At 35.9% G+C, this 69,665-nt stretch overlaps 9 protein-coding genes and 2 long non-coding RNA genes across 16 annotated transcripts in view; 3 read left to right on the top strand and 8 right to left on the bottom strand.

Moving 5' to 3' along the window:
* LOC129887941 (uncharacterized) overlaps nt 1–2,844 on the top strand; it is an 11,509-nt gene extending 8,665 nt beyond the window's left edge. The window contains exons 2-3 of the long non-coding RNA XR_008766516.1: nt 1,470–1,520; nt 2,640–2,844. This is a non-coding gene — a long non-coding RNA (uncharacterized LOC129887941). The remainder of the gene's footprint in view (nt 1–1,469; nt 1,521–2,639) is intronic.
* Nucleotides 2,845–11,345: 8,501 nt separating this feature from the next.
* Nucleotides 11,346–25,784, bottom strand: LOC129887939 (uncharacterized). The gene is made up of 10 exons (XM_055963196.1): nt 25,542–25,784; nt 22,113–22,179; nt 21,533–21,657; nt 20,544–20,652; nt 20,404–20,467; nt 20,275–20,330; nt 18,381–18,488; nt 14,710–14,859; nt 12,122–12,292; nt 11,346–11,745 (listed from the first exon to the last, which is right to left on the bottom strand). Exons 1-10 carry the CDS (start codon nt 25,751–25,753, stop codon nt 11,512–11,514), a joined length of 1,296 nt encoding a protein of 431 aa, XP_055819171.1. The 5' UTR covers nt 25,754–25,784; the 3' UTR covers nt 11,346–11,511.
* Nucleotides 25,785–26,523: 739 nt separating this feature from the next.
* LOC129887937 (uncharacterized) lies at nt 26,524–35,410 on the bottom strand. Of its 4 annotated transcripts, none has more exons than XM_055963194.1 (11): nt 35,302–35,410; nt 35,016–35,121; nt 33,363–33,723; nt 32,247–32,405; nt 31,243–31,323; nt 29,186–29,278; nt 28,859–28,999; nt 28,636–28,779; nt 27,400–27,507; nt 27,051–27,102; nt 26,524–26,955 (listed from the first exon to the last, which is right to left on the bottom strand). In XM_055963194.1, exons 3-11 carry the CDS (start codon nt 33,459–33,461, stop codon nt 26,924–26,926), a joined length of 909 nt encoding a protein of 302 aa, XP_055819169.1. In that variant the 5' UTR covers nt 33,462–33,723; nt 35,016–35,121; nt 35,302–35,410; the 3' UTR covers nt 26,524–26,923. The 4 variants fall into 4 exon arrangements, with proteins under 4 accessions (XP_055819169.1, XP_055819170.1, XP_055819167.1 ...); XM_055963195.1 differs by having other exon boundaries at nt 33,363–33,715; XM_055963192.1 differs by lacking the exon at nt 35,016–35,121 and having other exon boundaries at nt 35,302–35,406.
* An 809-nt stretch (nt 35,411–36,219) lies between these two features.
* LOC129885227 (xyloglucan O-acetyltransferase 1) lies at nt 36,220–38,692 on the bottom strand. 2 transcript variants are annotated; one of them, XM_055959426.1, is made up of 2 exons: nt 38,209–38,692; nt 36,220–37,736 (listed from the first exon to the last, which is right to left on the bottom strand). In XM_055959426.1, the coding sequence occupies exons 1-2, from the start codon at nt 38,417–38,419 to the stop codon at nt 36,640–36,642; spliced, it is 1,308 nt and encodes a 435-aa protein (XP_055815401.1). In that variant the 5' UTR covers nt 38,420–38,692; the 3' UTR covers nt 36,220–36,639. The 2 variants fall into 2 exon arrangements, with proteins under 2 accessions (XP_055815401.1, XP_055815402.1); XM_055959427.1 differs by having other exon boundaries at nt 38,230–38,692.
* A 943-nt stretch (nt 38,693–39,635) lies between these two features.
* LOC129885226 (F-box/kelch-repeat protein At3g23880-like) lies at nt 39,636–41,178 on the top strand. The gene has a single exon (XM_055959425.1). The coding sequence runs from the start codon at nt 39,662–39,664 to the stop codon at nt 40,919–40,921; it is 1,260 nt and encodes a 419-aa protein (XP_055815400.1). The 5' UTR covers nt 39,636–39,661; the 3' UTR covers nt 40,922–41,178.
* Nucleotides 41,179–41,316: 138 nt separating this feature from the next.
* Nucleotides 41,317–42,512, bottom strand: LOC129885224 (uncharacterized). The gene is made up of 3 exons (XR_008766072.1): nt 42,402–42,512; nt 42,191–42,248; nt 41,317–41,654 (listed from the first exon to the last, which is right to left on the bottom strand). It is a non-coding gene; the product is annotated as an uncharacterized LOC129885224 (long non-coding RNA).
* A 2,401-nt stretch (nt 42,513–44,913) lies between these two features.
* LOC129887934 (equilibrative nucleotide transporter 1) lies at nt 44,914–48,846 on the top strand. The gene is made up of 2 exons (XM_055963189.1): nt 44,914–45,524; nt 47,963–48,846. Exons 1-2 carry the CDS (start codon nt 45,002–45,004, stop codon nt 48,688–48,690), a joined length of 1,251 nt encoding a protein of 416 aa, XP_055819164.1. The 5' UTR covers nt 44,914–45,001; the 3' UTR covers nt 48,691–48,846.
* Nucleotides 48,847–48,933: 87 nt separating this feature from the next.
* LOC129887935 (uncharacterized) lies at nt 48,934–53,304 on the bottom strand. Its single transcript, XM_055963190.1, has 6 exons — nt 53,202–53,304; nt 51,635–51,775; nt 51,396–51,548; nt 50,681–50,803; nt 50,352–50,495; nt 48,934–49,638 (listed from the first exon to the last, which is right to left on the bottom strand). The coding sequence occupies exons 2-6, from the start codon at nt 51,758–51,760 to the stop codon at nt 49,189–49,191; spliced, it is 996 nt and encodes a 331-aa protein (XP_055819165.1). The 5' UTR covers nt 51,761–51,775; nt 53,202–53,304; the 3' UTR covers nt 48,934–49,188.
* Nucleotides 53,305–54,557: 1,253 nt separating this feature from the next.
* Nucleotides 54,558–58,162, bottom strand: LOC129887936 (ADP-ribosylation factor 2-like). The gene is made up of 7 exons (XM_055963191.1): nt 58,055–58,162; nt 57,072–57,241; nt 56,173–56,243; nt 55,902–56,021; nt 55,116–55,234; nt 54,953–55,034; nt 54,558–54,853 (listed from the first exon to the last, which is right to left on the bottom strand). Exons 2-7 carry the CDS (start codon nt 57,217–57,219, stop codon nt 54,848–54,850), a joined length of 546 nt encoding a protein of 181 aa, XP_055819166.1. The 5' UTR covers nt 57,220–57,241; nt 58,055–58,162; the 3' UTR covers nt 54,558–54,847.
* Nucleotides 58,163–58,589: 427 nt separating this feature from the next.
* On the bottom strand, nt 58,590–63,386 carry LOC129887932 (cysteine-rich receptor-like protein kinase 2). 2 transcript variants are annotated; one of them, XM_055963188.1, is made up of 8 exons: nt 63,084–63,386; nt 61,282–62,046; nt 61,059–61,172; nt 60,687–60,826; nt 60,370–60,580; nt 59,897–60,131; nt 59,664–59,814; nt 58,590–59,564 (listed from the first exon to the last, which is right to left on the bottom strand). In XM_055963188.1, the coding sequence occupies exons 2-8, from the start codon at nt 62,030–62,032 to the stop codon at nt 59,229–59,231; spliced, it is 1,938 nt and encodes a 645-aa protein (XP_055819163.1). In that variant the 5' UTR covers nt 62,033–62,046; nt 63,084–63,386; the 3' UTR covers nt 58,590–59,228. The 2 variants fall into 2 exon arrangements, with proteins under 2 accessions (XP_055819163.1, XP_055819162.1); XM_055963187.1 differs by having other exon boundaries at nt 63,221–63,385.
* Nucleotides 63,387–66,990: 3,604 nt separating this feature from the next.
* Nucleotides 66,991–69,665, bottom strand: part of LOC129885223 (cysteine-rich receptor-like protein kinase 2) — a 4,553-nt gene continuing 1,878 nt past the window's right edge. The window contains exons 4-8 of the mRNA XM_055959424.1: nt 68,822–68,961; nt 68,452–68,662; nt 68,025–68,259; nt 67,771–67,921; nt 66,991–67,673 (exon numbers count right to left, since the gene is read on the bottom strand). Of these exons, the coding sequence (XP_055815399.1) occupies nt 67,338–67,673; nt 67,771–67,921; nt 68,025–68,259; nt 68,452–68,662; nt 68,822–68,961 (1,073 nt within the window). The 3' untranslated portion in view covers nt 66,991–67,337. The remainder of the gene's footprint in view (nt 67,674–67,770; nt 67,922–68,024; nt 68,260–68,451; nt 68,663–68,821; nt 68,962–69,665) is intronic.

Raw genomic sequence — 69,665 nt, 5'->3', positions numbered from 1 at the left:
ATTCAAGGGTAAGACTATGCTTGGTCTTGTGATATACAAGCTTCTTATGATTAGGTTGGGAGGCGGAATTATTAGAAAAGGTTAGGGGTAAAAGTGAAATTTTGAAGGTGGAAATATTAGAAAAGCTTAGGGGTAAAATTGAAATTTCACAACATGTAGTTTTTATGAAGATGTATGGGCTAGGTGCTTGGGCTTGGAACTTAAAAACTAAAAAATGGGCAAGATAGGCCCAATCATTAAGCCATGGCCCAAAACAATCAAAAAAAAAAAAGATCCAAGCCCATGTAAATTCATCCATGTGATGAATGAAATAAAGAGGGCTCTTAGTCATAAAATCCTAGAAACTCAAGACAAATTGAGAAGGAGAAAAACAAAAGAAAGAAGAGAAAACAAAGAAGGAAAAATCGGCCAAGAAGATAAAAAATTTACCCCTTCAAATTTCATCCCAAAAATTATAATTTCCTAGTAATCCTACTAAGTCAAGGGTGCTCTACAACATGGTGTAGTTGTTTTGGAAGTTTGGAGGCTTGTTTAGTTGATTTGGAGATTTGGAGAAGTGAAGAAAAAGGTAAGAATTAATCCAATTTCTTTGTGTTATGAAATTTGTTGATGTTGTAATATGTGGAGGTGTGTGGAATTTATGAAAATATGGAAGTTTGCATGGTAATATGGTGCCATGTATACATGTTCTTATATGAGTAAGATTTATTCAATTTTTGTGTAGCATTTTTGTGTAGTATTTTTGTGTACTATTTGAATAATAGTTATGATAGTTATTTGATGTTGAAAATGGAAGTTGGATGAAATTTATTGAAGTTGAAAATATGGGTTAGGTGATGTAATGGAAAAAAAATTAAGTTTGTATAATTTGTTAGTTGTGATTATGATTTTGGGGATATAAATGAAGTTTAAATGGTGTAAGTTGGTATTAAAATGGATTGTACGAATTATGTAATTTTAGTATGATATTATAAAAATATGGAGGTAAGTTATTAAAAGTATGGATTGTTGTTGTTGATTATGAAGTTGAAAGAAAGAAATGAATTTGATTATGAAGTTGAAAGAAGAAAATGAATTGTAATATCTTTGTTGTATTTATGAAATTTTTGAGTGGAATATGGAATTGATGAAAATTGGATAGCTTACTTAAAATATTTTTCACCTATGTTGGAATGAGTTGAAATTAATTATGGACATGAAATATTCATATTTACTTGGAAATACAAAGTTTGGTTGAAAGTTGTTGCACTAGTTGGAAAGAAACCAATTTATGTTATAGTGTGTTTAAATTGATTATTGATGGTATTGGTGTTGTTGTTGGCTTGGTTGTTGATATTGTGGCCGAGTTATAATCTCGGGGTTGTCATATATATAGGGGAGATGCTGCTGAAATTTTTGTAGACAAGTATTGGAAAAATTAAATTCTTAAAGTCTTATGAATAGTAATTGGTAAATATGACCAATTGTAGATTTTGGTGGAAACGGAGATTGAAGTTGGACAACCGTAAAAAGCCAATAAGGTATGTAAAGCTTTACCTTTTATTCACTTGGCATGTCCTAGATGTAATAGGAGTGGAACGAGCCTAGGGGATCACTCCATACTTCGGAATCGACGCTCAAAATTTCCCATTTTCTATTCAGTAAAATTGAATTAGGCATTTATGAATATTTTTGGAAAAATTGTCTAAACTTCTAGATTTAGCACAAATGAATTCCGACTACCTTGAAACTCTTATAAATGATGTTATGAATTTTAACGCACATAATTTGTATACGCCACCTCATTTCACCGAGGTGGGCCCACTATTCTTAATTTTTCTTTGTTATTTCGTTTGACTTACGTTAGGTAGAATTTGAGAGAAATTCTTTGCTAGTCTTCCGAATATTATATGACTAATTATTCCGTTAAGTTCCGTAATATATTTTGAGATATGGAGACGATTCTAAAAAACTATTTTGACATAGACTATCATGAGGTTGGAAAGATTTGCGCTATTATTATTATTATTCAAGTTCTTTTTCTATATGATTTGTTATCAAAATCATGCTATCGAGTCTGTATAAATATTTTAAATTTTAAATTGTATTTAGTTTCTCACTACTCCACTCGTGTATACTGTAACCACTCTTTCACTGAGCCTGGGCCAAGATATATTTTTCGTGCGTATTTCTCTACATTGTTCGCCGTGTTCCAACGTGAGGGGGCAGGTATGACATGTACATGGGGTGGTGTATGTTATGCCACAGAGTTATGCTGTGCCATGTACACATATGGTTGAGATATGATATGATATGATCCGATATGATATGATCTAATATGATTTGATATGGCCATCTAATATAATGTGATTTGTTATGGAGATATTTCATACTCTGGTGTTATGCTGTTGCGTGGCGCCGACGATGGGAGGGCGACCACATTTTTTTCATCGAGTCCCATAATGGGGCCGAATATGACATATGTTTTTGCATATATGATTTGAGATTATGATAAGCATATTGAAATACTGAACATTTATTTTATATTCTGTACATACTATTCAGATTATGATTTTATCTAGTACAATTCATGCTTTACATATTCGGTACATTTTTCGTACTGACCCCCTTTCTTCGGGGGCTGCGTTATATGCACACAGGTACCGAAGTTTGATTTGCTGATCCGCCGGTTTAGGACATCTGCTGTGTTATTGACAGTGCTCCCTTGTTCGGAGCTTGTATTTTGGTACTAACTTTATCTCTGTATATTTGGATATGTTGGTCAGGGGTATGACGGGGCCCTGTCCCATCTTGTGACTATGCTATCATCTGTAGAGGTCTGTAGACAGAGTTATGTTGTGGGTTTTATACATATGTCTTGGATTTTGTTTGTTTTCTAACGGTCTATCGGCCCTTGTGCCTATATCTGTTTTTGTGATCTATTTAGTGATCTTTCCTAATTACTACCTATGTTTTCTCGGCTAACATGCTAATTTGGGGCAAGGGTATGTTTGGGTGCTCAAATCGAGCACCAGTCACGTCCTACGGAGTTGGGTCGTGACAAAAGTGGTATCAGAGCGATTTGGTCCTCGAAATATCTACAGACTGTGTCTAGTAGAATCTTGTTTATCGGTGTGTTGTGCACCTCATCTATAAGTAGGAGGCTACAGGGCATTTAGGATATTACTTTTTCTTCTTGTCTTAGATCGTGTGATAGAGCTATATTATTAGGATGATTTTTTCCTAACGAAACGATTGTCATGATTTTCAATAATGCCTCCGAGGAAAATGACGGCTGCCCAAAAGGGCAAATCAGTAGCACCCGATGAGATTGGTCAGGCGCACAGAGTTACCAGGGACCGATCGATGCTTGAGAGGGAGACTGTGCCCCCAACAGCCAGCTCTGCGACACCGCCAGAAATTAAAGCGGCCCCAACTGAAGATCAGAGGGTGGATTCACCTATTTTTGGAGCCCCAGTACCCGAGCCTCTAGCTCCACAGTTATAAGCGGAAGACAGGGCTATGCAGGACGTGGTGCAACTGTTGACCAGGTTAGTGGCCGGACAAGAACACAGACGCGGATTGGGCGGAGATCCGGTACACAGGCCTGATAGTTCGAGGGCTCGTGAGTTTTTGACTTGTAACCCTCCAGAGTTCTTTGGGACAAAGCCCGAGGAGGAACCCCAGGAGTTCATTAGGGAAATGCAGCGCACTTTACGTCTAATTAAAGCTTCTGCGACAGAGTCGATTGAGTTGGCTTCGTATAGACTGCACGAGGTAGCTGCCAATTGGTATGAGTCCTGGGATTTGTCCAGGGGTAGACCAGCTTCTCCAACAGTATGGGACGAGTTTACAAAGGCGTTTATCAGTCATTTCCTGCCTTCTGAGATGCAGAAAGCTAGAGCAGACAGATTTTTGCACTTAAGGAAGCGAGGCCGCAGTGTTCGCGAGTATAGTTTGGAGTCTGACTCATTGGCTCGACATGCACCTGCTCTGGTAGATGACATAACTGATAAGATGCACAAATATGTGATGGGCCTAGATCGGTACTTGGTGGATAGTTGTTTGGTGATGGCTTCCCAGGCGGGGATGGACATCGCCCATATTCAGGCATATGCTCAGGGCATGGAGGACAGACATAGAGGACACCAGTCCGATCGATATTTTGGCAGAAGTCAGCCCAAGAGGGCTAGGTCAGCTGGATATTTTGGAGAGTTCTGTAGTAGGCCATTCCAGCAGAAGGGTAGCAGACAGCCCACCCAGCCAGTACAGAGTATGCCTTAACTATCCTCAGGCCGGAGATCAGGTGGTATAGGATATTCGGGAGCAGGTCCGAGCTCTAGGGCTTCCGGTTCGCAGTTAGACAAGAGTTCTGGTCAGATGTGGCCACCCAGGCCCCCGTGTTCTTATTGTGGTAGATATCATCCAGGAGAGTGCTATCGTGTTACAGGGGCTTGTTTTACTTGTGGTCATCAAGGCCATACGATGAGAGATTGCCCGAATAAGGGCAATTCAGGCAGATCAGCTCAACCTACAGGATCATTTGTTGGGTCATCATCTTCTTCGGTAGCTATGCGCCCCACGGGGCAGGGTGTGTCTACACCAGCAGGCCGTGGTAGAGGTCGGGGTGGAATTTCTGGTTCTAGCGGTCCTTCGAACCGCACCTATGCCTTGGCCACCCGACAGGATCAGGAGGCGTCTCCAGATGTGATCACAAGTACATTGTTGATCTTTTCCCAGATTGTATATGCATTAATAGATCCAGGCTCTACATTATCATATATTTCCCCGATGATTGCTGATAAGATTGGTGTAAATCCCGAACCGATAGAACCGTTTGAGGTAGCTACTCCTGTAGGAGATTCTATTATAGCAAGGTGAGTATATAAAAGTTGCTCAGTAATTATATGTGATTGTTGCACTAAACCAGACCTTATAGAATTGGAGATGACTGAATTTGATGTGATTATGGGAATGGATTGGCTATCTTCCTGTTATGCTAATGTTAACTATCAACGGAAGGTAGTTTATTTCCAATTTCCCGGAGAACCAGTGATAGAATGGGCAGGTAATACAGCATCGCCGAGAGGGAAGTTTATTTCCTACCTTAAGGCGAAAAAGATGATCAGAAAAGGTTGTATTTATCACCTGGTTCGTGTACAGAACTTGGAAGCGGAAACGCTAACCCTTCAGTTAGTTCCAGTAGTTAATGAATTTTCAGATATATTCTCAGACGAGCTTCCAGGCCTTCCTCCCGAACGGGAGATAGACTTTACCATAGATGTGCTGCTAGATACTCACCCGATATCTATTCCCCCGTACAAAATGTCACTTTCAGAATTAAAAGAGCTGAAGGAGCAATTGAAAGACTTGCTAGAAAAAAGGTTCATCAGACCCAGTACATCACCTTGGGGAGCCCCAGTATTATTTGTGAAGAAGAAAGATGGGTCGCTGCGGATGTGCAGCTGAATAAAGTAACTATAAAGAATAAATACCCCTTCCCTAGGATTGATGATTTGTTTGATCAGTTACAGGGTGCCAAGTGGTTTTCAAAAATAGATTTGCAATCGGGATATCATCAAGTGCGGGTAAGAGAATCTGATATTCTAAGGACAGCATTCCGGACTCGATATGGCCATTACGAGTTCAGAGTGATGTCCTTTGGGTTGAAAAATGCTCCAGCAGTATTTATGGACCTTATGAATCGGGTATTCAGACCATTCCTGGATATGTTCGTGATTGTATTTATTGATGATATTCTGATTTATTCCCAATCAAAAGAAGAGCATGCAGATCATCTGAGAGTAGTACTTACAGTACTCCGGCACCAGAAATTGTATGATAAATTTTCTAAATGTGAATTCTAGTGGACTTCTGTGGCATTTCTGGGACATATTGTTGGGGCTGATGGTATTCGGGTAGATACACAAAAGATCGAGGCCTAGTCCGACGACACCTACAGAGATACGTAGTTTCCTGGGGTTAGCATGGTATTACAAGAGGTTTGTAGAGAAATTTGCTTCTATTTCAGCACCACTGACAAGATTAACTCAGAAGGGGGCCAAATTCCAGTGGATTGATGCCTGTGAATGAAGCTTTCAATTATTGAAAGAGAAGTTGACTACAGCTCCAGTTTTAACACTTCCAAAAGGACTAGATGGGTATGTTATTTATTGTGATGCTTCAAGTGTGGGAATAGGTTGTGTCTTGATGCAGCACGGAAAAGTTATAGCTTACGCTTCCCGGCAGCTTAAAAAGCATGAAAGAAATTACCCTACTCATGATTTGGAACTGGCAGCAGTGATTCATGCTCTGAAGATATGGAGGCACTATTTATATGGTGTTCATGTTGATATCTATACAGATCACAAGAGTCTCTAGTATATTTTTAAGCAGAAAGACTTGAATTTGCGGCAGAGGAGATGGCTGGAGTTCTTAAAAGACTATGATGTCGATATTTTATATCATCCAGAGAAGGCCAACGTCGTAGCAGATGCACTCAGCAGTAAGTCCTTGTGTAGCTTGGCAGGTGTTCCACCAGGAAAGAAGGAAATATTTTGTGAAATTGGTCAATTGGCCAGTCTTGGAGTTCGCTTGGCTGAATCTGGAGATAATGGGTTTTCGGTTCGAGAGTTTGCTGAATCTTCCATTATAGAAGAAATAAAGCGATGTCAATATCAAGATCCTGTTTTGGCACGGTATTGAGATACATGTATTGACAAAGAGAAGACCTCTTTTGGTATTACATCTGATGGAGTATTATTATACAGGGGTAGGTTATGTGTACCTGACGTTGCTGGGCTACGGCGACAACGCTCCTAAATGCTGTAAAAGCCTAAAATGCCTTGATTCTTAATGCTTGGACCTTAAAATGCTCCTAAATGCTGTAAAAGCCCTGTCGAGGCCATCAGAGCCATTCCCCGGCTCCTTACAGATGTCACCGTGAACTTTATTCGAAAAAAATAGCCCGAGCGCATGCTCCTCCAACATCGCTTAATTTCTGTCGTGCAGCCCCTAAAATGCTCTTAAACACTATAAAAGCTTGATCGGAGCCACCAGAGCCGCTCCCTAGGTCTTTATGGAAGTCTTAAAAGCACTTTAATCAAAACAGCGACCTGGGCCCCGAAGATCCCCTAGCATGCGTGGGCTAACGCCCATGAAAAATTGTGAAAACCGCCTAATTCATGTTGTGTAACTCCTAAATTCTTCTAAGCGGTGTAAAAGCATGGCCCGGGTAACCAAAGCTGTTCCCCGAGTCCATAGAGACGTCCATATGCACTTTAATAGAAAAATTGGCCCGATCCCCGGCGCCCCCAACATCCATGGGCTGATTACTGTTGTGCGACTCCTAAAATGCTGCTAAACGCTGTAAAAGCCGGCCCGGGCCACAAGAGCTGCTTCTCAGGTTCTTACAGAATTCCCCATACACTTTAATAGGAAAAAACAGCCTGGGCCCCGTACCTACATCATCCGTGGGCTAACACCCACGAAAATGAAAAATTGAGAAAACTCGTGTGATTCTTGTCGCGCAGCCTCAAAAATGCTCCTAAACGCTGTAAAAGCCAAGCCAAGGGACCGAAGCCGTTCCCTAGGTCCTCACAGACATCCCCATGCACTTTAATTAGAAAATCGATCCAGGGCCTTGGCACCGCCATCATCCATTGGGTAACAGTCACTAAAAACAGATAAAATCGCCTGACTCCTGTCGCGCAACACCTAAAATGCTCCTAAACACTATAAAAGCCAGTCGGGAACACCAAAGTCGCTCCTCGAATCCTTACAGACGTCCCCATTCACTTTAATTGAAAAAATGGCCCAGCCCCCGGCACCCCAGCATCTGTGGGCTAACATCTATGAAAAATTGAGAAAATTACCTGATTCATATTTCACGAGTCCTAAAATACTCCTAAACGCTACAAAAGCCTAGCCGGAGCACCGGAGGCACTCCCCGGGTCCTTATAAACGTCTCTATGTACTTGAATTGGAAAAAAGGGACACCATCAGCATCCGTGGGCTAATACCCTAAAATTCTCCTAAACGATTTAAAAGCCCGATTGGGATGGCTGGAGCCGTTCACCAGGTCCTTACAGAAATTCCCATACACTTTAATTGGAAAAAATGGCCCAGACATTGCAGCATCCCAGCATTCGTGGGCTAACCACCACGAAAAACTAATAAAATCGCTTGATTCCTGTCGCGCGGCCTCTAAAATATTTCTAAAAGCTGTAAAAATATGTCCGCGGCCATCGGAGCTGCTCCCAGGTTCTTATGGACATCCCCATGCTCTTAGTAAAAAAAAATGGCTCGAGCCCCGGCACTCCTAGTATCCATGGGCTAACACCCACGAAAAAAATGTGAAAATCTCGTGATTCCTGTTACGCGGCCCATAAAATACACCTAAACGCTGGAAAAGCCCACTCGGGGCTATCACAGCCGTTCCCTAGGTCCTTACGAACGTCCCCATGCTTTTCAATAGGAAAAAATAGCTCGGGCCTCCGGCACCCTCCAACATCCGTGGGCCCACACCCATGAAAATTGAGAAAATCGTCTAATCCTGTCGCACAGCCCCTAAAATGTCCCCAAACACTATAAAAGCCCATCTGGGGCCATTGGAGCTGCTCTCGGGGTCCTTATGGACATTCCATGCACTTTAATCGGTAAAAACAACCTAGGCACCCGTAACCCCCAGCATCCGTGGACTAACACCCACGAAAAACTGAGAAAATTGCCTTATTCGTGTCATGCGGCCCCTAAAATACAACTGAGTGTTGAAAAGCTCGGTCGGGGCCACCAGACCTGATCCTTAAGTCCTTACGAACGTCCCTATGCTATTTAATTGGAAAAAATGGCCCAGGCCCATGGCACCCCAGTATCCGTGGGTTAACACCTACAAAAAATTGAGAAAATCGTCTGATTCTTATTGTGTGACCCCTTAAATTCTCCTTAACGCTGTAAAAGCCCGATCGGGGCTACCGGAGCCGTTTCCCGAGTCCTTACAGAAGTCACTATGCACTTTAATCAGAAAAAATGGCCCGGCCCCCTGTACCCCCAGCATCCGCGTGCTAACATCAAAGAAAAACTGAGAAAATCATTTAATTCCTATCGCGCGGCCACTAAAATGCACCTAAACCCTATAAAAGCCCAATCGAGGCTACCGTAGCCGCTCCCTGGGTCCTTACGGATGTCCCCATTCACTTTAATCGAAAATAATAGCTTGGACCCACGGCACCCTAGCATCTGTGGGCTAACACCCATTAAAAACTGACAAAATCTCCTTATTCTTGTAACGAGGCCCTTAAAATGCTCCTAAACGCTGTAAAAGCTCGATCGGAGCACCAGAGCCACTCTACTAGTCCTTACGAATGTCCTCATGCACTTTAATCGAAAAAAATGACCCTGGCTCTCGCCCAGCATCCAAGGGCTAACACCCACGAAAATTGAGAAAATTAACTAATTCCTATCGTGCGGCCCCTATAATTCTCCTAATTGCTGTGAAAGCCCGATCGAGGCCACCAGAGCCGCTCTACGGATCCTTACGGATGTCCTTATGCAGTTTAATCCTAAAAAGGCCACGAATCCCCAGGACCCCAGCATCTGTGGGCTAATACCCATGAAAAACTGAGAAAATCTCCTTATTATTGTCGCGCGCCCCCAAAAAATCTCCTAAACGCTGTAAAAGCTCGGCCAGGGCCACCGGAGCTGCTCTTCGAGTCCTTACGGATGTCCCAATGCACTTTAATCAAAAAAAATGGCCCGATCTCTGGCCCACAGCATCCGTGGGCTAGCATCGACGTAAAACTGAGAAAATCGCCTGATTCTTATCGTACGACCCTTGAAATGCTCTTAACCGCTGTAAAAGCCTAGACGAGGCCACTAGAGCCACTCCTCAAGTCCTTATGGACATTCCCATGCACTTTAAACAGAAAAAACACATCTGTGGGATAACAACCACGAAAAATTGATAAAATCGCTTGATTTTTGTCGTGCGGCCCTTAAATTGCTCCTAAATATGGTCAAAGCTCGGTGGTGCACCGGAGCCACTTCCCGAGTCATTACGGACGTCCTTATGCACTTTAATTAGAAGAAACAGCCTAGACCCCCGACAATACCCTAATTTCTGTTGCGCGTCCCCTAAAATGCTCCTAAACGCTGTAAAAGCCCATTCAGGGCCACCGAAGCTACTCCTTGGGTCCTTACGGACGTCCCCATGACTTTCGGCCAACACCCACGGAAAACTGACTTTCGATTAATTTTTTTCCAAAATCTTTATGGGATCCTCTGTAAGTACAAGAGGTAGAAGTACGTGTAGCTTCAGCATGATCCACAACATATTCACAATATTTAGGAGCCGCACAGGCAAAATTAGACAATTTTTTTATTTTTGATGTGTGTTAATCCACAAATATTTTGGTGATATGGCATTCGATCAATTTTTTTTGATATATTTATGAGACTCTCCATAAGTACCTAGAGGAGCAGTACGTGTAACATCAACACGATCCACGATGCATTTATAGCATTTAGGGGCCGCATAAGCGAAATTAGGGTTTTCTTATTTTTCGTGTGTGTTAGCCTATTAATATTTTGGTGGTATGGCTCTCGGTCTATTTTTTTTTTGAAACCCTTATGGGACCCTTCGTAAGTACCCGAGGGAGAAGTACGTGTAATCTCGGCACGAACCATGACATATTCATAGGGGCGCACAAGCGGAACTAGGCGATTTTCATATTTTCATGTGTGTTTGCTATAAATATTTTGGTTATATGTTTTCGGTCAATTATTTTCGAAATCTTTATGGGACCCTCCGTAAGTACCCGGGGGACCAGTACGCGTAGATCGACATGATCCACGACGTATTCATAGCATTTTTGAGCCACACAAGCAAAATTAGGCGATTTTCTCATTTTTCGTGTGTTTTAGCCCATAAATATTTTGGTGATATGACTTTTGATATATTTTTTTCTGAAACCTTTATGGGAACCTTCGTAAGTACCCGAGGGAGCAATACGTGTAGCCTTAACACGATCCACGGTGTATGCATAGCATTTAGGGAGTGCACAAGCAGAATTAAGTGATTTTCACATTTTTCGTTTGTGTTAACCCATAAATATTTTTGTGAGATGCTTTCGGTCAATTTGGAAAATAATATTTTGTGCTTAAAATAATCCAATAAAAATCACTCGTCAAAATTCTAGAAGTGCTCGATTTCAGCTTCCCTTATTATTCAAAAGTACTATTTTCGTTCTAAAAATATGACTAAACACTTCAAATTCTCTAAAATAAGCATTCTTTTAAAAAAAAACAATTTTGCCGATCGTTCAGAGGTCATCATCAATTCAATAAACAGATTATAACTCGACCAGGTACAAATAATTGACCTTTTTTTAATACCAAAACCCGAGAAGTATACATTCACATTATACATAAGAATGACCATGTTTCTCTAACATTGACAAATATCAATCAAGTATATACAATCATTACAAATTACAGAACCATATAGGAAGGTTCATATACATACATTTTAGCAAATCACTTTAGAAGTCTTGGGCCTGTATTAGAGTACATCCATGATGTTATTGTCTCCACAAGCATATCCAAGTCCTTTGAATTCCCAGAGTTAAGAATTATAGAGTCTACATTACCAAGTGTATTGCCGACTTCCTTCGTGACGTTTTCCCATGGAGTTCCTGCAGTAAAATTCGCCAATAGCTCACTGCTCCTATTAACAGCGTCAGTCATTCCTGGAGGAACGTCTGGTAGAGCCTAAAAGTTGAAAGAACAGTAAGATAAGGAGAACATTGGCCAGGCATGAATGTGCCCAGCAGAGTCTCCCTCCGTCCTGTCCCAATTTATGTAATGCACTTGACTAGCATTGGAGTTTAAGAAAAAATATTTATGTAGCTATGAATAGTCTCATTAAGGGTAAATGAGAAGTTTAAACTTAGTTTCTAAATATAGAAAGATATCATTCTTTTCGGGACACACTAAAAAGTTAGTTTCTAAATATAGAAAGATATCATTCTTTTTGGAACACACTAAAAAGGAAAGTGCATCACATAAATTGATTGAGACAGAGTATTAATCAGAAAATAGATGAGATGGACTTTCATTTTACAGAGTTCCATAGTTTAGGGTGAACCTGCTGTAGAGGAAGCACATGGTCTCCAGGAAGAGTGCGGATAGACATATCCAGCATTGAGCTGATGGCAGAACCTGAGCTGAGCACCTGAGCTAGTGTTGAAGTTTCGTCGATTGTATCATCTTTGAACTTTACTAGGAGATTCCTTGAAATCCCATAATATGCTCTTATCTGAAATAAGAGATATATTTTGTGTAAGTTACTCGATCCCATTTCCTATGGCATTATTGCTACTTGTGAAAGTAAATTAATTTTCTCCAACTACGATTCTGGACATTCTTTTCATGAAGCTTATGAATATGTAAATTCTGTTTTAAGAATTGCAAAATCGATTCCAAATCACGCCGGAGATCAGATCTGCTATTCTTTTTGGAATTGGGTGTGGGTGTGGGTGTGGAGGGATTTTGTTGTAATATACACCAACGCAACTGAGTAATGCTAAATCTGATATGCTGCATATTCAACATTCTGAAGTGAGAGAGATTAGAGAACTGCTAACATCTTTACAGCACGCACGTAGCTTATTGAATGTTATCCATATAATATTTTATATACCCTAACTTAACAAATAAATAAAATCAATAAACATTATAATAAATTATAACTAAAACCGCAAAAAAACAAATCCATCAGCTTTATGAAATTCACCATCATAATCTACTTTTAAGTCGCCGGACATCGCAATAAATTCAAGAAAGCATCCAAAATCCAATATCACATCAAATGCAACTGAATATAATATCCAAATAACAACAACCACCCAATGAAATTCCATAACGTGGGGTCTGGGGAGGGTAAAGTGTACGCATACCTTACTCCTACCAAGGTAGGACGGCTGTTTTCGAAAGACCCTCAGCTCAATAAAAGCATAAAAAGAGGTCAGATAAGGCTCGGAAATTCAAAGCGGTATGGGAAAACAAATAACGAAAGCGACACAGATAAAATAGAGTAATCAAAGTACAGAAAGTAATAGATAGTAATATATAAGAACAGAAATCAGAGCACTAGAAATTATAGTGGGCTAATGCGCCTACTAAAAAGGAAGAATAACAAGACTATATACTAGCCTTCTACCCTAATGTGGGTCCTCCACACCCTCCTATCTAAGGTCATGTCCTCGGTAAGCTGTAACTGCGCCATGTCTTGTCTAATCACCTATCCCCAATATTTCTTCGGCCTACCCCTACCTCTTCTGAAACTATCCATGGCCAACCTCTCACACCTCTGCACTGGGGCATCTATGTCTCTCTTCTTCACATGCCCAAACCATCTCAGTCACATTTTTCGCATCTTGTCTTCCACCGAGGCCACTCCTACCTTGTCTAGAATAACCTCATTTCTAATTATATCGCTCCTGGTATGCCCACACATCCATCTCAACATTCTCATCTCGGCAACCTTCATCTTTTGAACGTGAGAGACCTTAACTGACCAACACTCCGCCCCATATAACATAGACGGTCTAACCACCACTTTGTAGAACTTGCCCTTAAGTTGTGGTGGCACCTTCTTGTCACATAGCACACCGGAAGCGAGCCTCCATTTCATCCACCCTGCCCCAATACGATATGTGACATCATTGTCAATCTCCCCGCTGCCTTGCATGATAGACCCAAGGTACTTGAAACTACTTTTCTTTTGGATGGCCTGGTCACCAAACCTAACTTCCGCGCCAACCTCCTGAGGTGTCTCACTGAACTTGCACTCTAAGTACTCTGCCTTGGTCCTACTCAGCTTAAACCCTTTAGACTCCAAGGTATGTCTCCAATCCTCCAGCTTAGTGTTACCTCCGCTACGAGTCTCATCGATAAGGACTATGTCGTCCGCGAAAAGCATACACCATGGCACCTCACCTTGAATTTGTCAAGTCAATCCATCCATCACTAAGGCAAATAAAAATGGACTAAGAGCTGATCCTTGATGCAACCCCATCACAACTGAAAAGTGCTCTGAATCCCCTTCCTTATCCTGGTTTTTGGCACCCTCATACATTTTCTTGATCACCCTAATGTACGCCACAGGTACACCTTTAGCCTCCAAACATCTCCATAGTATCTCTTTGGAACTTTATCGTAAGCCTAAAAGGCAGCCCGGTGCACTAAAGCTCCCGCTATGCGCAGAGTCCGGGGAAGGGCCCGACCACCCAGCCTTACCTTGCATTTCTGTCAGAGGCTGTTTTCAAAGCTTGAGCCCGTGACTTCCTGGTCACATGGCAGCAACTTTACCAGTTACTCCAAGGCTCCCCTTCATAAATATATATCCAAATCTGACTTCAAATTATTTGTCTCATGCATAGTGATTATATTATCCAGTGTATAACTTTTCCAACACCAATTGACTCAGCATGAAGAAGTAATCTATAGTTAGAAGCCAGGCTACATAACATGACAAAAGATCAACTCATACTAACGGACAAAGCATGTATCTGCTCTACATTTGCATAGTAGTCATTGAATTGGTCATACAAATAAATACTACCCAAATTCCACCAGAAAATAGCAACAAAGTAAACTAAAGATGTTCATGATATGTACCTAGTTAAATATGTAGCTGGTTAATGAGCATTAAGATCTCAAAATTTTCCGTACCAGTCTTTGAGTTTCTTCTGGTCTTGGAGTGAAATTTTCTTTTCCATTAACCAAGTCCGTGTATAGAGGAGTCAGTTGCTCAACCAGAGGAAAAATTTGCTTCAAGATTGAGGGGCTAAGGTTCTCTATTTGCTTCATAGTCATCTCCGCCTGCAGATATAGAACACATGAGTGTAGTAAAAGAAGGTATCCTCTGATTTAGTTCCAAGTGGCAGTTCATGAAAAAGTGACTTAACAAGACTACAAGAGTGACATAATGTTTGAACCTAGAAAGCATTTAATACCTACCAACCACTACAGCATCCCACAAAAAAATGAAAGTCAACCAAAGGCACAAAAGAATGAGCAAAACTTTCAAGTAAGTGAACTCAGTTCAGCAAAACAATATACTTCAGACAAAAAAATGAATAGGACAGAATTAACAGTTCAAAGAGGAGATACGAAGGCTAGGCAATTTGTTTCACCTCTTCCTCAGAATTTTCAATTCATAAGATGAATGTCTACAAATTTTAGAAGCAGTATGTAGTGTAGAGAAACATAAAATAAAAAGGAAAAAGTTTTAGAAAACTTCTGTCCACATGATGTGTAGGAAAGGAGGGAGTAGAAGAGACAGCAATTGAAACAACAAGGGGGAAGAGAGTGTGCATGCTTTCTTGTATAAACAACTAGTAAGTGTACCCAAGTGAAAGTAAAATTCCTCCTATTTCTCTCCCTTTTCTTAATCCCAACCAAACAAGTGAAAAGAACTTCCATTTATTTATTTACCTTTAGTTTCTGTTTCCTAGTTGCCAAACACAATCTACAACAAAAACAAACCCAGTGTAATCCCACAAGTCGGATCTGGGGGTAGTGTGTACACAGACCTTTGAGAAGGTAGAGAGGTTATTTCCGATAGACCTTCGGCTCAAGGACAAATGGAAAAAAAAGCAATAACAAGCAAAAACAACCAAGTTAATACGATAACCGAACCAAAAGAAATAGCAGGAAGTCATAGAAATCTACGAATTAGAAAATAGAAGAATACTACTAATACTCTTGGTATGGAAAGGAAAGACACTAGACTACCTACTATTTTTCTACCCTAATTCTCGACCTCCACACCCTCATGTCACAGTTCATATCCTCCATGAGCTGAAACTACACCATGTTATGCCGAATCACCTCTCCCCAATACATCATTGGCCTACCTCTACCTCTCCTTAGACCCACCATGGCCAACCTCTCACACTATCCATACTGAAACATCTGCGCATTTCCTTTTCACATACCCAAACCATCTCAACCTCACTTCACGCCTCTTCTCCACCACAGGGGCCACTCCCATCTTGTCCTGAGTATCATTACTCTTAATTTTATCTCTCCTGGTATGCCCACACATCTATTTCATTATCCTCATTTATGCTACATTCATCCTCTGGACATAGGAGCTCTTTACTGACCAACATTCCGCTCTCTGTAATATAATCGATCTAACCACCACTTTGTAGAACTTACCTTTAAGTCTCAATGACAATTCTTATGCGAGCCACCCCCGCTCTAATACAATATGTTTACCTTTAAGTCTCGATGACACATTCTTATGCGAGCCACCCCCGCTCTAATACAATGTGTGGCATCATTGACGATCTCCCCCATTACCAAGGATTACTGACCCTAGGAACTTGAAACTTCCTCTCTTGGGGATGACTTAAGTATCAAGCCTCATGTCCACATCTTCACGAGTCACGTCACTGAACTTGCACTCCAAGTATTCAATTTTGGTGTTGCTCAACTTGAAACATTTTGACTCTAGGGTCTGTCTCCCCAAGCCTCCACCCTCCCATTAACTCCGCCTCGCGTCTCGTCAATCAGTACTATATCATCTGCAAATAATATGCACTGTGGCACCTTTCCTTGAATGTGTCACGTCAGTACGTACATCGCCAAGAAAAATAAAAAGGGTCTATGAGTGGATCCCTAGTGTAAACCCATGGCTGGGAGTGCTCCCAAACAAAATTTAAGACCTTTAAATGCTAACGGAGCCCAAGCAAATTGCAAGTGAACCATAGCTTCCGTTCTTAAAAAATTGCTTATTCTTTGATTTGAAAACTCTTTAACACATAAATAAAGTAAGCAAAAGGAAATATATATGAGCCCATACAGTTTAAGAGAAGCCCCTTATTTTTGAAACCAATCCTGGAAAGTCCTAGCAAGAGTTAAAATTAAAGAGTTGAGTGTGACATATATGTTTGAATTTTCCATCGAGAATGGAAGCAGAAAACATTAAAATGGGAAGACAGTATCAATGCAGACTTAGCTAAAGATAGGACATCATTTTGGAAAAAGATCCACATAGGTGATATCTACTAGTTGATGGTAGGTTTTAGACTTGATAGAGAACTTCTATTTTTTATTATTATTATTATTATTATTGTTGTTGTTGTTGTTATTTATATTTCTATTTCACATTTATTTTTTTACTATGATGAGAACATGAAATGAGCTTAAATGAAGAAGTGAGAATTAATATAGCCGACCCCAACTTGTTTAGGAATGGGGTGTTTTTGTTATTGTTGTTAGTTATTCAACAAATTGGATTTACATTAGAATGGGGATCACCTGACTCAGAAAGTTGGACGCCAGATCACTTGTGATTAAGGCATCAAGCTGATGGGCTTTCCCACATACTTGTGCTGGACCACAAGGAATTTCAACAGAGAAAGGAAAAATTTGGAAAACTCTCCTACAGTTTTGTGGTCCACTGAGAGGAAGAGTAATTGAGGATGCTTTGAATGTGAAGTTGTATCTGTCCTTATGTGGTATAATCTCGAGTGTATATGACGTAGACATATTCTTTGATTTCCTAAAATCAGTACAGGAACAACTAGGAAAAGATTTGACACAACTTTTGTAGTCTCCCAGGATAATTGCTAGTGTAGCAATTTAAATCCAAAATGATTAACCTGCCCAATCCGCCTGTAATAATACCATAGTCAAATCATATGTTCAAAATATGGGTTGAGAAGGATTGGGTTATAACTTCTCCATTTTCATTTCTAATCCAAATAAAGCTTCTTTATACTTCCTGGGTCATGAAAGTTACCAAAATTCAATTTTCTCGGGCCTGTACTCTCCCTTCACCCCAATCGTTCTCCCCTTCGGAAACGACCTGCTTATCTCTCTCAATTTTCTTCCTGCGTGCACAGAAAGGCAGACATAGAAGAAAACCTTCCAGTTGTTGGAGCAGGAAAATTGTCACTTTTCAGAAATCAGTTTTTTGATGAGGATCCAGTTTGTTGACCTGCTCAATCGATTTTTGAGATTTCATTTATGATTTGAGGTTGTTCCATAAACCTTGATGTCAACATTTGCCATGTTCTCAACATGGCAGACCAGTATTATGCATTTCAGAAAATAGCTGGTGGGAGTGCCATCAATTAGCATTTTTCCAAGAAGTTGGATTAGAAATTCTAGTAACAAAGTCTGTTATTTTGTAATTGAGCAATCACACAATTATGTAGAAGCAATTTTACTAATCTGGGCATCCATCCGTCTGATGACTCAAATTGGTCAAAAATGGTCTCGATCAAACCCTTTTATCCAGATAAAAAACATCAATAATGTCGCATATGAAAGTCATCAAACAAGAATATTCAACAGAAGTTGGGTAGTTTGTGAATTAAGCAACTTACCCCAAGACGAATGGTTGGTGATGACGCGATCTGCGATAAAACTGGTCCAAAGTTTTGCATCACTGGAACAAGAACAGATGAAAACAACGGCATTGCAAGGCTGGCATCCTGGGAAAACAAAGTAATAGGGAACTTGTTAACAGATCCAATTATTATGTGCTAAGATGGTGATGGATTACCCCGGCTGCCGGGCTTCAGCACACATATATCTCTATACATCAAAATGTTCAGAAACTGAAACTCCTAGCAGTCTAACAGGAATAGACCTAAAACAGGTACACGCATGCTGTTTTTTACTTGCAAACACCTACAAGAGGACTATAAAAAGCAGTATTTTGGATTTTTTTTTTATAAGGTACACAATTTTATTAATGACGGGGAGACCCCCGTGTAACAAGCCGTATACCCAAAAAAACAGAACCTACACCAAAATATGGCTCTCCACAAATGAAACCCAATATAAGCAGTAACTTGGATATCAAACCTTGGTTCTTAGATTAAGACCTTATCAGGAAGCCCTTAAAGAACAATATTTCAGAAAACCATGTCAAACTTGTAAAGTGTTCATAACTACTTTGCAATTCTACTTGCACTAGCATTATCGTAAGCACCATGGACTAAAATAGAGGGCAGATAGTATGGCACAAAAACCATGGGAAAGTAAGAAATGTGCAGGATAAACCTTTAACAACATAGACAAGTAGACATGACATGTATGGATGTGCGTGTGTGTATATATACTGTGATTTCACATTCATAACATGAACTACAATGAAATCATATTATAAGCATAGATTTAGCAGCTAGAATCTTCAATAGTAGTCCATTGTTAGTTACAATTACGTTATGATATCCATAGTATAGCCAAAAGAACATAAATTCTTGCAAGTCAAACATTCGCTAATATCAGTCAAAAAACTCTCTTGGAAATCTTATGCTGATCTCTGAAGCGGGGGAAGAACACCAAAAGAACTGTATCCAAAGTTTCACTCACAGCCTATATCTTTGGGACACTTCCCCATAAATTATTTTACCTCGTTTATGGTCTACAGATCCTCCTAAGCTTCGTGCATTTGTCATACATAGCTATCCCCTGAAATAGAGCTCATTAAATATGAACGAAAAAGTTTGATACCAATTCACAATATTTTCATAGCTCGGTCCATCAGAGTTTTCTATTTTCCTTTTCCTAAGTTTTGGAATTTAAATCGGGCAGTGAGGATTCATATAGCTGGCCCCAACTTATTTGGGACTAAGGCGTAGATGTTGTTGTATAATACTTGGAGTTTAGAAGTTCAAACTAAGGAGAAGTTTCCACCATGAGAGAGTGCAAAATATTCCCCTTTATATGATAAGCTAACTAAAAGCAAACTAAACGTAAACTTCCAACTCTGCCACTCAATGTAACTAAAGCATAATGCATTCTAAAGAAGTCACATTTCGCTCAGGCTGGATGAAACTAGAATCATGTAACAGGGTTGAGGATAAGTCACACATTTTAGTACGCTATACCCAGGCTTAGTCTTAAATCTAGAGATTGATATAACAGGTGACACGGCAGAAAATTAATTCTGACTGGTACAGATAGTTCCTGCAATTCTGAGAAGACGTGCAATGATCCCATATCACCCATGAACATGCAGCAACTTGACCACCCTGAGCTTATGAAGCTGAATCTAATTTGATATAGTTTCTTGCAGCCCCTACTCTATCCCACCAACCAAACAGAAGTAATGAAAAAAGAAAAACGAAAAAAAGATAGACAAATGAAAGCAAAACATGGGAAATAAAGCCTGTATGCGTCAGCTCCATTTGTATCTGGCTTTGCATCCCTAAAACTGATTTTAAAGTTGTACAAGTTCGGGATAAAGCTGAAAATAAATCCATCAAGTACCTTGTTGTTGAAAGCCATCAATACATTCCCGCTTCTTTTCACAGCATATCTTGCTCCTGATCATCAAGCATCAAACGCTGTGGACCAAGTTGACCAAATTTGCCTCTATGTAAAAATACAGTAACTTACCAATCAAAAGGTGAATTACAGATCCTAAAGAGTGCCCAATGCCAAATACAGGAACGTCTTGTACCTATGTCACCAATGGACATTCATAAGAAACAAAACATGATAAAACAGTCTCATCTTAGGTAAAAGCTGAAACTCACTCTTTCTTGGAGAGATCTGAGGCACCTATCAAACTTAAACTGCACTTCATCTGCAATGTAGAAATGGTCAAATCCACTAGCGTAAGGTGTAGCAATCACCAAGACATCCCTGTCTCAGAATGTAATAAAAGTAAGTACCTGTCTCAGAATGTAACAAAAGTTGTAGCAACCACCAACATATCCCTGTCTCAAGTCACAATATTAATAAGACTAAGAACTATATTTACCCCACTTAACAGATGAGACAAGAACAGGACAAGAATTGTAGCGCTACCATCATCAGATATTAGCAAATTAGTTTTATAAAATGATACTGCTGGAACGGGTATCGAGTAGTCTAATACAACTAATAACATAAGAATCTTTGCTTCTTAAGCCTGATTAAACAGTTGAAAATCCTTTTACCAAACTACTAAAAGTAAAACACGACCACTTAACTTACTATAGGGGCCGGCATGGGCTATAAAATGACACTTCTGGAACGGACATCAGGTAGGCTAATTCAACCAGTAGCACAAACGTATTTGCTTCTTAAGTCTGATTAAACAGCTTCTTTTTAGGCACAAGTCTGACTAAACAGTTGGAAATCTCTTTAACAAACTTCTTAAGTAAAACATGGAAGCACCGGATAAAGTTCGTTTAGTGTACACTTCCATGAGAAAGTGAATGATTGTTACTGAAGAGATCTAGCAAGATACTACTTAAAAAGAGGACCACTGCACTTGCTTAATGAAAATCTGAGAAGTCAACCTTCAAGATTTAAATACATGAAAGAGAGAATGGAAGAAATATAAATCCGTCACCCCATTGGTGCAGTGATTAGTTAAAGTCTTTTACTTCTTCTATCCTGCTTATCAATAATGCAAAAAAGAGAGAAAAACTAACTATAAATCAGAATGATTCCAAGGTGTGTATACAGCACAAATAATAAGCACATAATTAACATAGATAGAATAAGATGGACTCCAGCATCAAGATCAACAACTCACTTTTGTCTGAGCCGCTCAAGGAACAGGCGGTAAGAAAGCTGTGGAGCAGCCCCAACAAAAACACCTCCAACAAAATGTACGACTAACTTAGGCTTTGAGGTTTTTGGTTGCAATACCCATGCTCCCTGGAACATCACAGTTAGTTTATTTCATTTATAATTCATCAAAGTGTTGCCACAAGTAAGCAACCTACTATCTTATTAACTGTCATGCCACAGTTAATATTGTAGCATATAAACATCCATTCCTGAAACACATTATAATGACATAACATATATTGATCCAACATTATGCTTACGAAGCAAGTTGCATCATGACCGATTCCTACAAACCTAAAAGTCATTTTGTGCCCTCTCAAACTAGATCCTTTTTTTTGTCTTTAAGCTTATTTGGAAGACAGAGAAGTTGTTTAAAGGTTACAACCGAAAATGGTTTAACTAATGCAGACTGGAAAAATTGGGAAAAAGATAAAGGAAGCAAGTTGCATATCAATATGCACTTGTAAAGTTACACAAAAAGGAAAGTTGCATATCAATTCTTCTGAAACTAAAGCATATTTTTAGGGAATTCCTTTGGTAACCTCAATTTCATCCCAGTCCTGTGAACTTCCCCAATCTTGAGATTGCTTCACTGTCTCTGTAAGTAATCTGTGAATAAACATGAGCAGTAGTTACATTTTAGGTTTGATGAGCGAAAGGGCACTGTTTAACAGACAACACTAAGTCAAGAATAACTAATCATCTGATTAGAACTCCAAATTCACAACCATATATGGTCATGTATAATTGATATTATGGATAGATTAGATTAGACAAACAAGTCAATTCATACCAATGAATTTTCATGTTCTGATTAGATAAAAAAGTAAGTTCAACAGTTCCCCACATTCATCACCAAGATTCCATTTATATACATATTCAAGTGCGTGCGTCAATCAGTTTGTGCATATACATACAAAATATAGTTGTTAACAACAGCTAACATAATTGTAGTGCTGCTTTCAATTTATTTTTCTAGCTGTAAGGCCATCACTGGAAATGTTAAAAGCACTATTCTTTTTATTTTATGGAACAAACAGATGATAACACACACAACTGATCCATAAAAAGGTTAAGAACCTTCATAGTAAGTCAGTGTGTGTAAGACATAAGGTTCTATTAAGAATGGGATTATATTAAAAATGTCGCCTTTCCTTGAACTGCCAACTTTGGCATGTGCGATTTCTTTTTTTTTTTGGGTCATCTTTGTTGTTATGCATTTCTTTCCTTAAAAATTATTCTTGCTTCAAAAAGGCAATTGTTGGGGGTTGTCCTGGGGTTTCTGCCAATGCTTTTAGTCCTATTGCATAATTACCTTAGGCACAAGGAGGAAGCTATGTCTAATCTTCAAGCCGTTGAGCTCACTTTTCACAGCTCAATTATAATGTATTTGTGCTGCTTATTAGGGACAGAGAGATGGAAAAGGAAGAATATGTCACATACTATATTTATCGAGCTTCTTTTTATCCAACTGAGAAGTTTTTCATCGGTATATGGTTCATTTGTTAAACAAAAAGAAAAAAGAGCAGCAGTCTTTTGGCATAGCAACTCTTTCCATTTAACTACAAATACTGCCTCTGTCCCACCTTCTTTGACCACAATTTTTCAAATACTTCAAATTGTTAACTTTTAGTCAACTACTCTTTCTGCTGTTTCTAATTATGTAGATCTTATTTCAAAACCGTTGAATATTTTATGTCCAATTCACACCTCCGAATCATGTCACATAAAGTGGAACAAAGGGAGTACTTTGCATGTTAAATTTGTTTTTTAATAACCGTGAAGTCCATGCCAAGATTAGAAATGAGGTTGTTCGGGAGAAGGTGGATGTGGCTTCTGTGGCGGACAACATGAGGGAAGTGAAAGGAGGAACGCGGATGCCTCATTGAGGAGGTGCGAGAGGCTGGTTGTAGAAGATACGCGGAGGGGTAGAGGTAGGTTGAAGGTTAGTAGGGGTAAAATGTTTAGGCTTGTTAGTACCCGTCATAGTACTAGTCTTTCACTTGTAGTTCTTGCTTTTGTGTCTATTGCCATATGTTATTTATTCTGTTTCGATTACCACATTAATTTGTTGTTGTTATTGCTTCTTCTGTCGACTGTACACAGCTTTTCTTATTTAAGTGCTATGCTTTTTTCATTGTCTTTCTTCATTGTTTTCTTCTTCTTTCATTTGGATTTGACACACTCAGTGTTGTGAAAAAGCGCTAAAGCGCTCGCTTTAAGCGTGAAGCGAAGCGAGGCGAGGCACTAGCGCTTCAATACCGTGAAGCGAAGCGAAAACAGAAAAGCGTGCGCTTCATGGAAGAAGCGAGAAGCGCGCTTCATGTTGAAGCGAGAAAAAAGCGCGCTTATTTGTTAAAAGCGGCACTAGGGTTTATTTTAAAAGAACAAATCTGTAAACTTACAATTAATTATTTGCTGCTGTGACTTCTTCGAGACTTCGTCAGTTCAAACTTCAACCAGGTTAGATTTTCTTCTCTTCTTCTTCTCTTCTTCTCTTTCTCTTTCTATTTTTATTTCTATTCAGCTTCTGCCGCTGTGATGTTCTTCTCTTTTTCTCTTCATCACTTCTTCTCATCTTCTTTTTCTGTTTCTATCCAGCCAGCAGTGCAGTTCTGCGCAGCTGCTGGTATGTTTTGGCCCTTTTTTTTTGATTTGGGTTCTCAGTGACCTCTGTTTTGTTAAGCTATGCTCTGTTTTTTTCTATCTTTATCATGATTTTCTTTCTCATAAATCATTTTATCATATAATATTAATTAATTTGTTGAGCTGAAAAATTTGATTGAATTTTTTATAGTGATTTTATTACACAAAACAAGGGCTGCTTTATTACACAAAACAAGGGCTGCTTTATTACCCACTGCAGCTGCTTTATTTTTTTTTAATACTGCTGCAGCTATTTTATAAGGCTAGTGGGCTGGTGATATGAAGTGGAGAATGGTTATTGGATGTTTAATTAACTGCATAAAGGGAATTTATCAAAAAGTGGAGCCCATAGACCACTTTCATGGCCAATTTTTGACTTAAAACACTGCTGCAGCAGGCCAGTCACTTATGGTGAAGTTGCTACGGCTAGTGGTGTGGAGGAGAATATTTATGGTTTTAGGGGGAGTACTTTAAGGGGCAAGGAAAAAAGAGTAGCTACAGGTTCAAGTTCATGTTCAAAATCAAATAGAAGTAGAACTCTTGTTGATGAGTCCTCCGATGAGGAAGAAGATGAGGACCAAGTAGAAGTAGAACCCTTGTTGATGGCACTTCAAAAGTTTGAGGATCTTGTTGAAGAATAGGATTTTGCTCTCTTTGTGATTTGGTTATGCATTTGCTTTATATGTTGTTACTTATGAGGATTATTGACTATCTAGTTACTTTTTAATCTAAGTCTTTTGAGTTCTTGATTATTTATCTATGCATATTTTATATTTTATATTTTATATTTTTATACTAAATAGCGCTTTTTCTGGAAAAAGCATGCGCTTCGCTTCTCGCTTCTGTGAAGCGAGCCCCCGTCGCTTTTTTCCGCTTCTCGCTTCTCAAAACACTGGACACACTTGAGTTGAGGATCTTTCGGAAACAGCTTTTCTACCTCCACTAGGTAGTAGTAAGGTCTACCTCCCAAGGTACGTTGTTGATGATGTCCATGCCAACTTGCACGCACCTGGACTAATTCTACGAAAAAATTGTTACCTCCCACCAGCAACAACAGGTGGCAGATAACTCTGCAAGGCTACAACAGATGGAAAGGAATCACCTAATGTTTCTATCTTGTTCAAAATTAAACATGTTAATTTTGCGCGATAGAAGACAAATTACACCAAGCAGAATCAAAGAAAGAGAAAAAAAGCAGAACGTTCAATCAAACCACTTAATTTCACGAAGTCGGATAAGCTAAAGTTCCGCAAAAGGAAAGAATTGTAGCACGAAATTACTACAAATATTGACTAGGAATTAAACGAGAGATTAGGGCAACAAACCTCTCAATATCTCTGTATAACTGGATTCCGGTACTTGTTTCCGGTTGACTGCTGCTGCCGGTATCTTTCAGGTTGCACCTGATTCTGTTAGAGTTCCGATTTCCGGCATAGAATCGGATGCTGCTCCGATTGTAAAATTTAGTGGAATCGGAGTAGAAGGAAATAGGCGACGAACAGCGCCAATTCGCCTTAGGAGCAGTTACGCAGTTCATTGCAAAATACAGGAAATGTTGAATACGCCACCGTATATAAATGTGATAGTATTGTAACAACCTGTAACGGTTACCAGACTTGTTGGCGGGTCGGGTCGGAATACGGCTCCATGCATTTCTGCTTGAAGTTCAGACAAAAATAGTTAGGACTTTAGTCGTTTTTGTGTGATTTTCAGTCATATGTGAGCTTTGAACACTATAATCTATGTGTAACATTGGTTTGAATTCGCCAAGATTAACTTCATGATTAAATAACAATTAAAATTTTTTATTTGTATAACAATCACTTTGGTGCGATCGTATTATTACATTTTTTTAACCTATTATTTAATTATTTTATTTTATCTTTTATCTTATCCTTTTTGTAGCAACTCTACAATTTTTTTTGTAAGTTTATTCTTTAAATAGTGATGTATGACATTTTATAATAATGCAAAACGATATAATCTATCTAAATGATGTATAATACAATTTCATATAATACAACAAAACTCAATATGTATCTAAATGCTGCATAATACAATTTGATATAATACAACACAACTCAATATAATACATAATGAAACAACATGTAACAATTATTTTTAATGTATTTATCTGTTAGTTTAGTTACTTTCCTTGAGAGAATTCTTTTGCTTAGAAGAAGACGAATGAACAGATAGATTTCAAGTCAATCAAATTTTATATATGATTTTTAAAAATTTTAAATTGTTAATTATTGTGATTTATAATTTTCAAATATATAATAGACTAAAAACAAAAGTAAAACAAATCGGAACGGAGAGTACTAAATTTCCAGAAATACTCGACTGAAAGCAGACATGTCGACGAATAATTGCCTGCTCTATAAAGTAGTCACAATACTAATTGTACTTAAAATTACTACAATCTGTTAACACTCTTTTCTTGATTTTCTCAAACATGAAATATGTTGTTAAACGCATACTGCGATACTAATACAAGTTGAATAAATTATCGTGTCATGGCTCGATACGATTTGCATCAACTCAGTTCCCTCATCGATCTTCGAGTTTCAATGTAAAACATCTTGTGCTATCCACTGACTTACAGGCAAAACGGGATGCTGTGAATCGCTAGACCTCGGTGGTAAGCATGTTGAGATCTTCGTTAACACCACGTTAAGAGTCGTCGTTGTCTACAGCCCAGTTATCATTTCTCTATCTCCTCCTGGACATGGCCATCTGCATTAAGAGATGAAGTTGGATAAAACATTGATGACAACTCAAATTCAAATATGACCAAACCCCAAGCTTTGGAACAAAAACTAAACTCTAACCAGGAAGTTCAATAGCCAAGTTCGCCTGCTGATCTGCATCACAGTTTGATTCCTACGAAAACGAGAATTGGAAAACTTTTACATCTCAGAAAATCAGCAAGGTAAGAACTAAGAAACTAACCTAACCATGATGAGGGCTCTAATTCAGTTTTGGTGCTATTACAGACTAAGACCCTGTTTGGACATGATTTGAAATCATGATCCTAAATCGCATGCCCAAACGCTGATTTGAAATCATGATTCTAAATTGCATGTCCAAACGCCTACTAAGTTTGTGATTGATTAAGTGAGACGAGCATATGAACCAAGATTACAAGGGTAGATGACTAAGAGGAGTTTATTAAATTACCCGAAGAACATGAATGATGCGGAAAGAAAGAAACCTATCCTTCAGTTGTTTTGCCTGCTGAAATAGCGTAGAGATGTTTTGATTTTTAACTTTCCACAGACCCTGGATCTGTTTGGAAGTATATAAACTTCAATGAATCAAAGTACAAGCAGATAAAGGGAAAAAAATAATAAGAAACCAACATAAAATAAGATCAAACGACTTGACATGAGACCAACTTTTTTTTTTCTGGAATGGGAAAGTAATGTCATGAGACAAACTTTAGAAGATATAATAAAGCATCTCGGAGTTATAACTAAGCTTATCAAAGACTAAACAGAGTTCATTGAGCAACCAAATGTATGTTAATTATATTTCCAACCAGGAGAATCTTCTTGCACGGACAAGAACTATTTGCCGCTCTTTACCTTTCCCTTCTCTATCTTTACCCAAAAGAAGGGATCACTCTTTTCTGGGTCCAACTCAGCCAATTTACTGTATGGCTCCACACGAATAACATTCTCACTAGAGCATGCAGCAGTTACTTGTTTAGGAATATTTGTTAAATTCCCCATTGTCATGAAATACACAAACCAGGTCATTTTGAACTACGTAAATCTAAACATTGATGATGGGGACAACTGATTTACCCATTATTAAACTTAGCAAAGTTACCGTTCAGCTGAGAAACTTTTGTTGGACAGCAAATTAATTGTTACTCCTACCAAACATCCCTACTCAGAAAATCAAGAAAAATATTTTACTTCGTTTTTGGTGTAAAGAAGAATTCCTAGATGATTTGTATCCACTGTTAGACACAATAGAGTCCTTGAAAGAATGAGGATATACTTTACTCTTGTGATATGTAAATATATCTACTGACACAGCCCTAGTGGCTAAAGATCATAAGATTGTTACCTTTTAGAACAAAATTAACTTTTAGTTTGTTACTACCTTATCCTAGAAAGGCCATGTACATTGCAAAAAAGCTTTATCCTATAGAAAAAAAGGAACTGCGTCGAAGGGACTTGAGAAATGGGTCAACGATTTGAAAACATTGTCAGACCTCCTTGACCTTAAAAATATGTAAATAATCATCCTAACCATCTAGCTGAAGCTGAAAAGAACAAGTAAAACTTTCCTAAGAGTACAACTCCAGCTACAACTTTGATTGTGCAGAGACATAAAGGAGAAGTGTGATATCAAAGAAATAAAAGGTAGAAATACAAGAATAAACAAATAATATGGAAAACGGACCTGCATACAAACAAGTTTGGAGTCACCCTGAGCACGAATACTTGTAAACCCTTTGCTATGTGCATATTTCAAACCCAATATAAAGCCTCGATATTCAGCAACACTGGTTGTTGCTATTCCTAAACCTTCACGTAGCCTACAGATCTATTAATTGCAAAGTTGTAATATAAGTGCGGCAAAGAATAAGGAAAAGGAAATACAAACCCAAAATAGTAACTATTACCAAACTTCCATCATCAGCTCGTACTACAGCTCCTGCACCAGCTTGTCCTGGGTTTCCTTTCGAAGTACCATCAAATTCAAGAGTACAAGACCGCTGCTGAGGATAACCACGATCAGCTTCTTTCAATCCAACAGCATAAACCTTCAAGAGAATTAATAAGAACTCAACCTGATAGTTGTCGTAAGTTCATCATAAATTCGCTAAATTAAGATTGATTAGCTTCGCCGACTTCCCATGAAGTATAAAGACAATTTATTTTGTTAATCAGATATACTGAAATCATTTTTGATATTTTCATAAGAAGCCATCGTGTTAACAGCCACTCACACCAGATGATAGAGCTTGGTCACCCTTAGGAGGTTCTAACTTGATATGCTTTCTTAGGGAATCATTTGAAGTAACAGCTGATCCAACAGCATCCTGCAAATAAACATGCCAATGAACAAGATAGATTCCAAAGTGTGGCAAGCCAAACAGATCGTACAGGGTGTGAACACAAGAAACTAGTATATCATTTTTGTAGGTAATGGAAGTAAATAGTACTTTTTTCATTAGAGTAAGTATTCAGTACTACTTTGAGCCAAAATTTACATCATATACCTCTTCAAGAGTCAGGTCGAAGAATGCAGTACAGCAACAATATTACAAAGAATATGGTTTGACAATAGCAACTTTACGTTCTTCCCGCACAAAAAGATGTCAGAACTCATCAAACTATATCATTAAGTAACCTAAATATGTCTTTCGATCAACCAAAAGGTGGTATAGTTCCCCATTAATGCTCAATGCAAACTTCGCAGAAAACATTAAGTCTTTCTTCAGTGTTAAGGCAAGCACACAGTAATTACTCAACCAAATATCCAGACCTCAGCTCCATTAAACAGAAGATAAAGGTTATCCATTTAGTTCATTTAAAATACTCAGCACTCCCGAAAACTCATCCCATGCAATGGTTTTGAAAAAAAGGTTTCCCATCTAGTTATTAAACCTAGACTGCAGCTGAAGAAGTTGAAGAGTACAGCTCTTAATTATTTTTATTACCAACATCAGACTAGTAATAGGGAACTTTTTATCCATATTTGAGAGTGCCCTTGAAACTGTTAGGCAATTAGGGGAAAGTTCAAGTCAGAAACCAGTTTTTTCTTTTCCATTTTCACCTTTCTTTCTGCTTTATCAAAACACTGACGCGGTAAACTGGGATCATCCGGTCATCTAATGAAAAATACTTGATACACAGGTGACATGTAATAAACTAGATGACAACTATGTTTGTCAATTTTCTGTGAGAGAGAAATTCTAAACAGGCAGGATACTGATATCTATTGTTTGCTTTTCCTTCCACATTATTAATGTTTCTCATCAGAAATAATCTATTGCAATCTGTAACAGGGAAAGACACCTTTTACTAGAAATAGTATTTTCAGATCTCTAACTACATTTACTAGGGATGTGGCTCCATGAATAGATTCTCAGAACTATATCGTCTTTTGTTATGAAGTTAAATCTTATAAAGTCCAATACCTTACATGAGTTCATTAAGAAATAGAAAAAAGCAAAGATAACAACAGCTGCAAAACCTTGGTGGCAACCCATTCTTTTATAAGTCACCCAGAATGACCTATTTTTATTTTATGGAAATACTACTTTTATTTTTTAATATTTCGTAAGGAGCTAGTATGATCTATTAACAGCCCAACGAAGCCCCATAAGCTATCACTAATAGCCAATGAAAAACACAAAACTAAGGAAACATGTTGGCAATCTACTGTTCTTATAAATGGCCCACTATGACCTATTTTTATTTTTAGTTTTATTTATACACAACTATAAAATAGCTGCGGAGACTTTTCAACAACTACAACTGCTACGGCTATATCGAGATATTACTAAAACAGCTGCGGAAACCATTAACAAGCTAATAGTATTCTGTTTTAATAGATTTAACTCATTAACAGGAATCGTATGGGAGAATTTTAATCTCCTTACATAACCATTTTCTTTAAAAAAGGGCTACCCAGGCATAATAGAAAAATAGTGATAGTTCGCTCACAGTGGATTAGAATTAAGTCTTCAAATTCCAAGTAGCTCTACTTTAGTAAAGGAAAATGTCTTCCAGCTGAACAAGTAGCTTTCTCGTGTATGTTGTAAGACAATTTATTATGGCATCTTAAGGAAATTCAGCAAACAAGCCCCTACTGTTATAAATCATGCTTCTATATCCAGAGAGGTGCAAATAGAAGAATGCACTCACTTCGTCAGATAACCAAAAACTGTAGACACATTAAGTTAGCTCTCACTGTAGAAGAAGAATGAGATATACTTCAAAAGCAACTGCTGCAAACACTGACCGACTTACACAATAACCTAATATAGCCCTAACTTACCGCATATTCTGACCACATTGCTTCCTGTGACCTCTTCTTCGGTGTATGCTCAGACGATCCACTTTTGGAAGAAGATTGGTGCTGCAAAAGAATTAGTGCTGATAAATTTGTATGACAATGACTGGTTCAAAAGATGAGACGTAAGCATCTTTCAGCAATTTTTATAAGTAATACTGAAAACAGGAGTATTCACATCAATAAGGAAATAGGAAATTTAACTTATATTGAGTACAAAATAAATAACTGAATCGGCTGCATTTAGAGATCATCTTTGATAATATTGACTATGTAGAAGAATAGCTATGTGGTATGTGTCCCATGTATAATGTAATTTAAAGAAGCACACTTTCTCCTTTATCATTTGTTCACATGGTAAGGGATCAGCACAAAATTTGTAATCTTTTCCTTAATAAGGGATCTGTGAGGACTGAGGTAATAAGTCTTCATCCTTTCTATATCATAAAGGCAGAAGTCGAGTTTTAAAGTTAAAAGTATTCTCCTAATGTAAACATCAAGGCAGGACTTCACGAATTCTGCGAATGAAATCAAGCACTCAACTTCAACTTTTGTCTTAATGCGACAAAATCAGATGGGGATATCATGGCTTTACTTCTAAAGATGAATTGCAATCAATACATCCGAATTCCATCTATTCACTTTTGGTTTTACCTCTAGTTTAGGATTCTTTCTTGGGTGGTGTGAAGTATATAATAAGTGGAAGGGAGAGTTATTAATAATCTAGTAGTTTTAGAAAGGAACACACATGTTCAGATTTGTCTTACAGCAAACTCACAACATGATCCATAAGTCAAAATTTAGATCACACAGACAAATTTTAACACTATCCTTCTTTGTTCCTTTTCTTTTTTTCGGAAGTCTTGTGTGTCATCCTGGAAAAGACACTGTGAACAAGGATTGCCTTTGTCCAAAAGTTCTGAGATGAAATACTTCAATCATAAAAGACAAACAGACAATTTTTGAGCACAATTTAATAAATGTCTTACCTGAAAAGGGCATGGCACTAGAGCCCCAAAGAGACCTTCAGTCAGATCTGCCGCTCTGATAGAATAAAGTGCATTTTTAAGCCCACAAGATAGAAGATATTCCTCTGTGTCCTTTGGCATGGAGTAGCCCTTATACACACTAACGGGAGGATCACATATCTGTCAAAGCAATGGGCGGGGGGGAAACCGATTAACGCACTGCAAGTTTGATATAACCATTGATGGACATAGATAACAGGATTGCCTTTACCACACCTATTCCATAAGAGAAATTCCTACACTACTCTAACTTTATCATTGATTCAGAAAAAACAAGCTGAAGCTAATCAAATATTTTTCCTTTTTGTGCCAAATAGTTTTATTGATAAAAGGAAAGCATTAGGGAAATACTGAAACATGCAGAGAAATTATGCACCAGCTTCCAGTCGACCTAAGAAATGAGATAATCTGCATATATTCCAGTGTTATCAAAGGCGAAAAGCGCAAAAAAACTCTTAAGGTCCGTTGGGGCTTTAAGCACAAAACGCAAATAAAGCGTGGGCTTTAATGAAAAAAGGCGCAAAGGGAGAAAAAAATACAAATATATATGTTTAGTCCAAGACTAATAATTATAAACATGCATGACTAATATATGACTGAAGAAATTGAAAACAAATTATAATAAAGTGAAATATCAATTGTTTAGTGTCACTTCTTAAGAAGAAGCTCATTGGCAAGGAAAAGTTTGTCTTAGAACCTTGATGACGACACTGAAGCGCACATAAAGCGAGGCGAAGCGCTCAACACGTTCTGAGCCTCGCTTCAGGGCATAAGCGCGCTTAAAGCGCGCCTTTGACTACACTGATATATTCATCAGGAAAAAAAGCATATAAGATAAATGCGGTGTAGCATTTGTCTATATATCTAGACTACAAATTGACAAGCGAAGTTGATCCAGTGGCAAGAGTACTCCAGTGCCAACCAATAGATTGGGAGTTCAAGCCACCAAAGGCAAAAAAAGGAGAAAGTTCACAGTTGTGCATACATATATCTAGCTTTGTGTATATATAAACACACACACACACATGTGTGTGTGCATACACACAATTTACAGATTAAAATTCCTCCAATAGTTACCGAGGATCCGACTTGAGTCTGGCAATCACCCAAGTTTCTGTAGACTCCAACAAGATCTCCTTTCTTAACAACAAAGAAACCATCTCTCTCTTCCTTCATTATTGGAATAGGATCAAACTTCCGTGAAAGAGAACTATCACCACTACACTTGTTAGATGCTAATTCTGTCCAGAAACAAGTCAAAATCAACTTTCTAATTCAAGCATGTGCAAAAGCTCATCCTCCAAGATAGCACCAGAATTCCAGAAATTGAACTCTTCAAGGCAGATATGTCGTGCTTGTCAATATTGCAAGAGAACATGCATGAAACAAGCTATTCATTACATGGGACTTCCCTCAGACTTGACGCATTCCTGTAAAACTAAAAAGTAAGAAACACAAAAAAACTTTCTTTAATTTTTTTAACTCAACAGAACCATGCATGCATGTATATACATAACGTCCCCAAATTTTGTAACATGAAACATGTGTTAACAAGTGTTAGTTGGATCACGAAACATGAAGCTAAAAGTTACGTTAGCTGTACGGAAAATACTTTTGATCGGGAGACTCGTTTCCCTTTTTGAAGAAAAACATTCTCTGGTACCCAATCACTAGAAAAATCAATCATTCTAGAAAATGACTTCAATCATACAAAACACAGCCAACAACAACTCCATGTTCTGTTCTATTTTCAGACAATATACTCCCTCAATTTCAATTTGTTTATCTTACTTTCCTATTTAGTCCATTTCAAAAAGAATGCCTCTTTCCTTTTTTTAGCAACTCCTTAGTTCTAACTTTCCACATGACATGTTTAAAATCACAAGATGGCATTTTTTGGTACATTCTATATACCTTTAGTTTAAAACCACAAAACTCAAAAGTCTTCTTTACTATCTTAAACTCCGTGTCAAGTTAAAACCATACAAATAAATTGAAACGGAGGGAGTATTCCTTTTCTCCCATTGTTGAGCAGCATAACAACAACAAACCTAGTGTAATCCAACAAGTGATTCTGGGGAGGGTAGGATGTTGGCAGACTTTACCCCTATCTTTGTGAGGTAGAGATGTTGTTTCCAATAGACCCTCAACTCGAATCAAAAAACATATTATCGAAGCAAGAACATAAAAAGGGCAGCCAAGTGCATTAAACCTCCCCTATGTGTGAGGTCCAGAAAAGGGCCAGACCACAAGGCTCAATTGAATGCGGTGCATTTATAGTCCATTTCAAAAAGAATCCTCTATAATTCTAACTTTCACAATACATGTTTAAAAGCACAAAATTCAATAGTTTTCTTTTTTTTTCTTACAACTCTATGTCAAGTCAAAACCAACAAATAAATTGAAACAGATGGAGTATTCCTTTTCTCTCCATTGTTGAGCTGAGCATAACAACAACCCTAGTGTAATCACCCACAAGCAAGTCCAGGAGGTAGGACATACACACAACTTACCCCTACCTTTGTGGGTAGAGATGTTGTTTATCATAGACCCTCTTTTCAAAAGAAACGTTACCAAAGTAAGAACACAAAAAGGAAAGCCCCGTGCACTAAAGCTCCAGGGAAGGCCGGACGCAGTACGTAAAATTATTTACTTTGGAGCCACTTATTACGGAACAAAAAGTAAAATACTTTAATTCCAGCTCGAGACTAGTATAGTTAAGAATGTTACACTGGATTCTTCTTCCCTTTTGCCTTAAAAATCCAATCTTTGAGTAAAAAAAAAAAGCTAAAATTAATTCCTCCTATTGTGTTTCCAGACAAATCAAGAATCTTCGCTGCATAAATATATGAACAGTTCAAAGATTAGAAGCTTCAATAACATTAAAATGAAGAAAAATCAAAATACTACACCAAAAATTAGAACCCTAATTTTGGAAAATCAACAAAAATGGGGTAACTTAATTCAAAATCATTGTGTTTAGCTAATATATATGCAGAAATGAAAATGACATTACCTTCAATTAATTGATGAAATTGCGCCAAATCTTGGACAGCTTGAAGAACAAAGTGCGAAGAGAGTTTGTAGAAAAAAAAGAGGATTTTTATGAAAGAAAAGGGGTATGAAGTGCACAAATACCCACTTTTAGGAGTCATTTAAGGCATAGCCAAAGTTTCTAATTTTAGCCCCTTTAAATCAACTTCACAACTTTGTATCGATTGGGTTTGACTTTATGGCTTATCAATTCGTAGACATATTAAAGCCTTATAAAATTATTAAAATATTGATTTTATCGGTTTATCTATTCTTAATCGTTATCAATTTAATTATCGGTTTAATCGTTAATACTTTTGACACACAAAAAAAAAATCATTGAAATTCACTGAGAAACAAAATAACAAACTAAATGAATCATGCATATAAGTTGACAGATTGCATCTTGAAAAAAAAAACACTAACACATTGTAGAATAATCGAGAGTTTGAGACATCCAGAAACAAAAGTATGAAACTAAGTCTTAAGTCAAGGACTTTATCTACCGAATGGTAGATTATCAGTACCCTTTAAGATAAAACCTCAGATCATTAAGAACCGATAATTCGATAATTAAAAAAAATTAAATCATTATCAAAATTATTGAACCAATAACCTATTATCGATAAATCAATAACTTCTTTTCGATTCGACTAATCAATTTTGTTCGATTTTAAACGACCATACTTCACACGCATGAGACTGGAGTTTAGATATACATATATAAAGTTTGGATTGTCAAAGTCTAACTACAAGTACGTTTGGAAGCAAGCAAACTTCATATATTTTTATGTGAAGTTTAGACATATAATGCCAAACTTTTGACACTTATGTTTGAAAATTTGATAAATTTAGATTGGTCTAACAATTTAAACAATAATGTATAACTTTAACATGATGGTATTAAAATGTGACCAACTAATAGTTACAATGACATGAATTAGTTACAAATCTGGAAGTTCCATATCAAGCAAATCATAATATAAAGAAAATCTCTAGATTCTACATTTCTTCAAAATCTAAATCTTCTATTCTTTCACATTATTCTGTCCAAGCAATAAAAAAAGAATTACACGAACCACCTAGGGATATAGTGGAATGGATAAGAGGAGATCTCTCAACTCTTAACCAAAAATCTCGAGTTTTAGCTCACAGAAATGGAGAAACTCTTGGTAGCGTGCATTTCTCCTTTTATGAACCCTACGTGGCACAAATCTGAATTTCTTTCTTTGGCTCTCCATGGGAACAAAAAAAATCCCCAATGGACAAGAATCTGAAAAAATCATCATACATAGTGACTAGTAAAAGTAAACTTTCTTCACTAAATTGGGCTGTCCATTTTCTTGATCATTTGCATCAAAATCTCGTTCCACGTATCGATAGGCCCTGGCAAACACCAATGAACACAATCATTCTGTACGCGTTCCTCAATCCTGTTAGCAAATGGAAAAGGATGCATATAAGGTCCCGGATGACCATCCGGTCTCAAATACGCCAACTTAGTCACATCCACAACCTCAAACCTCACGTTCTTCCCATGAGCAGCTTCCTTTTTCGCAATGTTCACTTGTTTTATCGATGTTTCCCTCATCTCCGCGTCCATCCATTCAAGCTTCTCTTTCTCCTTTGCATCATAAGGCTTTGTCTTAGAACATGCCCCATACTTGTCCCATTCACCTTCAAAATGTGCTGGTGAAAATGTTGTCACAATCACATCAAGTATTCCAGCATTTTTGTTTTTGCCTCCCCTCCTATCAATTATTGTCTTAAAAGTTGTCTCAAATGCCTTGCCATAAACATCATAAAATCCAACCTCAGTGTAATTCAAACCAGAACAAGAATGACAACCTAGCACTTTGTCACCATAATAATAAACAGCTGAATGCAAGTACCAATGTCCAAATGAAAACACAACCAAATCCATTTGTCCTAAATCAATAGCCCATTTCTCATCAACAGAGTCCAAAAACAGTGTGTTATAGTATGTCTTGTCTGATTTTTCAACCCCTTTAACAAGAAAAGGTGACCAATATATTGATACATTCACATTATGTGAAGGAAAATACCATTTCCTAAACTTATTTTCCTCACCATGACTAAAAACTAAGTCGTGAGGACTAAAAGTGGATAACATACAAAGTAATGATTCCAATTGATTTCTAGCTAGTGAATCACCAACAAATGCTAAATTCTTGTTTTTAAATAGTTGAAGAAATTTTTTTGGATCAAATCTTGGAAGTTGACAATTTTTTGGCTTCCATCTCCAATAAAGATAGTCATTATCAGGTCTTCCATGTGTTATGCAATTTTGTCCCTCTTTGATAGTGTCACATTTTGTGTACAAAGGGCCTAACTTGTCGTGAACCCAATTGCCATTGCTATAGTCACATGAAATTTCTACACTAGCATTTCCTATTTCTGCACAAAAAGGATGAGCTTTTGATGTAAAACATTATCAATATAAGTGCATACAATTATGGGAAAAACATATATATATAGTGGCGAAACCAGAATTCATACCAGGTTTCAAAAAAATAATAGTAATGTAAAACCTAAGATTTGGACTTGTGACCTAAAACATTTTTGAACTCGGTATACCACTATACTAGAACTTTTCTTATGTGTAAATCTCTGAAAAGATATATAAACGACTCTCAAAAAGCATAGGACCTATATAAACTTATCTTAAAATCAATACAATACAAATACAAATAAAAGTTACTATTACACATTTTGTATATCTTCTACACATATAAATCTATGAAAGTCTAAATGACTCATACAAAGCATATGATCTATCTTAAAAATGCTCACAGGATTAAAACATATTTTCAACTAATAGATATCGTCAGTATAAATCCGAAAAACATATATAGATGTACAAAAATACCTTTGATTTTATGTATTGTACCTTTTGATGGAGTTGAAGAAGAGGTGGTGATGGCTAATGATTGTTTAGATTGAGAAAGTGAGAGGGGAAAAGGATAGGCAATTAAGTGAAAAATAGTAATTATAGGAAGAAGTGCATACAAAGCCCAAAGCAATAACTTCCTCAAGGGAATTGAATGAGGTTGGTCTTTCAATGGATTTATTGTATCCATTTCTCATTTCAAACCTTTTTATGTTTTTTCCTTTCCCTCAAAGCAATTTTACATAACAAAGGAAAAAGATTTTGGTTTTAGTAGTTTTTTCCATTTCCTTATTAGTGTTTTTTTTTTTGTTCATTTGGGAAGGTGGTGGTGGTTGAAAAATGGAGAATTTTGTGGGAGGATTTAGTCAAAAGTCATGCATAGGATCCCATTTTAGTTGGTTGGCCAACCAATTTTTTGTTTCCTTTCACTCTTCATTTTCATTTATGGTGAGCTTATATTTAATTTTTTATGTAAAGTTTAGTAAGTATAATTTGTATATAATCAAACTATTGTTACTATTCCTTTTTTTCTCAATGCTTTGTAATGTTTTCCTCTATATTTGTTATGTTCTCTTTGTTTTTATATTTTTCCTTTTCGAACTATTTTAATATGGTTATTTGAGTCGAGAGCCTTTTGAAAACACTACTATTTCTATCTCCACGAAGTAGGATAAGATCTACATACATTCTATCTTCCTCAAATTCCTAATTTGGGATTGCATTGGGTATGTTGTTATTGTTGTTGTTAAATATCAATGAAGTTTATAAAGGAATATGGTTCGAGCGGCTAGGCGGGAGATTGTTTTAGCATGAATAGAAATATTAAAATCCTTAAAAAATAATAACTATTTGAATATTCGAAACTTATTGACCTAATTAATTTAAATTCTTGCATAGGATTTTTTTTACAGAAAAAACGCTCTCTTGCCACAGCTCGAACCCAATTTAAAAATAAAACAGTTTAAATCATATTATTCCTTTGCAGCCTTTTCAAATAATAATGCTTATTTTCCTCCAAAAGTTTTTTTTGTTGGTACAATTATGAATTCGCCAATTTCATGTTGAAAATATTATCTCCCTTACATTTGTCATACAACAAGAAATTAATTTGATAGCCTCACATAATTGTTAGTATTATCAACAAGAAACATTTTGCTCAAAACTTATCTTAAAACTCAACAAAAGAAAGCTAAAATTCAGCAAAACCAATATTCTTCTCACACATCTTTTTTACATATGTGAATTTCATAATAATCTAACTAATCTTCTTCTTTCCCCCAAAAATTCTACCATATAAATTAGTATCGATCCGATGAAGAATTGTTTTTTTGATAGAGACATTAAATCTGAAGGAACCATCTGAATACATATTATTCCATAACTTTTAAGGGACAACGATAAAAAAAATCTTTTATGAAGGTGGCAAATTTAGATGGAGAAATCATTATACACAGATCAAATCATAAACAAGATTTTATTGCATTTACCCGTGAAACCTCTCGTTCGATTTCGATCCGTTTGTAAATCATGGCGTACTCTAATCGACGATCCAATTTTCATCGACACACATCGAACGAAAATGGATATCGTTAGCAAGAATTTGCGTCTTTTCCAAATTGTGTACCAATTATATCCCAACGAGGGGCTTCGATCGTGGTGTTACGCGGGAAGCCCGTGCGACGAGCTAATTCATCCGGGCTTCCCCGTAACAAACACAAAGCAATGTACCTATGAATTGGTGGGTTCGTGTAACGGACTAATTTGTTTCCTCACTAACTTCTTACACGGTAAAAAAGAAATCAATTTATGGAACCCGTCGATGAGGAAATATAGGGCGTTGCCCAATTCAAGGTTCTCCCCGGAACGTCAGAGGCACGCGCCTAATTACGGGTTCGGTTTCGATGGTCGTGGCGATCACAAAATGGTAAAAATTACTTACATTGACAATAGATTAAAAAATGAAAAGAAACAATGGTCAGAAGTTGAGGTGTATAGTTTAAATCATGATTCCTGGAAAAAAATCGGGGATTGTTTTCCTTCACAGTATTATTACGTCCGAGGGGACACGATTTTCTTCAATGGGTGCATCCATTGGCTTACGCAGCGCGAATACGGAAAAATTCGTCCAAGAAGGTTACCGATCGTTTCATTCGACGTGGCGAAAGAAGTGTTTCATGAATTTTGGCTCCCGAACCCTACAGAACGGGAAGCCAATTGTATAAGCTCGTTGCATGGATCACTCTCCGTTTGTGCAAAATCGACTTCATCGGTCGATAATAGTGTTTTAAATATCGAGATTTGGTTAATGAAAGAATACGGAATAGAAGAGTCGTGGATGAAGTTATACGTGACAAGGATGGATGAAGAGTTGTCCGGGCCTATAATACCCTTGAGAGTGTTGGATTATGGTGCAGAGGCAATTGTGTACATAAACAAAAATGTGTTTTTGTATGATCATGAAAATGAAGAATTTGAAGATTTTGGGATTTGGGCAAATGGAATTGGAGTTCCTTATGTGACTTCTTATATGGAGAGTTTGATTTGGGTTGACCCAATTATAGTTGAATCAACTACTCCAATTGGACAAAATGTGGCTACAATTGCAAATATAGAAATTGAGGCAAATGACAAGCTAGAGAATACAACTAGCAAAAAGAATACTAAGCAAGATGGTAATTGTGTAATCCTATGATACAATTTCCTCAGTATGTTGTCTATTATTTTATTTTACTTTATTGTTGTGTGTATTTTAGGATTAATGTTATTGTAATTGCATAGTGAAAAGAACGACGAAATACAATCAATTCTTTCATTTAAGTGGTTTTTTCTTTTCCTTGTTAGGGGTTTTCGGACTTTCCCTTTCCTCGTAAATGAAAAAAGATTTTCAGAAAAAAAAACAATCTTGTTTAGTAAAAAATTGTTTGCATCAAATTAATATACTTTATCATGATTAAGTAATAAATGAGATGAAAATGCATATTGTTGTTGATTACAATTTCAGCCAACAATAATATTATAATTGACATATAAGGAGAAAAACACATATGGTAAGGTATATAATTGAAATTGAATAATGAAAAACTTGAATAATGTTAGTAATTCCAAATCTTTGTTGAAGGGAAAATATCTCATTTGGGACAACACATTAGGGTGGGTGTAGCATACGCAATGTAGACTTTTGTGAATTCAATTTGTTTAGCTGACTAAAAATCAGTTAATAACTATATATTAAAGATTTTAAATCCAACAAATTCACTAAATTGTAATAAAATTTCGAACTCGAATCTAGATAATTCAAATCTTGATGCAAATAGATTTGCATTATATTACCGAAAATAAGCAATCACCACCAGGCCCAGAAGGGGCGCGATTTAGGTGGTTGATCAAAACCCTTTTGTCCTCCCCAATGTCGGATCTCTTTAGATCTATGAAAATTATAAGAACAACAATAACTAAGTAAGAAGAAAAATATAAGGCAATGCATATAAATGTTAGGAAGAAAATGGAAGTACAAAGTCATCCTAAATATTCTCAAATAAAACATTCCACACTAATTATAATGCTACACAATTTAGTCATTCTAAAATCTATACTTCTACAAACACAGTTAGAGTTTGTTAAATATTTTTATACTAATAAACTTAAAAGGATTAAAATTTATTTAAAAATATGAGCAATTTTGAACTCACTTCTAAACATAAGGTTATTTTTATCATTATTTGACCAATAAAGCAACTAATAATTACATAAAGATCAAATTAAGTTATAACAATAACAACATAAACATATAAGACAATAATTTTTTTTAAAAAAAAATATATCAAGAAACTAGATAATACTCAACTATCTTCTAACCCTCCATTATAATTTTCGATCTCCAATTTCTTTTTTTAATATTTAAATCATGTACTCGATAAACTGCAAATATAACCAGCAAAATCAAAGAAAAGAGGAAATGTACCAACGTCCAGTTCTGTATGCAATATAACCAGCTGTAGTATATACTGGAGCCATAACAACTGTCATAAGACCCGATTTAAAAAATAGAATTAATTCAAAATATAAAAAGTAAACGGTAAAATATTTAGAAAAATCAATATATATATATATATATATATATATATATATAATAATATATATACATTAAATAAAACTAATCGATCTAAACTTACTAGTTCGTATTATATTTTTTAAGAGATTGTTCCCAAAATCAGCCATCTTCTTAGAGAAAAAAAAATAGAAGAAGAAAGTTGGTGCTTCAATGGAGCAAAGAAGAGGAAAGATACGATTTTAATATTACAAGTAGTAAAAGATTCCTTAGTAGAATAATATATAGTAATCGTAGGACGGAGTTTGGTAAGATCGAGGGGGTGTATCTGAATTTATTTAGAAAGAAAATTATAATGTTTATTTTCATTGTTAAAATATATTTTATTATATATATAATAAATGTTGAACATTCTTGATTTTTTTATATGTTTACTAATGATTTGAACTTGTTTAATGAAAATTTTAATTCTATTATTTGGTATTTAAATAATAAAATAACACCCTACGCGTTTCAATATATGTGAATTAGAAGAAAAAATTTAAATTTATGAATTTTTGCATATACAATAATAACGGGGTTTGCTATCTAAATTATATTTATGATAGTACTGAGTGAATTTTTTAAAAAATGCGTATCAAATTTGAATAAAAAATATTGAATTCCTGTAAACTCGTATATTACATGCTAGATCTACCTCTATAGCAGGACAAAACTAGTGCTTCATTTCGATTTATTTGTACTACTTTTTTTTTAGTTTGTTTTTTAAAAAGATATCTTTTTTTTTCTTTTTTAGCAATTTCGTAATTCTAATTTTTCATATAACATATTTAAGTCTACAAAATTAAATAACATTGTAGATATATTTGATATAATGTACAATTTAAGACTACAAAGTTCTTTATTTTAAAACTTTATGCTAAATTAAGATAAAATTAAAAAAAAAAAAACTGTAGAAATATAAAATATGTAGAGGTAATGGGAAAATTGGAAAATTCAGATCAAATATTTTACGACTATTAATTAGATTTTTAAATTGCCACATGCAATCACATGTGCAGCACACCATAGTGTATTTATTTCAAGTCGTATCGTAATACGTAAATAATTTAACATAAAATTCTGTTAATTATTTAGGACGGTAGAATTATATAATTTTTCCTATAAATAATTTTGGACAAAAGAATTTATTCGAATCTATAATATTTTTCTTAATTTCTTGTGTGGAAGTGACCATTCTTACCGTAAAAGCTTAATTACAGAATTATTCGAACTTAAAAATTTATTCAAATAATATATTTATATTAATTTTTTTAAATATATACATTGATATTTGAGTCGAAATCTTTTAAAAATTATATACATATATATATTATCATGCTTTGTGTACGAATTGAAGAGATGTTAGTCAATATCTAGAGGATCTTCTATTAATTTTTTTTCCTGATTTTTGATATTCATATTTAAATTTAATTAAATTCAAATATGTATGATTAGAAGGGACAAATAATTTCTTAATCAAGATGATTTCATATATAAACTCGAATTTAATGTCTTTAATTAAAATTAAAAAAATATTTATTACTCTATTATAATCTTCTTGGTCATGCTAGTTATATTTAGTAGTTTAAATTCAAAATGGACCGTATGACCAAAAACTTTGAACATGGGCGATTTGCGCAAATAATTAAATTTTTTTAGTATCAATTTTTAAATTTTAACTCCATTAGAAAAAGTTTACAAATATAAATCAATTTATCTACATAATAATAACATATATAAACACATATATCTTTTTTTAAAAAACAATATGAATCGAAGTGTTTAATAAAAGGTATTGATAAGTCAACATCATGGAGCTTTGCTTTGAAGTCATACTTTTCCTTGTAAATTATTGCCTTTCATCCCCTCCATTATGTTAAATATCTAACCTTATTTTATTAAGGTGTCTTTTTCCTCACTCATTCCTCACGTGGGACACTAAATAAATACTTACACCTACTAAATTTTATATTAAATTAAATAATTTAATTTTAATAATTAAAAGTTTAAGTATAAATCATGTCATTGAATTATAATTAAAATAATATATATATGTATATCTTATATTTATTAATATAGTACTAATTAGGTGTGAAAAAAACACACATTTAGTTATTTACACTATATATATTTTTTTGAAAAATAAGTGAATTTTTTGTATTTATTTTCTAGATTTTTTAAAAATAAGCAAAATATATCGTCTCAAAATATTTCTATATAATTTAGATAAATATTATAGGAGAAAATTAATGTTAGAATATCATTTTGAAAAGTTGGTTTTCCATACTCTGTTTGGATAATTGTTATGTATTTGCTTCATATTATTTCGTATTATATTATATTATGTTATATCATATCGTACAATATTATTTTAATTAATATATATTGTATCATTCTGTCGTTACATAATATCACACATCAATAATTTGAATAATAAATTTTTTAAAAAATATAAAAAAATAATACAAAATAGAGTTATTATATAAAAAGCTAGTGTAAATAATAAAATAAAATTATTATATAAAAATAAAATATTAACATAAATCACACGAAATTAATCATTATACATAAAAATAAAATAAAATGTAATTTACATGTGATCCCAGTAACCACTACGTAAACACAACTCATCTTATCCACCGCAAAGAACAAAAAAAAATATAGAAAAAAAAAACACCGGCGATGGGTGCAACCACCGTGAACGGCGGCGATACAGAATCGACATCACTGTTAACTCCTTCTTCAAACCCTAAAATTCCAAAGGATTCTTTCCACATAGCTTACATAATCTACTTTACTCTCGGCGCCGGTTATCTTCTCCCATGGAACGCATTCATCACCGCCGTCGATTACTTCACTTACCTTTATCCGGATGTTATGGTAGATCGTATTTTCGCCATTGTTTACATGATCGTCGGATTGATTTGCTTGCTCTTCATTGTCGCTTTTGCTAATAAGACTAGTGCTTTTGTGAGGATTAATGTTGGACTGTTTTTATTTGTGGTTGCTCTTGTTACGGTGCCGTTGATGGATGTGTTTTATGTGAATGGAAGAGTTGGAATGTATGGTGGTTTTGGTGTTACTGTTGGTTTGGTTGGAATTTGTGGGATTGCTGATGCGCTGGTTCAGGGTGGAGTTATTGGAGCTGCCGGAGAGTTGCCGGATCGGTATATGCAGGCTACCGTCGCTGGAACTGCTGCGTCCGGTATACTACTGTTTCCTTTGTCTAGCTTGTGATTGAATATTCCTCGTTTTGCTCTTTGATTTTCAGTATTTGACCTAGATTGGCTTTTTTTGTGGTTAATTTGAGTCTGATGTTGATGATAATAGCATCTGATCAATGATTTGTTTAATTTTTCAACAAAGACTTTACTATGTATGGGAATGAAATTGACCTGAGTTGACTGATGATTCATATAGTGATCTAAGTTTATTTTGGGATTGAGGCTTATTTGATATTTAAGTTATAGTTGATGCACCCCAATTTCATCTAGAATATGTATTGTTGCTATTATGCTGTCATAATATTCTTGTAACATGTTCCTAATATATCTAAAGAGCCGAGGGTCTGTTGGAAACAATCTATGGAGTAAGGTCTGAGTATGCCATACCCTCCTTAGACCAAATTTGTGGGATTACACTGCGTATTATGTTGTTCATGTTAAAGCTGCACTAGATATTCAAACAGTTGTTCAGGGAAAACATCTGCCCATGAGTCAACGTGATGTCATCACTAGTATTGCTAATGAACTTTGTTTCCTCAATCGTTCAGAATTTGGGGAACTTCAACATCTTCTTCTCCCTGAATATTGCTATCTGCTAAAACTGTCAGCAACTTGTATTTCTAATTGTTGCAGATGATCTCTATTCACTCATTTGCCACTGGAATAAGATAATTCAATTGAATTGACATCTCATAGTCCCATATTAACTTCACCCGAGATTGAGATTTAGTTAAAGCTGTAGTGTAGCTAGTTAAATATAAGTCAAACCTAGTCAATAATTCAGACTCTTTAGCAGATGAAGTGTTCTATCAGGCCCGTGTAATCTGTCTCAATGATCTGATACCATTTGTTGTCAAGGTGGTCGATAGATCAAATTCTTTTCATGACTTTGTAAAGGAAAATTTGCTTTAACCATTTAGTTGTTGAATATATTTTGCTGCTCTTCATGATGGAAGATGGTATCCAATGAAACAAAAACATGATGCTATCTATTGTCCAGCAAATGTTATTTCTTGGTGGGCATCTCTGTGTCCTTCTTTTAGCAATGTCACACTAGAAGATATTTCATTGCAGTGGCTTGTGTGTTCAACTATCAAATTTTTAGTATGTCATAAAAATAGAGAATACAATTGGCTATGAAGAACATGCAAGACTTTCCTTATATAGGTGCTTAGGTACTAGATTAAGGAAGTTTGGACTACCAGAAATAAGAAACGTCATTAAATAAGAGAAGCTACTTACATTCGAGATTCTTAATTATGACAGAATTAGGAATAATCAGTATTAATATAAGCACATACCATGAATCTAGAGCATTCTAACATATAACTGCACTAATTCTCTTGACTTTCAACGTACCCCTTCTCACACTCAAGCTACTGGAGCAATATGATTTTACAAATTATAAAACTGATAGTCAAATCAATTAAGCCAAAAGAAGTTTCTGTTGATGACAGGCGGTGAATGTGATGGTGGGACAATGATATGACAGCTGATTTTGGTGGTGTGTGACTACAGTATAGATAGTGAAGTGGCACTGATTTGATAGTGATGTGTTGTTGGATGATGATGTAGAGAAAACTGGATAGTGACAGATCATTGGATGGTGATATGATGCTGAATGGACAGTGTTGCTAGATGGCGACATAACACTAACTTGACAAATATAAACCGTTAGCTTGATTTTTGACATGTACATACAACTAGATTGACAGGTTTGTTTGGAGTGCCAACTTGATAGGTCAACTGATAGACTATCAGATAAATCCCTAGAGAAACATGAGAGAACAGTGGACGATGATGTCGAACGGTCACAAGAAAGAGGCCAGCCTAGTAAAATTATGAGGGGAAATAGAAATAATTTAAATGCATGCCGCATAAGGCTTCCCACTGCTAAACTACTACGTTGTAACAAGTGATGCTGATACCATACGTAAAGAGAGAAAATAAGAAAAAACATTATATTGCAGTTTGGTTGTAAACAATACACAGGAAGCTCCTTGTATAGAAGTTTAGGCAATTAGAGAAAAAAAGTAAGTGGAAACTATAGTTATTAATGCAAATAATTAAACAAGGAGAGATCTAAATACCGAGATTCCTAATTATAACAGTAGAAATAAGAGTATGGCATTCCATGCAGCCTAGTGTGGCTGGGTGTTGGTCTTTCCCTTGACATGTTACTGGGCTTTGGTCTTGCACTTGACACCCCGAAAAACTTCTAATTGTGACATATTGGCATTTTTTGTGCTATTAACCTTAAACACATTAGAATGAATCTAGAAAAGAACATTCTAATTATAACTGCTCCAAATCTATTGGCTTCTAACATTTGTTCTCCCTCTCTTTTTGGTCCAATCAGCACATTAAGATCAAGACAGTTGGGATGTAACAATCTTAAGACTCTTCTTCTATGTTGCAGGTGTCCTTGTTTCGTTGCTAAGAATTTTAACCAAAGCTGTATATCCACAAGATGCTCAAGGGCTGAGAAAGAGTGCAAACCTTTATTTCATATTCAGCATTGTGGTGATGATTTTGTGCGTAGTCTTTTACAATGTGGCACATAGGCTTCCAGTAATTAAGTACTACAATGATCTTAAAACTCAGGCAGTGAATGAGGAGAAAGAGGATAAGGGTGACTTAACTCCGGAATTATGGAGATCAACTTTGGACATTGTTGGGACAGTGAAATGGTATGGGTTTGGTATCCTCAGCATTTATGTTGTCACTTTGTCTATATTTCCAGGATATATCACAGAAGACGTGCATTCTCAACTTCTGACAGATTGGTATCCGATCTTGTTGATTACTGGCTACAATGTGTTTGATCTGGTCGGGAAGTCTCTGACTCCTCTATTATTTCTTGATAATGCCAAGGTTGCTATTAGTGCCTGCTTTGCAAGGCTGTTGTTTTTGCCTCTATTCTATGGTTGCTTACATGGGCCTAAATTCTTTAGGACGGAGCTTCCTGTTACAATACTAACCTGTCTACTGGGATTAACTAACGGCTACCTGACTAGTTTGTTAATGATGTTGGGTCCAAAAACTGTCCAACTGCAACACGCAGAGATAGCTGGGACCTTACTCGTTTTGTTCTTGGTGATGGGTCTGGCAATTGGTTCCGTTGTATCATGGTTCTGGATTATATAATTTCTCTGCAGCTTGTAAGATATCAGTTCCCCTCAACCAATTCCCACTGGAAAACTCTGAAAACTTCTTTATTCATGCCATTTCAAATGTTTATCCCCAGACATGTTGGAAGTTGTAAACCGTTGAATTGAATGGTTAAATGTATATTGTTGTGAATTTTACAAATTTCTGATGATACTGCTTTCTCTGCTTTATGATCGATCACACAAATTCAGATTCATTTTTGAATAGGCAGACAAGTAAGGAGGCAACATAGTAACTGTGATGATGTTTGATCGAGCACAAAGTCTAAGGAAAAAGAAAAAAAAAACTGTAGCCTAAAACAAGCCATAGATTTTTTGTGTAGCTATAAATCATCTCATTAACTGTAAACTGATTGAAAAAGAAAAGTATATATAACATAAAATGGTAGAGATGTAGTAATTTCCCTAGACCAAATCACACTTTAATAGAGTATATCTATCAGCTATGATACAACAAAGAATGTACTTTGCACAATTACTTGGCAATCGAAGATGATCTTCGATGACGCCTTGACATTCTCCTTCTTAAGGCCCACCTTTCTTTTATATCACGAATATCGCCTACTTGAGATTCAATGGAGGATTCTTCGTTTACCTTCAAACCCTGGGAACCATCATTAATGGAAGATCCTCGTATTCTAGCTGCTTCAGCAACCAAGTCTGTTATAATCATCTCGGTTGTCTTGGCGGTTATTCCTCTAAGATACCATGAAATGGGAGGAGGAGGTACAATAGCTGGTTGAATGAGTTGCTCCAAGCTAACCGTTGATCCAATCCTTCCTTTTCCTTTAGTATATGAAATGTAATCCGCTAACGTCTTAGGTCTGAAGGGATGGCAAAGATGTTCATCAACAAGTAAGGGTTCCACTTTCCAACGACCTTCAAATCTTTTCATGAATCCAGTTTTCACTTGCTTGAACTTCATCTAAACAAACAAACATAAAAAAAAATCGAAATTCAAGTATGTAGGAGAAATACAAAAAGCTACATTTGATATTACAGAAGCTATACGCGATATAATGGAAAAATTCCTTGGTTAAGGATAACTGAACTCCCAGTTTTCTTTTCCACAGCAGTTATGCAAACTCACATCACTCCAAAGTATGGTGAACCGTGATGCTAGGTCGTTGTTAGCTACTATTGTTGCTTGAAAGAAGCACTTAATGCAAATCTCTAGTCTATAGGCACAAAGTCTTTTGTCTAAACCCCTCAACACTTCTTTCAATCTGTTACTATGCTTGCATTTACACTCGAAAGGAGACTCCGGATGGTAAACAAGAGTTTGAATTTTGTGCTGCACAAGGATATAGGTTCTCTATATATCAAGGTGAGACAAATGGTTCCAATTTGCGTAGTCATTCATGTAAGCTGCCAGTTGGTCCAACAGATTGGTATATCAAGATCACAAACCTGATTCTTTTTTCAGCATCAGAACTTAATGCAGAATTTTACTGTACTACTCAAAAGTTCAAATACTATTCTCAAAACTTTTACTTGCATGATAGGTTGTGTTTCGCAAAATGTGGACTCATCGACTTCTCATGTTTTCCTTTAATTCATGAAGCAACATGAAAAACAGGCAGTGTGGTCTAACATATAAAAGACTAGCAATTAATCAGTGATCAGGTTAGTCATTACCGTGTAGTCTTCTCTGTTTTGGTCGACTAATACATGAACAGATATTGTCCCGGACCACCAAAGAAATCTCCATATTGCGGCTTGGTCTAATTCCACTACTTGTCTTGAACCTTCATTAACCAACACCTTCCTTGATAATACTTCCTGATATAGTTAGAAACTTTAGATCAGATTTAGAAGTGAGAAGGCATATGATAATAAACCTTAAGAGAAGAAGAGAGTAACATAAGAGACATAAACGGAAAGAAATTTTATGCCTTCAATACTACTTTCATTGAAAAGATTGTGATGAGACGAGGTCTTTTTAAAATAGTACTGAGATATCGTACCTTGATATTCTTGAAGACTCTTTTATTTTCAGGGTCGGTTACAATGTCATACACCGTATCTGGGGGCAGTCCAATATTAACTTTCACATTCAAGTTGCAGAAAGAACCTTTGGGTACACTTACCTGCAAGGATTTAAGTTCACAAATCATAACGCCTCATAAGAAAATCAAACAACATAACTAAGCTCTACCAAGTACAATACACACGGTGGTCACGTCTGAATATGTGACTCCTTAGAAAAAAATATAAACTATGAAAAAACCAACCCTTTATGATTTTCCTTTACTTCATTGATTAGTAAAACTGAATAAGTACCCTCCGGAATATCTGATAAAATTGGAACTATTAAGATAATATTAACAGGGCCATGCACAAGAGTAACATGCACTAATCAAGAAATTGTTTGTCTTTTATTTATGCACTAATCAAGAAATTGTTTGTGTCTTTTATTTACAGATAAGATTAAGTTAATAGAAAGAAGATAAATGGTGAAGAAATGCATCAATGGACCTAACAGTAACATTAAGATATAAAGAAAATGTCTATCTCATGAAATGTTGAAATCATCCTTTCGAGATATAACACAAGAAGCTAAGAGGTCATATCCCCATAAAGTGCTATGGGGGACAAGCTTCAGCAGACCATTGACTGTTTTTTTTTAACGTGCAGAAATAGGAATGTTACCCCCCACCAATAATTTCAATACAGCATTACCTTTACATCTGGCGGGGGATCAACCCAACTCGGATTCTCTTTCCAAGATTGTAATTGCTTTTCTTTATCCACATCTATGACTACAGCTGCTCCTCTGTTATTGCCTCTCATGATTAATTTATCATGACCGATTTTCAATCTTTTGAAATTTGACTGCAGCAACGAAGAAAATTTGTGAATACATATAGATAATATATACGTCGACAGGTAAAAAGCATATTGAAGAGGGAGGAACAAACCTTAACACACTCTTGGACTTTTTCCTGGAATCCTGAGAAAATAGACTGGATCATTGGACGAGGCAATCTATTATGTACATTGCTCGTATTCTCCAGTATATCTATGCCTTGACCCTCCGTCTTCATTGAGCTAATCGGAGTCTGCATAATTGCAAGTATTAGTTTATGCAACATTTTTATATCATCATATACAACAGAATGCTTGTGGGATTGAAATAAATATCAAACCACAAAATCTCCAAAAGAAGATAACAGGTTTATATTGTACTCAATCTCGACAGATAAACCACATCGACATGATAAACATTCTTTCACAAACTTCTTATTTCCATTTTGGAGTTGGAAGAACTGAAACTTCAACAACTATGCCCTCGGTCCCAAACAAGTTGGGGTCGGTGAATCCTTCACTAGCCATGTTTCTCCATCTAAGTTGTATTCCATATTGAAATCAATATCAAACCACACAATTCCTAAAAAAAAAGAAAGCAGGTTATACTGTACTCAATCTCGACAGATTTACCACATCGACACGAGATACATTCTTTCAGACTCCTTATTGAGTTATTTCCATTTTGGAGTTGGAAAAACCAAAGCTTTTGGAATCAACATGCTCCTAAAGTAAAGAGAGCCAATTTTATGGTCTCTGTCAAATAACACTCGAGCAACTAAAAGTTTGGCCAAAACAACTCAACTTTCTAAAAAAAAACTCTTGAAAAAACAGTTTCTGTTGCTACTTGAAAACACTTTTTTTCCCTAAAAGATTGGCCAAACACCTCAACTCTCCATAATAAGCATTTTATTTTTAAAAACAGACTTTTTGGCTTCCCAGACGTTTGGCCAAAACACCTCAACTACTAATAAAAAACTGCTACTTACTCAAAAACACTTTTGTCTCTCTAAAGGTTTAGCAAAAACCTCAACTTTCTAAAAAAAAAAAAGCATAATACATAAACATGCCCTTTAACTTGACATCTATGCCTTCCAACTTTGGATGAGCACAAATAGAAACTTAAACTTGTATAAAGTTGAACAAGTAGACAACTACGTAAGTGTATTATTCCATGTAGGTAGGGCATGTACTTATTTTCTTCTTCGTTTCCTTGGATTTGATACACTTGAGCCCAAACCCACTTTCTGGGATTTCACTGGGCATGTTTATGATACCTACTGTCACCTCAATTCTCCAAAATAACTACACTTTTCGGCTTTCCAGAAGTTTGGCCAAATATGCTATTGTAAGTACTATGTGTATAACCTTATCCACCCATTACCAACAACACAGAAACACTGTTAAACCTATCTGAATTCCCATAAAAACATAAAATTTCATCTAATTTTGTCAAAAATGAACTTCAGTAACCACAAATATTCAAGATAAGACTGAAAAAAAAATGGATCCACAAATAACTCGAGCTGAAATCAAAAATCCAGCAACAAATCAAAATTTTATCATTAATTCAGATTACTAATTTTGAAGTACAAATTACATAGCAAAAAATGGGTAATTAGGAGTAATTAATACCTCAAAACTTCAATAAAAGTTACATAAAGAAGAGATTTTACTTACAATACTTCAAATTCAAAGCTAATCAAGTTGACAAATTGCTCACAATCTATGCATTTCGATTATCTTTTTTTTTTTTTTGAGTTCTTATAAAAAAGTTTCATTTTACGTTTTTAAAAGTATTGTTTGGAGCACGTGAGCCACGCGTTGAATATGGATAGATGGGTATTCCACCATTCCTTTTTTTTTCTTCCTCTCTCCGCTACTCGGAGAGTCGAATTAGGATTTCTAACTTTTTGAGTTTTAATTTTATGATAATGATGTTAAGTGAGAATAATTGAATTTTAAATTTAATATTTATAAATATATTTAATAAATTTATTAATAGAAGTATATTATTTGAGCAAAATTATGTGGGTTATTAACTTCGTTTGTGCTGATGGGTGGTTGTTGTTTCTGTTATCATGTTATTTGTGGTTGTTATTTTTTTTTTTAAAATACTTATTGTTTGATATTATTCACTTAAGTTTGAGAGTTAAATGGAAATAACTTCTTTGTCCTTATAAGATATGTGTAAAATTACGTACACAATATTTTTTTTAAAACCTATTTATGAGAATACTCTGAATTTGTTATTGTTATTTCTGTTTCGATGTTTGGTGCTGATATTGAAGCTTGATTAATATGACTTTACACATTGCAAAATTTATTTTTGGAGGCCGCGCTTCTAACTAATTTTTTTAACATAGTTCAGACTCAAACTTGAATTAGTCAAGGTGCACATAAGCTTATTCGATACTATGGTTATTAAGAAAAGAATTTAGTGAAAGCTGCCAACAATCACTAATAAGGATTATGATGAAGTGGTAAGTATTCTTTCATTCTTAATCAGAGGTTTCAGGTTTTGAGTCCCCCTAGATAAGGAGTCACCTTTATTACAAAGCGGATTACCCTTTGGACGCGAATTCAAGTGGGACTTTCAGTCACGAATTCAGATTGAGTCGGACCCCAATGTGGATATCGAACACCGGATAGAAAACCAAAATCTTTTTCAGAAATAAACCACGCAATACACAAATATGAATTTAATTGAACTCTTAAGGATAGGGGATACAAATAGCTCTACTTGGGATATAACTTATAATAACAACCGAGATTCACACACCTATAAAAGCACCCCTCTTTAAAAGCTTCAATTCCATTTTTTCTTTCTTGCGACTTCCTTAGTTTCAACTTTGAAGACGAGGAACAATGGCGGATCACTCTATAGCAATAATCCCTACTCTCCGGAACATCGTGTCAACGGTATCTCTAGACTCTGGTAAATTAGACCTCAAAGCCATTGCACTGGAAGAGTACAACCCGAATACAACATATACCCTGTTCTTAGTTCAGCAAGAAGAATCTGCAATGAGTTGATAAGGGGTACAGAAAATAAAAAGTTTTTGAATTTTTTTTGGTATGTGCGTACATCACGCTAGTCTTTCGTTACAAGCTAATAACATACTCCAACCTAAACAATCAGCAAATTACATACATCCAACCATTGTATTACAAAAACATATCAAAAGTGTCCTAAGAAGCAAATGACTGTCGAGGGATGTTCATAACCACACAGATTCAGAGAATCTTTGAAAAAGAAAAGAAAATGGAACTAGATAAAAACCCGCCTGCATCCAGGATCAAATCCTCAACAACTCTACTTCGACTTAGGCCTGTAAATGGAGGATGTTAGGAAACAAAAGAGGGAATTCAATCATGTACACAGAAAATTTGCGACACCAACTTTTATCAATTAGGAACTTAATAAGTACCTTATTGGCAATGTTGTTTGAAAGCCAATCAAGCCCCTCATAGAGTCCCTCTCCAGAAGTTGCACAAGTGCTCTGGATGTACCTGAATATATATTAAGGGGGCAAAATTTAGCATGTATTAAACAGAAAGGGATGTTGTCACATATTCTGGCAGAGCGCTTACCAGTGACGCTGCCTGAGGGAGTGGAGTCCAAGCTTATCGGTTATTTCAGCAGCATTCATTGCATTAGGAAGATCTTGTTTGTTAGCAAAAACAAGCAGCACAGCGTCCCGAAGCTCATCCTGGGACATATAAGAACAACAAAGGTTAAACTCAATTCAAAGTATCATCTAGTTCTTTTTGCACTTTCTGGTCTAATGAATAATGGAAGGTAGATATCTGAAAATAATGAACGCAAAATAACAGCCACCTACACCTATGGCACGCTTGGCAATAATATAAGATTGGTAATAGCTTGGAAAATAAATGATATGTTGAATGCATAAAACTGATCTAGTCAAACATAATAGACTAGAGAGGCTATTATCATACTTCCTCTGTCCCATTTTAGTTGTCATGTTGTGCTTTTCGAAAGTCAATTTAACTAATTTTTAAAGTTAAATTATATTACTTTAACTCAAAATTATAAAGTAAAAAATTAGCTATTCAAAAACTATACGAAAAATACTATAAGTTACAATTTTTTTCATATCAATATGATAAAAAAATATATCTTAAAATGTTGTCAAAGTTCATATAGTTTGATTCTCAAAAAGGAAACCATGACAACTAAAATGGGACGGAGGGAGTATATCATTTAGTATAAATAGTACACTTGTAACTGAAGCATTTTAAGTAAAGTTTGCTGAATCAGTCGCACAACTTCATGCCATTTAGATCTAGAGTTGTAGAAGTCAAATTTGACACCAGCAAAATAATACAAATTACAAAGAGGGCAAGGATTATTACCTCATTCAACATCCTGTGCAATTCATCTCTTGCCTCCACTACACGGTCTCTGTCATTGCTATCAACCACAAAAATGAGACCCTGAGTGTTCTGGAAATAGTGCCTCCACAATGGACGGATCTGCCAAAGCAAATATAAATAAGCTGGATACTTTAAATAACATTCCATGCAACATAAATAGAGAGGGAAGAAGATGCAAGACTAATTTTGTCTAACAGAGACCATAACTTTAAGCAGAGGATAAGTCTTTGGATTAAAACAAAGAGTTTACCTTGTCCTGACCCCCCACATCCCAAACGGTGAAGCTGATGTTCTTGTACTCAACAGTTTCCACATTGAAACCTGAAAATTATCAATTATTATTGATGGCTCATCTTAGCAGCTATGTTATTGACATCTTCATTAGATAGGGATTTTATATTAAGCTGATTAGGTGAACAAAGGGCGAGGACAACACAATATAAAATCTTCAGTAACACTAGGCTTTTGCTAATCAGGGCAGAGAAAAAGAATCAATAGTCGAGTTAATACTTCCCTTTTTAATGCATTTTACAGAAAATCCCTAAGAATTATAAACAGCACGCGACACTACAAAACAACCAAAGACAATCACATCGACTAGATATTGGTTTCACTCTTACCTGTGCAAAGGCAGGGGTAAAGATTTGCATTATTTCACCAGAAAATATAGTCTTGGTCAATATTATTTAAAAGGATATTCACGAGTTATCCAAAAGGAAATAACTGTATGAAACACAGCTATTTCTACGATACCGATAATCTAAGCTTCAATTTTAGGAGCCTTAAAATTTGCATATTTTACAATCATAAAGAAATCACCACAAGATCGCATATTAGAAGTTTAAAATAATTATTTTGACTATTAGAACATTACATACCCCTGATTAGACATTGCTTTCCCTGGATCAACAGAAAGAACAACTAAGACAGATGAAGGATGACCAAGTCATAACAAACTAACCAGTTGCAGCAAACAGTAAAAGTATAGGGACAATCATATTATTAGTTCTATGTACATTTTCCATCTACTCATCAAAATGACACGTTAGTCTTTTGAGTCATAATTGCAACAGAATTAGTCAGACTTAAACTTAAAACTGTAGAAATGTTATTGTCAATTATTTTGTTGCATGTAAGTAAAGTGCATACCAATAGTTGGAATGGTGGTGACAATCTCGCCCAGCTTGAGCTTGTACAATATGGTGGTCTTACCAGCTGCATCGAGTCCAACCATGAGGATACGCATTTCCCTCTTGGCAAATAGTCGGCTGAAAAGCTTGGTGAATGTCAGCCCCATTTCTCTTTCTTCTTAATGATCCCTGTGTACATTACACCCATTGAATTACGCACATCAAAAACCATCATCACCATCTAAGATCAAATGATACAACAGTACAAAAGATGCATCAAAATGAACAGACAACCCCACATCTCTTAGAAGATGGACAATAAATGAACAATAAAAAGGACAGCCTGGTGCAAAACACAACCCGCGTTTCCGAGGGTTTGAATAGAGTCTATCTACTCTGATGCATGCATTGCTAATTATTATTATTTTGGTGATAACCATGGTGTCCAGACCACATTGTGTGCACCTCGACTAATTCCACTAGACGCCTACCACTCCGACCAGCAACAGGTACTGGGTAACTCTACACCAAGGCTAGGTTCCTCGGACAAAGGAAAAAAATCACCTAGTGTTTTTGTCTATTTGTCAATTTAAATTTGAGACCTCATGGTTCTCACCCACTTGATTCATCACTAGGCCACACCTTAAAATGCACATGCATCGCTAATTCTAGGGCTTGAACCCTATGATCTATAAGGTCATATAGGTCACAAAAAGATAACTTTACCTTATTCTAATTCCAATACTACCTTTTGGACATAAAACAAAGAAAAAAGAAAAAAAATCTTACCAATATACACTCTGCCTACCAAAACTTAAGATCTAAATCAATAATTCACGAACCAAATCATTAAATTAGTACAATTTTCCAGAGTACGAAGCAAGTTTCATGTATGAATATTCAGATCACACCAAAACAACAGAAATTCACAGAAAAAATTGAATCAAAAGCTAAGAAAACGTAAATCTTAGATTGATATATCGAACAAATAGAAGATTTTACCTGAAGAACAGTTTGTGAAAGAGGGATCTAGTGAGAGAAAGCACGAGACGAGAGAGAAAGAGAAAGCGAGCTTGAGAATAACGCGAAATATGGTGATATTTCGGGAAGCAGGGCGATAAATAATAAAGGATACCAAACTGCAATTTAGTTTCAATTAGAATGACGGAAATGCCCCTCCCTCTCCCCCGCATTTGGTGTCAATAATAGAATGAAGAGAAGCTAGTTGAACCTTTTTTGTAAGGTAAATTATATTTTGTTTAGAGAAAATTATATTGCATACATTAACATCAAAAACTTCTTTCTATACATCAGGGACACAAAGAATAGAGTTTGAAGTGATTAAATGCACCAAAGTCCATAACCCATGGCCCAATGGGTATTTAGATTGTTTAACACCAACATCTAAAGTATCTAGCTGAGTAACTGATGCTACTTGTAGAGATGTCTACCTACTTTCTTGATATTGAAGTAACTCGTTATATTACCCTTCAGATAAATAAATTCGTTGATTACTGTAGTGTTAGTTTAGGTAACATGAGCATAATTGGGTGCTAGTCCATACAGAGAATAACATACTTCACAAGTGTCCAAGTGTATTACAATAAGTCCGTACACTTTGAATTATTTCAAAATGACTTCCTCCTCATCAACTCTTATAGGCTAAGATGTCCGATTTTCTGATCCTCTCATTAAGGCTTTGCCAGACTCCACTTTTGAAATTTCACTGAATATTCAGGCTTTGAAAGGTTGTCGCAAATGGCGTCGCCACTTCAGGCGGCATCCTGACAATGGTGAACCTGGTGGTGGTGTTTTTTTTTCACAATACCAATGGAATAAGAAGATGACACAAAAACACCCTACACAATCGCTAAAATATTGACCCCTTAAAGCTCTGATACCATATGAGAAATAAACACTTGAAAAATATTACTAAGACACGTAAACTACTTATTATATTGGACCCTATTTATAGACACTATATTACAATCCTTTTCCACGTAGTATACAATCCTATTCCTATTCTAACAGAGGAAGACCCCAACTTTTGTTTGGAACTGAAAAGCAGTTGTTCTTATAGCTACCTGCTCAATCATGATGATCAAGTCCACTTCAAGAGCATGAGGTGAAATGATGCTTATAATTTTTGCATCAGTTTCAGGGCACTGAAATATCATCATCTGGGGTAAAAAGAACTGTGAGATAAGTTGGCAATCGAACTAGAAGCACCTTGACTAAGCGAATACTTTTCCCAAGGCCCATGAAGTTCCATGGTGTTCTCATCGACAAATGGTGGATTATTGGGTACTGGCAACTTTTCTTCTTTCTCGAGGATCATCTGTAATGCGTTAGACATGGATGGACGTAACGTTCGGATCTCTTGAGTGCACAATAGCCCCACATGCAAAACTCTCGCGACCTCATTTTTCACATCGATGGTGTGGTAGTTGTGCAACATGAGATTCGGATCGAATAGTTCCTCCACTATACCGCGTTGATAGTACTCCCACACCTGTTAATTTCATCCAATATAAGAGTTAAGACAAATATGCAAAAAAGTTCTTCAAAATTGCAAACTTTGGTAAGAAAAAAAACTGTGATAAATAATTACAATGGAAACTAAGCTGTATGTATTTTCATCATTTCTGCTCCTGTTATTTTGCCTTCCAGTAACAATTTCCATCAGAAGAACTCCAAAGCTGTAAACATCTACTTTTTCTGTCAATTGGCCATGTGCCAAGTACTCTGGAGCCATATATCCTCTGCACATTGGACCATATTAGTTTTCATGTTTTTGTGTACTTTACGTGAAAAAAGTAGAAGAAGAGATGAAGAAATACTAACAATGTACCAGCAATGGCAGTGCTTATGTGACTTCTGTCTTCTTGGAATGACCTGGCCAATCCAAAATCAGCAATCTTTGCACGGAGTTTCGAGTCCAACAGGATATTGCTCGCTTTTATGTCTCTGTGAATTATTCGTGTCTTTGTGTTCTCGTGTAGGTATACCAAACCTTCTGCAGTCCCTATAATTATCTTAAATCTTTTCTCCCAATTTAGATCTTTACCTTTGGTAGGGTCTGTCAATTTAAAAGATAAAATCAAGATATGTGACACAATAATTCTGGTGTGGTATGTGAAAACTGTTTTACTGCAAAGTCGGTTACTTATATTTAACTTATTTTCACTTTTATTTTTAGTAGGTGCAATGATGACATGACTTTAGCTTAAATAGAATAGTGAGGATTCATATAGCCGACCCCTAACTTGTTTGGGATTGAGGCGTAGTTGTTGTTGTAGTACAGTCCGGGTACTTACCAAATATGAAGCGATCAAGACTCTGGTTAGGAAGGAACTCATATACAAGAAGGCTTTCTGGTCCCGAGCAGCTGCATCCCAATAACCTTATCAAATTTTTGTGCTCGACGCTACTGATTATGTTAACCTCGTTATAAAAATCTGCAGCTCTGTGTTTGTTGTTGAAGAACAGCCTTTTGACAGCGATTTCTCTCCCATCTGCCAAAACACCCTGCCACAAATCGTACCTCAAACTCTATGTCATTGAGACAACACTTCTAGTAGTGCATTACTGTTATGGACAATCAACGAATCCAAACAATTCAACCATTACATACCTTATAAACCGTGCCAAATCCACCTTGCCCAAGCTTGTTGGCCTCATCAAATGACCCTGTGGCTTTCTCAAGCGTCGAATACTTGAAGTTCAAGCTGATGTCATGAAGGATCTTCACTAATTTCTCAGCATCATTTGCACCTAACAAATTCAAATTTCCAAGGAAAAGCACGAGTAGGCCATAACGCCTCAAGTTAATTCTTGAAAATTGTCTTTGGTACAGTTGTCTGCATATCGCAAAAAATATGCTCAGCCAATTTTTTTTTGCTATTTTCTGCTTTTACTGAACCAGTTTAGCAAGGGATACAATATATATTTATCTATGATATCCTAACGACTTTTTATAACTAATTTTTGGCACAAAAGGATTCACCTTTTCTCTTCTTCTGGATTTGTTTGTTCTTCCAGACACCAATACCAATGAAAGCACCTACTCCCACAACCACAAAGGAGCTAACAACAACAATGACAATGACTGCAACTTTTCCTGCATTGTGGTGATTTGAACGTTTTTAAAAAAGAGCATCTATCAGCAAAATTAAGTGTTCAGTCGATAAATAACTGGCAAACCAGGACAAAAAAAGAGTAAAGATTACCTCTCGATGACGAGCCTCTACTGGTAGAAATAGCATTGAGAAAATTTGTATCAGAATACCTCATGAAGCATCCAGTGTACAGCGCTCTACCTTCTGACCAAGGCAAGCATCCCAGCATGGATACAGATGCATTCTGCAAACACGCTGCGCAGGAGTTTGCGCTCAGCGTCTTCCAGCAATCAGCGAGAACATAAGCTGTCATGGTGGAAGATCCAGGCAATGACACTTGAGCGCGCGCGTAGCCATTATTACTCGGTGCATTTGCAACTGCTTGCTGAATGGCTCGCCTAGCACTCTGTTGGAACAATGAACCCTTTGTCGTTCTGTTTCCGCATATATGCCTGTCCTCTGGACCTAAATACTGGTCATAGAACTTGTAATTTTCCACTCGCATAAAGCAGCCATCAAGATAAATTCGCGCCTTGCTAGTAGGGAAGCACTGGGGAAAAAGGGTTCGCGCTTCAGAGAAGCATAAGACACAGTCGGGTAATGAAAGATCGCCATAGCATTGGCCAAGTCCATAGTTAGCATCTGGTCCAGTGCCAGTAACTGCTACTCCATATCCTCTAGTTCTCAGTTGTTCACTTATCTTTTCCATTGTAGCAACAAAGTTTGGGACGGAAACTGTGCCGTTTCCACATATGAGCTGGACTATCTGGGATCTAGGTTCAGCCACTGATGTATCTGGTAGAAGTAGGATCAACACAATAACAAAGTGACTACATAACATTGAAGGGATTGCTCTTTCCATTTTTGCCAAATGAGCTGTACAACATAGAAACAATGTGAGAGGAATAATTGAAGCACTATTAGAGAAGAAAATAGTTTTGTTATGAGTATTTAGGGAAGAACAAAAGAAAATACTTTGTTTCTGTAATAACTCGGACATTGTTTTAAAACAACTTTTTTGGGCGCACGTTTGTGTGTCTGTGAGTTTGTTTAGTTGAGTTTCTATTTTAAGCCAATACGAGTCAGTAAAGAGACCGCGCTAGAACCATGGTACTTGAGGGGTGCCCAACACCTTCCCTTCGGTCAACAGAATTCCTTAACTAGAATCCCTGTCGATGCTCAGTCATTTGGAGTCGAACTTGTTTAGAAACACAATTTTGTCACTTTCAATCTTGAAAACCCTTTTGATCTTGAAAAATATGAAAATCTTTTTTTAAAAAAGGGTGGGACAACTACTAGTTGTTGTCATCGTTGTTGTCCAACAATATCAATTATCACAACCCCACAATCACCATCCTCAACCACAACTACCATCCTCTCAATCACCACAATCGGTCATCATCCACCATTAGCAATCATTTATCACCATCAAAACCAAATATCAATACCACAATAACCACCAATCATTACTGACAATCACCACCATCAACCACCGGTATTAGTCACCACCCCTATTAACTATTATTACCATCCATCACAATTATCAGTAGCCACCACCATTATTTAACCACTCTACCAGCCACCACCATCACTAGCTACTACCCGCCATCACAACTAAGGTTGACAAAATTAGCTCATGAAATCATAACTCGCCCAAGTTTGGACTGATTATTGACCCGACCATTTAAGAGTAACTAAATCTTATCTAGCTTGAAAGTTGCACTAAAAGAAAATAAGATAAATTTTTATATATAGCACAATTCAAACAAGAAGACTAAGCAATTATCAAATCCTATTCACATTTACAAAAACAAAACAACACCATACTATGTAATTTTGAAATTTTTAAAAGTAATGGGTCAAGTTGGACGAATTGGGTTATGATCCATTTATTGATTCTAACACAAACTGACCCGTCCAAATTCAGCTCAAACCATCCATTTGCCACCTCCATTTGAGAGTCTAAAACTCGAACCCGACGATGGATTACTTACCGCCCACCACAACCATTGAATCTCAGTGAAAATAAAAAGAAGAAAAGAATACTCACAAAGACCTTCACGGTCTGAATTCGCCGGATTTTGAGTCGGAAAATAGAGAGATCGCCGGTGCAAACTGATCAGCTGCTGTCAAAGTTGTAGAAAGAGAGAGAAAAGGGGGAAAATGAAGGGAGATTTTATATTGATTAATGGGTCGTTTTTGTGAGAGATGTCTTTTTTACTTCAACTTTTTATTTTTTTATTTTCTCCAGTCTCTGTCTGATATCCGCATTATGTGTATTAAATTTAAATTCATGTAAAAAAATGTGAGCGTGCATTCGATTTTTTAATTTTAGTCTTTTGGTTTTGAAAAAGTGTAATTCAATTCAAACAAAAAAAAATTGATTTGGTTTGATTTTTTTTTTTCGATTTAATTTTTTTCGATTCGGCTATTCGGTTATGTCAATAATTAATAGAATAATCAACGATATATTGCATGCTTAAAAAAATAAAAATTACATACAATGAGAAGTAATAATATTAAATCTCTTAAATATACTTTCTAAAATAAGTCATGAGTAAAATTTTAAAAGACAATACTTAGTGAAATAAGAATGGTCAGTGACTCGGGCCTAAATATTCTAATACGATAAATTACTAATACCTTGATAAAAATTATCTAACTAAAAAAAAGGAATAAAAATAGTTAATTATAACTTTAATTCTTAACCTAAATATTATATATATAACCAATAACATATATATATATATATTATAATTCAATTTTTCAATATTTATTCTTTTAAATCCGAAATCAAACCAAAAAAATCAAAAATCAATCCAAATTAAAATTGGATTAACTGTTTTTTCTTGTGTGAACCAGAGGAAAGAATTGTGGAAGAATTTCTTGGAAAGGTTATTTGTTTGGACTTTTTTAAAACAAAGACTTTGAGGTCAACAAAGGGTCTTTTTCTACTTTACTACTTGCACGGCCCAAAACCTCCCAAAAAGGAGAAAGAGAAACGGAAAAGAAGACAATTCCAATAAAAAGGGAAAACTATACAAAATAGATTCAATTGTGAAATTATTTATTTAAATTATAAAATTTAAATTATTGATTTTTAATAGGCTCATGATTCAAATTATTTACCATCTTACCCCACTTTCTATTTTCTTATTTTTGTGCATGAAGTAAGCATTACTGCTATGAATTAATCATATGTGATACTCCATCAGTTTATTGATACCATATTGGTATCATATAGCACTGAGCTTAATTTTCTGTGATACTCCATCGGTATATTGATAACCTATCAGTATCATATAAGATTGAGCTCATTTTTTAAGAAATAAAAATGAAACAATCAAGATAAAATTATTAAGTCACAATCTTATTCATTAAACTCTAAATTATTAGAAAATATATTCTTTATGATACTCTTTCGATATATTGATATCATATCGGTATTATATATAATTGAGCTTAATCATTTGTGATACTTCGTTGGTATATTGATACCTTATCGATATCATATAGACTGGGCGTTGATGTCAGGATGACGTTATTGTACGAATTTTAAAATAAATTTAGGTTATTTTAAAATAAAAAGGGGTATGAAAGTAATAGGCATTTAAGGGTAAATACTTTTTCTTTTTGGGTATAAGAAATGCCTCATTATTTTCACACTTCTTTTTCATTTTAAATTCGTGTGCTGATGTTGGCATCCATCCTTTTTTTCTTCTCTAATATTATCACAGTATATGGATATACTCTGATGGTATTAAAAAGTAACTGAGCAGTATTTTTATTGAAAGACTATTTCTTCCTTCTTGATACCATCAAAGTATAATATACTCTGATGGTATCAAAGAATAACTGAACAGTGTTTTCTTTGAGGTTTGCTTCAATCATTTGATAAGATTACTCAATCATCCATGATACTATTACGGTATATCTACATACTGTCATTGTATGATTGATGTATGTTTCAGTTTTTCAGTATTTTAATTTTAAAACAATTAAAAAAAGAGTCATAATTTAGATACAATTTTTTTTAAATTTGCAAAAAGAGAAGAAAATATAAAAAATATATTTTTTACTAATTTAGAATTTAATAAATAAGATTGTGACTTTCATAATTTTCTCTTAATTATTTATTTTATTTTTTATAAAAGAAGCCCAATCTTATATGATACCTATAGGTATCAATGTACCGACGGAGTATCACAGAGGATTAAACTCAATTTTATATAATACCGATATGGTATTAATATACCGACTGAATATCATAGAGGATTAATTCATAGTTGTGATGCTGACATCATGCTGATGTCATGCACGAAATTAAAAAAATGGGGTAGGCGCATAAATAATTTGGGACTTGAGTTCATTAAAAATAAATAATTTAGATTAAATCCAATTTGGATAATTAGTTTCACTAATGAATTCAATTTATATAATTTTCCCTTAAATTAATAACTAATCTCGCAAAAGAGAAAAAGTTCTGAGATGCAATATGGCATCTTGTAGAAGTCAAATACCTTATTTAGTATTCTCTCTATTCATATTTATGTGATATTTTTTATTTTCGCGATTCAAATTTTTTAATTTTGACAATATCTTTAGACATATATTTTTTTCATTTTTCTAGATAAAATACACATATTTGGAGATTATGTAAAAAAATTATAATTATAAGTTACAATAACTCATAATTTAAAATATGTAAAAGGCATGTAAAAAATACAGGTAAAGAATAATTTTTGATTCTCAGAATCTGAACATCATCAGATAAATTGGAATAAATAGAGCAATATTTATGTAACTTTTTTAAAAATTAAGATATAACTACACATGCAAAGCACATATTGTAAGTCTAGTTCTTATTAAAGTATACTTATCGAGTATCATAACCTTTGACAGTATTCTTTTTAAAAAGTGAATGCACCTTGAGGTGGCACGATTTGAGTTAGACTTTTAACTTGTATATTTTAAGCTCGTACTTTGCCAAATTATAATCAGGTTTATGCATCATCCTATAAAGAATGGTTTATCTAAGTTACATACATTATTGTTCCAATTACTATTTGAAAGACTCAATATGAGTTGATTCAACGATTCATAGAATTATCAATGTACAAAAGTTCTTCGGAATACAAGTATTTACACGCACATCAAAATTGCAGCCTTAGATCCTATATAAATCACACCATGTGTATTATTCCAAACATCTCTATCTAGGAACAAATTATAAAAGCAACTAACTATCATGAGTTTAGCTTTAATGAAATAGTGAGGATTCATATAATTTATCTGAACTTATTTGGACTGAGGCGTTGCTGTTGTAGCTAACAACTCAATCATGATGCAGTTTATCCCAAGAAGACTAGGCAAAATGATGCTTATAATATAGGCGTAATACAAAAACAATCACTCAAATTTGACCTCAATTGACAAGTAAGCACTCTAACTCTGCGAAGAAAACCAAGAAGATTAACAAATATATTGATGAGTCAATCAACGACAACACAAGTACGAAGTTGTCTACTTATTCTTGGAGAGAAATCAATTAGTCTTTCCAAGGATCAATTCGTTTTGGTTGCCATCCCTATCAAAGACCTCAAATGACTAGTTCAAAGAGCCTATATAAGAAGCCATCAAAGGTCGAAGAGAATAAACAATTGTCTAAACCTCCTCAAGCCTCTTTGTTCTACTCTTAACAACCATTGTAATTTCTTTTTGATTCAATGTGTAATCAAAAGAGAGAAGAGAGGGAAAATATAGTTGTGAGACATCGTATCAATCAAGAGAAAAAATATAGAGTATACACATAGGAACTACACATCACAAATACTGTACAACACAAACTTCAAGAACATACAGAGAACATCCTTGCAATCCAAGGGGACTAGCTAGACTAAGATCCACATTGGATCCCAAACTGTATAAAACACATGGTGTCATTTACTTTCTCATCTTTCTCTTATTAACTAGGCAGATGATTCGCTCACAGTTTTATAAAGACAAAATACAAAAAGAATTCAACCCCCCCCACCACCCTCTTGTACTTTCAAAGTTGAGGTGTCTAGATGTGCATACTCAAAGTTGGAGTGTTTAGTTGCTAGTTGAGGCCAATTTAATTTGTCTATCTTTAATCTATGCTTTAATTTCAGGGCGCTGGAATATCATCATCTGGGGTAAAAAGAACTGTAAGATAACATGGCAATCGTAGCAGATTCGCATTGTATAAGCGAGTACTCCTCCCAAGGGTCATGAAGTGTCATGGTTTTGTCATCCACGAATGGCGGCTTAGTAGGAGGAGGCAACTCTTCGTCTTTCTTGACGAACATTTGTAATGCCTTAGACATGGATGGCCGTAACGTTGGGATCTCTTGAGTGCACAGAAGTCCCACATGTAACACTCTCGCAACCTCATTTTTCACATTGATTGTTTTGCAGTTATGCAACATGAGATTCGGATCGAACAGTTCCTTCACTATCCCGCGTTGAAAGTGCTCCCACACCTGTTAATGTAATCGAATAAAGTTAAGATCAAAGAGCAAAAATGTTTTCCCAGATTTAACATTTGGTTCAAAAAAGAAATGATTGATTAGAAATTACATCGGAAACTAAGCTGACAGTATATTCGGCGTTTTTTCTCTTGTTATTTTGTCTTCCAGTAACAATCTCTAGTAGAAGAACTCCAAAGCCATAGACATCTGCTTTTTCTGTTAGCTGACCGTGCACTAAGTATTCTGGAGCCATATATCCTCTGCATAAAAAGGGCAAATCATCCATTATTGGACCATATTAGTTTTCATGTTTTTGTGTACTTTACGTGAAAAAAGTAGAAGAAGAGATGAAGAAATACTAACAATGTACCAGCAATGGCAGTGCTTATGTGACTTCTGTCTTCTTGGAATGACCTGGCCAATCCAAAATCAGCAATCTTTGCACGGAGCCTCGAGTCCAACAGGATGTTGCTAGCTTTTATGTCTCTGTGAATTATTCGTGTCTTTGAGTTCTCGTGAAGGTATACCAATCCTTCTGCTGTACCTATAATTATCTCAAATCTCTTCTCCCAGTTTAGAGCTTTACCTTTGATAGGGTCTGTCAAATTTTAAGGTTATTATCATATGGCTGATAAGGACATTGTGCTGGTTATGTGAAAATACACCATTTCGTTAGTGCAATGATGGCATGAGTTTAGCTTAAATAAAATAGTGAGAGTTCATATAGCTGATCCCTAACTTGTTTGGGACTAAAAAGTAGGTGGTGCTGTAGTAAAGTCCGGTTACTTACCAAATATGAAGCGATCAAGACTCTGATTAGGGAGTAACTCGTATACAAGAAGGCTTTCCGGTCCTGAGCAGCTGCATCCCAATAACCTTGTCAAGTTTTTGTGCTGGATGCTACTGATTATGTTAACCTCGTTATAAAAATCTGCAGCTCTGTGTTTGTTGTTGAAGAACAGTCTTTTGATGGCGATCTCTCTCCCATCTGCCAAAACACCCTGCAACAAATTGTGCCTCAGACTCCCTTTTCTTCTTTCAATAATATCTTGATATGTACTTTGTACAACTTTTATCAGCAATTTCCTTTATTTAATTGCCAACACTTGTAGTATTACATTGCTGTTAACATAATCACACTACATTCAGCCATTACATACCTTATAAACCGTGGCAAATCCACCTTGCCCGATCTTGTTGGCCTCATCAAATGATCTCGTGGCTTTGTCAAGTGTCGAATACTTGAAGTTCACGTGGTTTTGAAGAAGGATCTTCACTAATTTCTCAACATCATTTGCACCTAACAGGTTCAAATTTCCCAGGGTGTTAGAGACTTACAGGGGGTCAAATGTTACTAAACTGTATTGAAAACAAATGATGAAACACCAACAATAAATTCTGAAATAAAAGATAGAACCAGAACAGAAAATAAAAATAGTGTTTGGTAAAATTATGTAAGAACAAGAAACCGAGCCCACTGAATGCACATTGTGTCTTTAAGGAAATTATTCCCTTCAATGTACCAAAGGTTTTAGAATCTTTCCTCCCAGGATAGAACGATTTACTCACCAGAATAGCGGTACAACAAATTATGGTGACTGCGAACTACTTGATGGTTGTATATCACACGAGTTTTAGGAAGTGCAGAAAGAAGAAGAAGATGTTATTTCAGAAATTTCGTATATAACATTTTGAGGATTAACAGATATATATAGACTATTTGCACCTTTTAAGAAAAGGCACCTGTTAGGAAAATGCTTGACTGTTGAGAAAAAGCTTTGCAACTTTTCGGACAAGGTTGCAACCTTTCAAAAATCCGTTGAAAAAATGGAGAGAAATATTTTTTAAATTAATCCGGGAAAGAAACGGGTCGCGGGTCAGGATTTTTTCACTTAATTAATTAAATAAATAAATAATATTAATTAATTAAAATTTAAAGCCGAGCCGAGCGACGACGACGGCGCGAGGGTAGACCCCCTTCTTGACCCTTTAGCAACATGAAGA

This window comes from Solanum dulcamara, chromosome 4 (genome assembly GCF_947179165.1).
Source record: "Solanum dulcamara chromosome 4, daSolDulc1.2, whole genome shotgun sequence".
Classification (NCBI taxonomy): domain Eukaryota; kingdom Viridiplantae; phylum Streptophyta; class Magnoliopsida; order Solanales; family Solanaceae; genus Solanum; species Solanum dulcamara.
This window is presented reverse-complemented; position numbering and strand designations above follow the sequence as displayed.

Bases quoted from the DNA above. Each gene is read 5' to 3' on its own strand.
- LOC129887936 (XM_055963191.1), bottom strand. From the start codon at position 57,219: ATGGGGCTGACATTCACCAAGCTTTTCAGCCGACTATTTGCCAAGAGG. The intron at 56,022-56,172 runs GTAAACTCTTTG...TTGCTTTGGCAG, and splicing joins ATGTGGGGGGTCAGGACAAG to ATCCGTCCATTGTGGAGGCA. The intron at 55,235-55,901 runs GTAATAATCCTT...TATATGTCCCAG, and splicing joins TGCACAGGATGTTGAATGAG to GATGAGCTTCGGGACGCTGT.
- LOC129887937 (XM_055963194.1), bottom strand. From the start codon at position 33,461: ATGAAGGAAGAGAGAGATGGTTTCTTTGTTGTTAAGAAAGGAGATCTT. The intron at 32,406-33,362 runs GTAACTATTGGA...TTGCTTTGACAG, and splicing joins AGACTCAAGTCGGATCCTCG to ATATGTGATCCTCCCGTTAG. The intron at 29,000-29,185 runs GTGAGTGGCTGT...ATTCTCTTGAAG, and splicing joins ACCAAGCTCTATCATCTGGT to GTTTATGCTGTTGGATTGAA.
- LOC129887939 (XM_055963196.1), bottom strand. From the start codon at position 25,753: ATGAACTGCGTAACTGCTCCTAAGGCGAATTGGCGCTGTTCGTCGCCT. The intron at 22,180-25,541 runs GTTTGTTGCCCT...GTTTATTCACAG, and splicing joins TTATACAGAGATATTGAGAG to ATTACTTACAGAGACAGTGA. The intron at 12,293-14,709 runs GTACGGAAAATT...CTCTTATTTCAG, and splicing joins CAGAAGAAACTCAAAGACTG to ATAAGAGCATATTATGGGAT.
- LOC129887932 (XM_055963188.1), bottom strand. From the start codon at position 62,032: ATGGAAAGAGCAATCCCTTCAATGTTATGTAGTCACTTTGTTATTGTG. The intron at 60,827-61,058 runs GTGAATCCTTTT...TGAATTTGTTAG, and splicing joins AATCCAGAAGAAGAGAAAAG to GTGCAAATGATGCTGAGAAA. The intron at 60,581-60,686 runs GTATGTAATGGT...GATTTGTGGCAG, and splicing joins GATTTGGCACGGTTTATAAG to GGTGTTTTGGCAGATGGGAG.
- LOC129885227 (XM_055959426.1), bottom strand. From the start codon at position 38,419: ATGGATACAATAAATCCATTGAAAGACCAACCTCATTCAATTCCCTTG. The intron at 37,737-38,208 runs GTATTTTTGTAC...CTTTTTGTGCAG, and splicing joins TACAATACATAAAATCAAAG to AAATAGGAAATGCTAGTGTA.
- LOC129887934 (XM_055963189.1), top strand. From the start codon at position 45,002: ATGGGTGCAACCACCGTGAACGGCGGCGATACAGAATCGACATCACTG. The intron at 45,525-47,962 runs GTATACTACTGT...TCTATGTTGCAG, and splicing joins CGCTGGAACTGCTGCGTCCG to GTGTCCTTGTTTCGTTGCTA.
- LOC129887935 (XM_055963190.1), bottom strand. From the start codon at position 51,760: ATGAAGACGGAGGGTCAAGGCATAGATATACTGGAGAATACGAGCAAT. The intron at 51,549-51,634 runs GTTTGTTCCTCC...TCGTTGCTGCAG, and splicing joins AAGTCCAAGAGTGTGTTAAG to TCAAATTTCAAAAGATTGAA. The intron at 50,804-51,395 runs GTAATGCTGTAT...AAATCCTTGCAG, and splicing joins ATCCCCCGCCAGATGTAAAG to GTAAGTGTACCCAAAGGTTC.
- LOC129885226 (XM_055959425.1), top strand. From the start codon at position 39,662: ATGGAGAAATCATTATACACAGATCAAATCATAAACAAGATTTTATTG.